At 45.0% G+C, this 72,089-nt stretch overlaps 1 long non-coding RNA gene and 1 pseudogene across 2 annotated transcripts; both read right to left on the reverse strand.

The window, feature by feature from the left end:
* Positions 1 to 2,288: 2,288 nt before the first annotated feature.
* Positions 2,289 to 23,586, reverse strand: LOC120843324. 2 transcript variants are annotated; one of them, XR_006077590.1, is made up of 5 exons: positions 23,070 to 23,586; positions 20,597 to 20,900; positions 12,563 to 12,602; positions 10,537 to 10,751; positions 2,289 to 2,575 (listed from the first exon to the last, which is right to left on the reverse strand). It is a non-coding gene; the product is annotated as an uncharacterized LOC120843324 (long non-coding RNA). The 2 variants fall into 2 exon arrangements; XR_006077589.1 differs by having other exon boundaries at positions 12,563 to 12,624.
* Positions 23,587 to 46,141: 22,555 nt separating this feature from the next.
* Positions 46,142 to 51,049, reverse strand: LOC120846842 (annotated as a pseudogene).
* Positions 51,050 to 72,089: the final 21,040 nt, after the last annotated feature.

The following is a 72,089-nucleotide window of genomic DNA, read 5'->3' on the forward strand; positions in this document are numbered from 1 at the left end:
AACAAACCTCGTTACTTTGAAATAGCCAGACTCCTGGACATAGTTGTTGGTAAGCATAAAAACTTAAGCTGCTTAGTCGTTGGTAAGCATAAAAACTTCAGCTGCCGAGTCGTTGGTAAGCATAAAAACTTCAGTTGCCTTATACTTCCTCCTAGAACAAAAGGTATGGTCCAAACTGAAAACGAGATCACTGGCTTCTGTCACGGTCAAAAGGTACCTTAATGAGAATGGAAAACTCCCTTTTGCCAATAGTCCATTAAAAAAGGTCTTTTTATTTTTGTATGTTTTTCTCACATGCTACTATTTTTTAGGATCGCTAACCATGTGCTATGACAAACTTCACTCGTAAAATAGCTTCTTTTTGCTTTTAGTTTTAGCATCGTGATTCCAAAAACACTGGCTAGTGTTTTCGGAATAATCTGAAAACAAAACCCTGGGAATAAGCCATCTTGTACACGGGGAAGTCACATTGGTGAGTAACTGGGCTTTAGTCCTACTCATAAACATTTGTTTCCTCTATACAGAATAGACACCACATGAGATGTCACAAGGCATTATTGCAAGCTCATTTGCCACTCTGTGTTTATCTGAATCTTCAGCTATGCCATAGAGAAAATATCAATGTCCAGGAATATTTAAAGAAGGCCATTTACATGGACACACGGGATTGGACTACTGCCATTCTGCAAGTAATCAACCAGACGAGTTTTCTTCAAAGGTTGCTCTTTATTGTACGAGTGCATTGGGAGAAATAACCCTTGCTCACAGCAGTACGTAGGGCCTTTCGCAATGCAGTCACTTCCAAGAAGTATAACTTTGATGGGTATCGCCCCCTCAAAGACTGTCCAGCAGCGACAAACTGTGGCGTTATCCGGGTTGCGTGCAGTGGAAGTGTGCTCCCCCAACATAATTTTTTTTTATTGTTGCAAATGACCGGAAATTAGCCCTGAAATCATCCCCAGAAATTTGAGCTAGGGAACATACCTCGGCAAACCTCACACATGAGGGCCCTCACTCACCCTCATCTTCACAGGTGAGGTGAGGGTGAGTGAGTTTCTCAACCAGGAAAATTAACGAGTGTAAAGGTGCGTGAGGGTGGTGAGTGGCGCGAGGGCCATGAGTGCGTGAGGGCCGTAAGTGTGTGAGGGCCATGAGTGGTGTGAGGCCCCCTTCCGATGGAGCAACTTTCTCAGCAATTTTGGTGTTGCTGGCGGGTTGTTCCTTAGCTTTCCCTTGTTTGACACGAATTGCTGAGATCGGGTCCGGTTCGAAACTGGCGAGCAACTCGGAGCAATTCGAAGACATTTGAAGCGGCTGCATCCAATCGGGGACGCGATATTTTCATGTGATACCTCGTGCCGGCGATGACAACAGCAGAAGACTTTGTTCTGGTTTGAATTTGATTGTTTTATGAAATCACCTGTTTCAGAAAGCTGCATTAGTATCCTCAGCGAGATTTAAATGCATAAAAACATGTTTATAGTGCGTAATTGTGTGTCCAATAGTGAAAGAAAAATAAATTTCACGATAATGATCACATATTGCAGAAATTGGTTGCTGCGTTTGAATGCAGGCGGCCTGTGTGGCGACGTCGAATTTCTGGACGATATTCTGGCATCTGAAGCGGGCCTGAGTGGCGTGAGGGCCACGAGTGCGTGAGGGGAACGAGTGTGTGAGGGCGGTGAGTGCGTGAGGTTCAGTGAGGGGCTGAAGGTGAGTGTAGCTATGAGGGTGAGGGAGGGGCTTAGGTGAGTGTGGCTGTGAGGGTGAGCGAACTAAAATGCGACCTCTGCTAGGGAATGGTGTATTTGCAAAGTAGACAGTTTTTATTTATTTTTCTTTAAAAACCCAGACTTGAAATTTGTTTAAAATAATAACATTGATAGCAAAATTCTGCACTCCTGGTCGCCTTGCAATACTTCAGAAAGGAAGTGTCGTTTCTCTTTTTGCCTCATCAACTATGGGTGTGTCACCTTCCAACCGGCCAATCATACAATTACTTTGCAGTGCGCTGGTCACGCGTTTTTTGACCATGTCAGAATGCTGTATGAGGGGGAGGGGAGGCCCCAGCATGCCTTGTTACTCACACTTCTATATTCCGAAAGCAGCAGTGAAGTGCGTTAGCAATCATCATAACATATTTCATGAATTTATTAATAACTTGACATACATGCAATTTGAGACATCTTTAAATTCCTAAACTATGCCCTCACCATAAATAAAAAAAAATGAGGAGTTTGGCTTGGGATAGTAGGAACACTTATGCCCTCGTGAAGTGTTTGAAAAAAAAAAGTATTGATTTTGTGGTTTTTAGCAGTCCTTTAAATGTCCATGTTGAGGAGGGTGGTCCCTCAAGAGGTCTGGCCGGACAGGGTAAAACACTGGAAGGGCCCTCTGCTACTTCAAGAGGCCAGGCGGTGACAGGCTGGCTGGCTTGAGTCGTGGAGTTCGCCCAGTCAGCGGTGAGCTGGAAGTGGTGAGGGGTGCCGGCGCGGTTGGGCAGAGCAGCAGGCACTCCACTTTGTTGCATAGAGCCAGGCGTTCCTCCAGATGCCGATCTTCCATGGCATTCCATCTGAGAGGGAGGTGCCAAGACACTGATGTACAGGAAGAAATATCGGGTCTGCTAAAGAACAATATGATGAAAGTTTACAGGCGCTCACAAAGTAAACCAACCCTTTGCAAGAGGGTGGGGTCATCTCCTCTGTGAAGGAGTGTGCCAAAAAGAATAGGAACAGGTGTATGCCAGCCGGGTAGTCATTGCGGGTGCAGGTTAGTGGCTGCATCTTTCCAGACCTGCAAAGGACCCTCGGGACTCAAAGTAATGTTTCAGGTGCAACACGTGTCGGTCCACACCTCTGTGCAATAGGGAGTATTAGAATAGCATTGTTGTTGCTGCACATGCACCAAATACTGTGTCTTGCAGGTGTTTATTTTTGGAACTTGCATGCATGAGCAGTTTTTGCACTTTTCCAAGGAGGATTTGTGATGTACGAGAAGGTAGCTAAAGCAAGCAGTTGGGAAATTGTGGCTCCCACGATCACGACTGGTGCTGCCGCCGAGGCCATGCTCTTGGCAGCTGCAGCAACCACGGTCCCGGTAGCCACAATTTTCTAACTGCCTGAATTGGCTTTAGCCAACTTTTTGTGCGTAATGAATTCTCCTTGGAGGAATGCAAACGTTTCTTGGAAGTATGATTTTCCATACAGGACAACATTGCGCTCCTAATGGTGTATTCGCACGACAGAGTTTCTTCCTGAGGAGAAGGATAAACGTCGTTGAGTTTAAAGGTCACGTGCTCCGCATCACAAATGTTCGTTGATCCCTTGAGCTCGCGGCATACTCGCGGGGTCCCGAGGAGAATCTGTGACAGGCCTACAGAATATCCGCGTTCCGTTGGTATGCCCCCTCTTTTGTCCCCCTGCTTTTAGGGAGGGGTAATGAGGAACAGCTTTAAAGTGTGGGGTGCCTTTTCTTTGCTATTTTTTGCCTGCCTTTTTGTTGGATGAGCCCCCAAAAGTCGCCAGCGGGCTTGAAGTGTGGAGTGTATTTTGTTAATTTTTTCCCCTGCTTTTTGTTCAATGAGCCCCCGAAAGTCGCCAACAGGTTTGCGAAAAGAAAGACTCCGGCGACCCAAATATATGCAACTCCGTCGTGCGAATGCTCGCTTGGATTTTCACCGCTTTCTCCTCCTTCTCAGCTCTATCACGTCTCGGCTTTCTCCGGGGATAAAGATCTCTCGTGCGAATACACCATAAGGGAGGTGCACGTCATAAGAGATGCAGGTCATAAATGGTCTGGAAGACCCAGCGAGGTGGGCAACAACCGCCGGCAACTTGCTTGCGATGCACAAACATTTCTTGGCAAGGGTCACTATACAAGTCATCTCTTGGCGAGGCGACGCAAGTGGGCATAATAGGTTGATTGCTTGCATATTTTATGTTTAAACAAATGTTACTCTGGAGCAGAAACTTCTCTTAAGTTACGTTTCTTGTGTGCAATAAAAATCATTATTGTATCTTGGTGGCATTGCAAGTGTGATATGCTCGGGATGTGCACTGCGGCAGAGAAGCATTATTCTAAAACTTTATTGTATAGCATGGCAGGGCAGAGTGGATGAAAAATGAAAAAGTTGCAGTACACAGTCTTGGACAATCACGACTTATAGTACAAATCTCATCACACGCCTTTTCTATGATTGCAAAAGACAGTGTAATCGGAGCAGAGATATAGCAATGTCAGTGATGTGAATGCTGCGTCAATTGCGCCAAGGAACTAAACCTGCTACATTTTTTCAAAATATAGGTAATCTGCGCCAAGCCTGCGCCAAAGAACCAATTTTGCTCGCCTTTTAAAACCGAAACTAAACTGAGTACTGTGCGCGGACGCCCCGACACTAGCGTGCTGGGCACTGGCCATCTCGTCATGCTGTGAAACGAAACCACGTTTTTGCGCGGCGGGAGTTAATTTGTGAGCTCAAGCCCTTTCTCCTGAAAGCAACGGCCGTGAGAAAACTATATTTGGTCCGTGCCTGCCAGTCGCCGTGGTCGCGTCTTGACGTCGCCACGTCGCTGCAGCTATGGCGCTTTCTAAACTGGAACGTAAGGACTGCCCAAATGTTCATCAACATTCCTGTTCTTGTTTAATACGCTACCACAAAAATCCCTCTAGATCAAAGACTGCTGTGTCGAAGTACTGTTTACCTAGGTTTCTCTCGGTAAGCTTTTTTCCGAGGGGGACCCCGGTACGTGAAAAATCTGCCGCGAAAGAGTTAATGAAGAGAAGTGAGCTAAAGCAAATAAGGCAATGTCTGTTACACTGAACTCGCACAGCACGCTTGTTTGTCTCGATTTCAGTCCTTTCACAAAGTGCTCCGAAAACTTTTTGACCCTAACTTGTGATGTCTTTACATCAATGTGCTCAGTTTCTTTTTTTGTGTGTGTTTAGCTTGTCCCTCGCCAGCCGCTCTGACAAGCACGTGCGGCTGGGCTGATTTTGGTTGTATGCTGGACAGTTACATTTTGTGTACCATTTTGGGAACAAGGTGACGACGGAGCGGAGTGGCATGGTTTCGATCGAACAGCTATCTCCGCTTGCGCGACAATTTCGCATTGCACTGCAGTGATCGCGTGTATCGACAGTTAGAAACTGCTTCTATTTAATATATAACTAGTCAGCGTAATGCTGTGATATTTAATACTAAGATGGTCATTTTAAAATAAATCTTAATAGATGTAGTTTGGTTCTTATTCACCTATAGCAGGCACATATATATATGTATCATTTTACTGAAGCATTGCAAAATGTTTCATGTCATTGGCATTTCAGTTACATGTTGAAAGACTTTAACTTTCAAGTCTTTCAACAACTAACTTGACTATATAATATGTTTACTGCGGCGAGCAAAGTGTCCTTCGTTTGTCGAGAACTTGAAACAAATATATTTATTTTTTCTAAGATTATCTGCTCCAAAATCCACTTTTGCTGCTCCGAAACACTGTTTTGGCTGCTCCAAAAGGTGCTCCAAAACGGCTTAGGCCAATCACATCATTGCAACGTAGAAATATGATTTCGTTATCACTAGGGGTGTCGCGAACCGGCCGAGGTTCGAGTTCGACCTGGTTCGACTTTTTCGAACTTTTCATGGAAATTTCGACGAACCTTGTATTGAGGTTCGACTCGTGTGCGCATGCGCGACAGGCTGGCCAGTTGGCTTCGGATTGGATGGTAATGGCTAAAGGATGAATTAAGGGCACCGCTGGTTGGTTATTTCAGTTAATACAGTACAAACAAAATTAAGTTATTAACGTCTTTAGTGATTAGAAGTGGTTTCTTTTAATTCCAACTGTTCATAAAATAAAATAACAATTTGCATAAAAATAAATTCTCCAAACCTAGACATGCATCTATCAAGGTCTGGCCACACTGTCCGCAAAGTCGAACCGGTCGAATCTGGTGAAAAGTTCGGGGGTTCGTCGAACCGGTTCGACACAGTCGAACCCCGAAAGTTCGACCTGAAAATCTGGTTCGACGAAAGTTCGCGACACCCCTAGTTATCACATAGACGTTGCGAGGGTTGAGAAATTCTAATACTAATGACTTTTCTCGGGTGATGAAAATGCCTCAAAATGTAAATCCGTACACGCTTTTAAATATGGTACGCACAAGTAATATCTTGAACTTGAGCAAATGCATGGAATGCGCAAAAAAATCCGGGCGGTGCTCAAGGAGACCAATGCTAATAAAGCACCACTGTAGTCGAAGTAAACAAAGACGATGGAACGAGCGTTTCTGCTGTCTTGAGGGTGCCGCCACAACATCGCCGCACAAGTAGATGGATCTTCCCTTCTAGGTCGTGTTGGGTCATCATGACACGTGACGAGAATTCAGTCAAGGACAGCGCTCTACCCAGAACGATGATCTTCCACCACGCTGACCACGTCGATCATCACCACAGACGTCATGTTTTTCAGCAGACAGGCGGCTATGCGCAAGCGCAGTCTGATCTTTCGCTTGCTTCGTTTGCCACACGATAGATGGCGCATATCTCCGAGCTTTATAACATTCGGCAATTTTCGTCACATCGCTTATTATTCAACAAAGTATGGTTCACAAAACTTTTAAAGAACATCCACCAGCTATTTATTGTTTGTGATCTCAGTGCTGGTGAGGTAGGCTCTTATCCAGCTCATTCTTCACAGGGTACCTACCACCTGTGAAGAATGAGCTTTCCAAGATGCTAAAGCTCCAAGTTATGGAGTGCGTCTCCGAGGCCACAGAGTGGTGCGCTTCGATGGTCGTCGCAGAAAAAGCAAATGGCGAACTGCGCATTTGCGTAGACTACAGCGAGCTCAACAAGTACCTGGTCTTGCCTGCAAGCTTGCCTGCAAGACAATATAATCGTCTGGGGGAAAACACTGGCTGAGCACGACGCAAACCTAGTTAAAGGGACACTGACGGGGTATTTATGCTCGCCGAGGTTTTTAGTTGTACGTGACATAAGAGAGCTCAACTACCCAGAACAGAATTTGCGGCTCGAAATTTGGTTTCTTTCCGCCCGAAAACCGCCGATCAAGAACTGGCCGGTTCGAGTCTCGCTCACTCTCTTCTTCGCGGTCACAAACCGTTTTCTAAGGTATCGATGCGACCACCAAATTTAGTCAAAGTCGTGGGTCACTGGAGGCACACACTCGATATTAAAAATAGAAAAAAATATGAAACCCATTTTTTGTGGCTTCTAAAAAGCTGCAAATACATTGATTGAAAAAAAAAAGTTCCACAGACAACCGGAAGCATTCTGTGCGTTTGTCGTTTCGCGTATCGTGGGACTCGCGGGGACGGCGATGGCAGCGGACGACGGGCGTGGGACCACTATTTCAGAACTGTCGTTCGCAGTACCGGCGAATTCTGTCTACTGTTAAAAAAGAAATTTGGGACTGATCAAAAGAATTGGTACTCATCCCGTACGACACGCCCGGCCACCAAGCCGATTTGCACGAAGACGTCGCCGAGCCGTCGCTCCCCTCTCGTGGCTGAAGACATCGCTCGCGCTAACGTCAAGCACGACGTGTCTACTTCGAGTTGAATATGCACGCGTACGATTTCTTTACTAGGTGCGAATGTCCCCAAAGCGTGGTGCTTCCTGACTTCGACCCGGGAGTGCTTTTGCTAGAGAAAAATCAACAGCAAACATTCCAACTCAGTTTACCGGCTAAATTATTACTAAGGAAAGAGATCCACCATTAAAGAGATGCCCCAGTAGCTCAGTGGGAAGGGCGTCCGGTTCACACGCGGTAGGTCTGGGTTCGATCCCCCGTGCAACTCTATTTTTTTTTTTCGAACATTTTCTGATGTTTACATATCTTTTTCTTTTTTTTTTACAATCATCACTGAAGAAGCAAACAAAAAAATAGCAAACAAAAAAATAGCAAACAAATGTTGTGGACGATACTTCGCTGAATTAAATGGTATGGGATTTCCGTTTTGACACCTGTGAACTCAATGTAATCACTTTCCACAAAATGCAAGGAGCATATATGAGACGTCGCCTCCTTGTGGCCTCTTTTCTTCTCGTCCCTTTTCCGAAATACCCCAGTCTCGGGTTAAACAAAACTATATATAAGTCAGTAGCGTCCGCTTTCCGAGGTGCCCGTATATGTTCTACAGGAATTGCAGCCAGCCATTGGTCCCGATCCCGTCGATCTTTCGGAAACTCTGACGCACAATGCCACTTTTTTTCGGATGCAGGACATGTGAGCAAGCTCTTCACGCAACATCTTGGGTGTATTCTTTTCAGAGCCGATCATGGAAATTCACCACGGGCACTCACTACTCATCTCCAACTCCTCAATGTACAAAACAACTCATCTTGGAGTACATAACAACGAGCGGAACAAACATAACTGCAAAAGAATCGCACGGCGAGCAGTTCCCGCACGCCGCATGTCGTGTCGTGTGCTACCGAAGAGGAGAAAAAAGAAACGCACGGTTGGGTGTGGCCACGTGACTTCCGCCCTTCACTCTCTTCTCTCCACTTCTCCGACCTCCGTCGGGTTTCGAACAGTTGCGTCTTTTGGCTTTATTAAAAAAATATGCTACTCTGTTGCAAAATATTAATTGGGTAGTCCTCCGACACCATAATGAAGCGCCTGGCAAAAAATAAAAAAAATTTTGGGGGGTGTCAGTGTCCCTTTAAGACAAACCACTGGTTTTCCTCATGACAACAAAGCGACTCGACAAGCTGAGCCCACGACTGCAGCGATTCCGAATGCGCCTGTTCCAATATGACTACACCATAGGTCACGTTCCAGGAAAAGCGATGTACAGAGCCGACGTGCTCTCACGCAAGCCGTTGCTCGACACAGTCTCTCGTACAAAGGAACTCAACACCAGAGAGTATGAGCTCCTCATGCTAGAACAGCTTCCAGCCTCCCAAGAAATGCAAGACTGCATCAAAAACAAGCTGCAGACCGACCCGGTAACGAAGAGAGTAATCGAGTATATCCTTGGGACATGGCCGGATAAAATGACGCTTTTTCCAAGGAGTCCGCCAATTCTACGAAGTCGCCGGCGGACTAGCTGTACTAGACTGACTGTTGTTCAAGGGCAATCGGCTCGTCATACCAGAAGCCTTACGCTTCAAAATCCTGGAGAAGCTTCACACAGGTCACCAAGGTGTCCAAATGCCGCGCCAGAGCACGAGAATCAGTCTGGTGGCCAGGCATTGGGCATCAACAGCCTCATCCGAAAGTGCCCCGTTTGTCAAGGACACTGGAAACCAGGTCAACTTCTGTTTTTGACGACTCCACTGCCAAACTACCCATGGGAACTCATCGGCACGGACCTTTTCGTCCACGAAGGCAGTAACTACTTGATTGCTGTCGATTACTATTCAAGGTTCTTCGAGCTGGAACCTCTGATGCAGACGACAACCAGGGACATCACCGCCATCCTGGACCCAATGTTCGCGTGGTATGGGGCGCCGAAAATTCTCCGAACAGACAACCGACTGCAATTCGCCTCACGCGAATTCGCAGTGTTTCTAAAGGAATGGGGAGTGACTCAATCAATGTCAAGCCCATACTACCCACAGAGCAACGGGGAAGCCGAGAGGACAGTCCAAACTGCTCAGCAACTCCTTGGGCAATCGACAGACATACACAAGGCACTGCTGGCCCAGCATGCGACCCCGGGAATCGAAGGTTACGCTCCAGGTCATGGGACGAAGACTGCATGCAAACGTGCCAGTAAAACCAGATTCTCTCCAACCTCGCAGGGACACAACTGACTTTCGCTCCAGAAATGCCTTATGCAAGGAGAAGATGCGGCAACACTATGACGGGCGCCGCAGAATACGTGAGCTTGACACCCTTCCACCTGGAACTGCGGTCAGAATTCTGACGGGAGCAGCATCTTGCGGCCACACTCTAGAGCCAGCGCCTCAACTCCGTTCCTACGTTGTGCAGACAATGACCGGCACTACACAGGGAACAAGAGGACACCTGCAACAGGCCGTGGCACCTACCGCCACAAGGAGCGGACGTATGAGTCGTCCACCTGACCGCTTTGGGGAAGTGTGAGTGTTGTTCTTCCAAAGTGGGGGAGGTGTTGGGATATCATCATCATCGCCACCGCCGTCATCATCATTGCCACAGCCGCCGAGTGACCCTGGACTTTGCCTGCCGCTTCCGCACGCGGACCCTCTCTCCACCAAATCGCGACCATACACTGCACGACTCACACCTGCCTTTATTGCTACGCTAGAATAAACCTATGCAGCTCAATCAATCTTATCTCGACCACGACAGACCAAAAGCGCATGAATCAACAACTTCAAAGAGATGCGTAAACAGCCCCACTAGCAGGCAGGCAGAAGATCCTTCCAAGTGTTGCAAACATTTTGAGCTCATGTGACACCAAACTTGATTGCCCTGAGGCTTTAGAGAAAGAAAACTTGCAGGGGAAAGCTACCTCAATTTTTTTTCATATATAGCGATACCATGATGGCTAGAAAGCGTCCTTGACTAGTATGTTTACCATGTCTCCAAAAAAAGTGGTTCCTTGATTTCCAAATGATGACGTCATGGAAGTGTCATGTTGCCGGCCGGGATCCTGGCGGTGGTGGACAGGCAGACGCCCGTTCTGCAGCAGGTCGCTCTCCAGCTTGACGGTCCATGGAACCTTCGGCAGCCAGGAGTTGGGATGCTGCGATGACAGCGACACTGCTTTTCCCGCATGCTTTTTTCAGAACTCTGTGATGCAAAAAGCATTTGACCTCATGGAGCTCATTCTTTAGCAGGCAAAATATTGGTTTGGACCAGCCAATGACACTTGGGGAACAAACATTAACATCTGATAGCACATTAGGTAAAAATAAGAAAAAGAAGTAATTGCATCACTAGATAAGTTCATCTTTGATAACGACTGAGGGTTCCTCTGATATTGAAGTGTGTTGCTTATTACCTTTTCAAATATGAATAGAAAGGGTGCCAAAGGAACAGTGTCGCCGGCGGCCAAACGGTGAAACTGTGCGAGAGCGAAAAAAAACTATCTCATTGCCATGACACCTCGGTACACCGTGGTCTTTCTGCAAGTGCGACAACCTCGCTGGAGCTCTGCACGTGTGAAGCATGAGGTGGCACAAGCCGTCTTGTACGTGCCCACGGGTCGACAAGCCATCTGCCGGCGCCGCTTGAAATCATAGTGAGAAAGAGAAAGAGAGTGAAAAGCAAACTTTATTTGCTTTTCACTCTTTATTTCGACTGCGCGAGGAGCGCGCTGTCCTCACCTGAAGAATATTATCTTACATCATGGGATAACCTGAACAACTTTGGCTGGATTGCTTTAGGAAGGCACACCTATCGTTCACATGCAGACCTCTGTTATTATAAAGTTCTACATAAAACATTTACTAATTTTCATCATTTAATGAAAAAGTATTTTTTGTAATCTAAAATAAGGATTTCTAAAAAAATATGATTTTTATGTGTCAGTGCCCCACTGACACATAAAAACTTTTTTTTTTAATCCGAAACGATTGAAAGTTATGCCCGGACATACCCTGAAAATTCGAAACTTGGGAATTCGGTATTTGTGAAGTAAAAAAAACGCTTTTCAAATGCCGAATTTGAAGTTTCCGCTCGATCCACGCCAGTGCGGTGACATCAAATACTGCGGAGTCCTGCAAGTCGACTTTCTTTCATGCCTCCACTCCAAACCACAACGTTGCCACCACGACCTGAACAAGGAGGTGAGGAGCGGGAGAGAAAGGTCGCTGGTTTATTAGGAAAAACCGGTTTGATTTCCAATGTGCTCGCGGTGCCGCCTGCCTATCGCTGCGAGCAGACAACGCTTGACGTCTGAAAGCCTGCCTCAGTCGAATCACAATCGAACAGACTCCAAACCCAGTTGCTTTGACCGTTTGACGATTCCCTTTTTTCCAAATCTGAGAGGTCGTCAGGCACCTCAGATACACCACATCGTCCGATTCCGCGACTAACCGATCATCCTCTGCTATCTGTGTCGAGCGCCTCCATGTTTTTTGAGGGAGCATACAAATCCAGGAGGCAACATCATACCGGATTCCGATTTTTTGGTATTTCAAAAAGAAGGGCCGTAGTGTGTTAGGAATTGCGTTAAAAGGCATGCATTACCATAGCCATTTTTAAATGTTATAGAAATGTCACCTATGAAGATTCTTAATTTCATGATTTTTGACGTCAGAAATCAAAACCGGCGAGAAGGTGAGAAGTGGAAGAGAAAAGGGGTAAAAATATAAAGCCGCGCGTGTGCGTGGGAAAACTTTTTGCGATGGTGTATTTTTTTGCATGTTTATGACTACAACTTGCATCGTTTTAGACACACACAAAAAAAAAAAAAACGACCTTTAGGGTGTCAATGCCCCTTTAAAAATAATCTTGAGCACACGAAATTGATGTTTCATTCAAGTTCTAGAAGCTGTAATAACCTTTAGAACCTGAATGAAACATCAGTTTGTGTGTTCAAGATTATTCTAACATTATTTTAGTAAAATATACTATTTTGTTTACATTTTATTTGATACCTTCATCAATCAGGATCTTGTTGCCATGCCAAGTGGTTCCCTGTGCAACTAAACAGCTAGTTCTGTGAAGGCAAAGCATGCACATTTTTTAGTTGAATAGGCTAACACAGAAATCTTAAAGGGGCGGTGCAACGATTTTCAAACTTTGGCCAATTAACTACAGAAATTAATGTGTCACCCATGGAACGAAGAACAGAAAACCGTATTTTATTGCGAGTGCTAGTTTTCATGTAAAAGGATGAAACAAATCGAAGATCAAAATGCCTCTCAACTATCCACATCGCCTTTAGAGTGACATACTCTTGGGTTCTCATTTCAGAGACCCCAGCTGCTTCCTCCGCAATTATAGACTTTTAAAGGATTAGCATCGTCAAAGGTCGCAGCAAGTGATCGACACAAAAAGACGGTTCGCGACGGGGGTGGCGGCAAGTGTAGCACCGGTTTGGGCAGGTTTTGTTGACTTCCGCGTATCCCCCAGAGTATGTCACACATCCGTTCCGTCAACCAGCACAAGCGGCTGCAGATAGGCAAATATTTTGTTTTCTTCTTTGCAATTACGCACCGGAATAGCAGTTTTGCAAGGCAAAGTGACACAATTTTGGTCACTTGTGCTTGGATAAACAATATAAAAAAAGGCAAATTGCGAATTCTTTCAACGCTAAAATCATTGCACTACCCCTTTAGCAAAATATTAACAGTGGTATGAACAAAAATGAAGTGCGGCTTGTACTCCAAAAGTACTTTTTGCTGCTCCATGATGGACTTTTGGCTGCTACCAAAGGTCCTAAAAATTTACTGGTCAATCGCACCACTGTACTGCGCATAACTTGCGACCCTATTGCAATAACCCAGGCACTTCCACACGTCAGCCGCTGCTCCTAACACTCCGGTTGAAAGCAGTTAAGCTCAATGCTTGCACTATGGTGAAAGGTGCTGTAAGTGTACGCGAGCAGCGCAAATGCAACGGTACTGTGTAGGCCAAGGCACAGAGGCGTGTGCCAGATATGATAATCAAGTGATCTCATCAGGGCTACAAGACCCTGGTTCTGTCGTGGCGCATTCTTTACCATCCTAATATTTTGCGAAGTTTCCTTGCACACATCACCGACATTGTCTGGAAATTTTTATCATGTCTGCAATTAACAAGCCAACGCTTCAAGCGGCCAGCGTGATTGACGAGAAAACCACAGCCGATGCTACAAGCCAAGGGAACCAATCAAACAGCATCAAAAGTGCAACATTGTGGCATTCGTCATCTTCCTATAAATGTTCTTTCATTGGCTAAAATAATCGAGCAGCAAAAGCGATTAGCTGAGGATATGATCTTATTAACATTATTATTCCAGGATAAATTATTAGTTAAATAAACACCAAGATATTTATATTTGGGAGTGGCCTGGAGGACGGTGTCATTTAGTGTTAATGTTGTTACGTGGGGGGAGGACGAGCGCGTGAAACATGCATGCATTTATTAATATTTAGGGACATTTGCCAAGTACGGCACCAGTCGGCAATTTTGTTAATGTCGTTTTGGAGTAGCAGGTTGTCGTCGGGAGATTTTATTAGTCTATAAATAACGCAATCTTCTACAAAAAGGCGAATTGAAGAAGGAAGTTAAAGTTGCAGATTATTAATATAGATTAGAAAGAGTAAAGGGCCAAATGCACAGCCTTGCGGGACGCCGGAGGAGACTGGAGCTAAGGAGGAAGGCGAGTCGTTTGCGAAAACAAATTGAGGACGGTAGCTAAGAAAAGACTCAATCCACTTTAGAACGAGAGGATCTAATTTTAAGGAAGAGAGTTTGAACAGAAGGCGATTGTGAGGGACCTTGTCGCAAGCCTTGGCGAAATAAGGGAAGACAGCATTAAAGGAGCTGTGCAACAATTTTTGTACTGTGCACAAATACCGCTTAAAACGAATCCCTAACGTTAATGACCTATGAAACACGCGTTCGTTTTTCACCCCACGCAATAGAAGTCCCAGAAAAAAATTTAAGAAAAACGAGCAGCGTTCACCCCCTCAACTCGCATCCAGAACAAGCGGCCACGTGATCTGGAGCCGATTATATGCCGCCAGTGTTGATCATAGCCACGCGCTGGGGTTGGCAAAGCGCAGGACACGCGCTGAGTTCCAGACATTGTTATGGCTCGGCTGTTGTCGTCGTTGCAGCGATTGGACACGGGTCACAACCCGAATGCTTCTCGAGCTAGCAATTGTCACGAGCCCAAGTCGAGTGCCCACGCAATGCTCGGGTTCAATCTATGAACTGCATTCAAATATCGTCACTTGGGTGTACTGCGATCCCCGAGTTACGTCATCAAATTTTGCAAAGGAGAGATTGAATGAAAATGATCGCTTTTCTCCTTGAAATTACACCGCAACAAAGGAGTTTCTTGGCCAGTGGCGTTGCGTGTGAGTATCCTTGAGTCCCAGGTGTGCCAGTAAGCTCGTGTAGAGAGAAAAACATTCCAATTGAATATCGTTGCACAGCTCCTTTAATAGGAAAGCCGAGTCGAGATTTTGAAAAAGGTCGTTAGTGAGAAACAGCAGCTGGGTATCACATGAAAGTTGCTTGTGGAAGCCGTGCTGTGCAGGGTTGAAGTAATCACAAGAATCCAGGAAACTGATAAGATGCTTGTAGATGATGTGCTCAAGAATTTTGCAGGTAAGTGAGATTGGTCTGTAGTTCGAAAAAAAGAAAACTCAAACCAAAAGTTTAGAAACAACAGTTCCCAACGTTTCGGGGTCGACTTGACTCCTTCTTCAGGGGTGACTAAAAATGGAATGGGACAGCGCGAGCTTCGACCTCTCCTTCTTCGTCTACCGAGGTGATGTTTTCTGAACGTGACGCAGGCCATGGACGTAAATAGATGGTAAGGCCCCGAGGGACCTGTTAATGTTCCCCGGTGTATTCTGGATGTGCCACGACTCCAAGAACAGGCGTCTTCGAATATGTGGCTCCGTGTCTATCACGTGTGCTTTTCCGAAGTCGATCCGATGATCAAACACCTCGCAATGTTCCGCGACGGCGCTACGCTCGCGATCGAAGTTGCGCACATCGTTCTGGTGCTGGCGCATGCGTTCGGGAAAAGATTTAGTTTCACCGATGTAGGCGGCGGGGCACTCTGCACACGGTATCTTGTAGACCACGCCCTGTGCTTTCTCTTTTGGGAGGCGATCTTTCGGCCTTGGCATGAGCCGTCCTAATGCTGACACTGGCTTGTGCGCCACTTGAATCCCTTCTTTTCGGAGCACGCGCGCCAGTGTCTCGCTCGTCTCTTTTACATAGGGGACGCTAATGCGCGCGATGGGGCGGGGCTGTGTGTCACCCGATGATCCATGGTTATTGCGCGTGCAGCACTGTCGACGGGCGACGCGTTGGACGAAACTCCTTGAATAGCCGTTTTTTTTGGAGGTCAGCAAGTATGGTCTGATTCTCCTTTCTTCTGTCTCTTTCCGACGAGCAGATGGTCGTTGCTCTGGACAAGAGAGTAGAGACCACCGACGTCTTGTGACTCGTTGGGTGGTTCGAGTCATAATCAAGGTAGCGTCCGGTGTGTGTTGGCTTCTTGTAGACCGTGAACCCCAGCTTGTCTCCTTGCCTTTGGGGGGATCGGTGGCCGAGTGGTCTAGCGCACACCAGCTCGGAGCACGTGGAGCGAAAGCTCGCGCTGCAGAACCCAGGGATCCTGGGTTCGAGCCCCACCCCTGCCCGTTTCGATCTGGATGAGCATCGTACCGGCGTGCGGTCGTGTATCACTACTGCGTGGTGCACGTTAAAGACCCCAGGCTAGCGGTTGTACCGCACTGGCTAAATTTCTCATCTACAGCTGGGAGACTCGTCGCCCCTGTGAGGCAGACCAAGTTCTAGGCTGTATAAACATACACACAACCCAATTTTTTCCTTGCCTTTTCACCAGAGCATCGAGGAACGGCAAGACTCCATCTCTCTCGTGTTCTACAGTGAACTGGATGGCCGGTTCTATGGAATTCAGGTGTGCGAGGAAGTGGTTCACCTCTGATTTCTTCACGATGCAAAAGCAATCATCTACATAGCGCATGAACTCTTTTGGCCTGTTGGCGAAAGTGCTAAGCGCTTTCTGTTCAACCACTTCCATGGTGAGGTTTGCCGTCGTGACCGAAATAGAAGCGCCCATTGCCGTTCCGCTGACTTGTTTGAAAGGCTCACCCTTGAAGCTGAAGTACGTACTGCCAAGGCAGAACTCGAGAAGGCGGCATAGCTCATCAACACTGAGGCTGGTTCTTGAGCCCAATGTTTCGTCTTTCTCGAGAACCTCTCTGGCTGCAGCAACTGCTAAGGGAACTGGCACGCTGGTAAAGAGCGACACAACGTCGAAAGACACAATCGTGTCATCATCGCTGAGTCTCACTTGCGAGGCACGTTCCACGAAGTGGCCGGTGTTCAGCACATGTGTCGGCGTATTTCCAACAAGGGGAGCTATAGTCCGGTGTAGGTAATTTGACAGCGCTCGGAGCGAGGAGGTCGTAAAGTCCACGATAGGTCTCAAGGGGATGTTAGGTTTGTGGGTCTTGGGTAGTCCGTAGAAGCTTGGCGCAGAGCCATTCCTGCAGATGAGATGCAAGTAAAGGGCTTTCGACTCTGGATATTGCTTGAAAATGTCGGACAACATCTTGTTCATGTTCCGCTGAATTTGGGACGTTGGATCTTTCTTAAGCTTTTCATAGGCCGGACTTTCCAGAAGATCCCGTGCCTTCTGTTCGTACTCCTCCCGTTCCAGGACGACGGTAGATTTCCCTTTATCTGCCGGCAGTAGCACAATCTCTGTATCTTCGCGGAGCTTCCGAAGCGCAGCAGTTTCATCGCAAGATAGATTGTGGCGTTGCCTCGGCGGAGGTTTTGAAAGGATGCCTATCGCTTTAAGTCGTACGCCTTCTCGGACGCTAGGGTCTAGACGCGCAATGCCGTCTTCCACAGCGGCAATCATTTTTGGTAGAGGGGGCCGGGTCGTGGTCATGTTGAAGCCGTGGCCTTTTGCCAAGACTTATAATCTCGCAGGGGGAGAGTTGTCTTGAAGACAGGTTCGTGACAAAACTGGCGGTGTCAGCGCCTCCCCTTTCCGGGTCTTTTTTCCTTAGCTTAGAAAGCTTCTCTTCTTGAGATGCCTGTCGTTTTTCTCTAGTAGCGGAGGCGATGCTGGAAGCGAACGACTGCAACGACGGAAGCACACCGGGGATGCGATGTTCGAGCTGCCGACGCGTGAAGTACAGGTCCAGTTCTTTTCTCCTTAGGATGGAGTGGCACTCGTGAATCCTGGCGCTTACCAACCGGTGCTCCGCCTGTGCCAAGATCTTGTTTCCCTCCTGGGTGTGTACGAGGCGCTTGAGACGGAGGCTTTTGGGAATCACGTGCAAGTCCTGGCAGGCCCTCGTGAAGTCAATATGCGTCTTGTAGGTAGCGATGCTGCGGGTGATGTTAACAAACCGCTTCGCTAGCTGGGCTGTCTCCGGTCCAAAGTCAATGGATAATGACTTGAAAGTAAACATCTTCGACAGAAATCTGTCTGATTTGGGGAACAATTCGAAAAAGTTGAGTGGAAACATTTTACTTCCAGATTTGTGGAGTGGAATGACCTTTCCAATTTTCCAATCGGAGGGTACCATACCAGTCTCCAGAGACTGCTGAAAAATTTAAGTAAGAAAAAGCACTGATGAGATTTTGGTGTTGTTTAGAAGTTTGGTGTTGATATCACCTATACCACATGAAGAAGACATCTTAAGGGATTCTACAATGCTTACTATACCGTCAAAAGTCTATGAAAATAGGATCCATTGGGAAAAAATTTGTTGTTGGAACGAGGGGGGTCTGAACGATGGGTGTAGATACAGTGAAAATATCGGAAAATAGTGTCAAGTATTTTGGTACAATCACTACTCAATATTTCATCACCAGGGCCCGTTTGCTCGAAGCACTAACCGCGGCTAAAATTAGCCGCAGTACCTAGGAGAGGGATTTTGAGATCATGTGACTGGCTCGGTAGGGATGCGGGGAAACATGGCGGTGCCCCAGTGAGTGAGCGCTGCTCGCTTTGGAACTAATATGTCGTTGTAGTTGCAATATCGGGCGCGTTAGTCAGCAACTACAGTCATTGTAGTTATAAAAGTTCTCGTTAAAAGAGACAAAGTAATCCGAGAGCTGGCGATTAATCATGTTGTAGTTGCCCCTGTGATACAAACAAATTTGTTCAGGAAAAAACACCGACCTCTGTGGCTTAGTATCAATAAAACAGTGTAGCACTTTGTGGTTACTAATGCCATCTATAGGAGACAATGACTTAACTAGATGAGGATCAGTAGTAAGGATTAAATCAAGCACATTTGAACTGCTGTCTGTGACTCGTGTAGGAAAAGATACTACTAGGGAGAGATTAAAGGAAAGGCACAAGTCAATAAAATCTCGGCTTACATTCGTTTCGCCAGAGCTGGTTGGCGTCGGCGTATTCCATTCAATACCTGGAAGGTTAAAATCACCATAAAAGTAGTTTTACTAACGTAAAATACCGGGCAAGCGCCCACTCGAAATTTAGAGATAATCGCGAAAAAATGGGGGATGGGAGCTTGTCCGATCGTCAACTTTACGTATGAATGTACTGTGCACATTTTTTTTTGTACCTTAGAAATTTCGCTATCAACGCTTAATGTGGAATGGGCAGATGCACGGTATTCTGCGGTATGTGCTGCCAAAAAAGACAAATCATCACGGAGGCAATCACAAAAGTCACGTGAAGCGTTGGGTGGACGGTAGCAAAAACCGAGCAACATAGAGCCTTAGCAACATTTTATGGAAACCCAAACTATCTCAAGGACACTTTGGATCGACACGATATGACATGGAATAGTTTTGTTAACAGCAATAAGAACCCCTCCTCCCCGTCGATTTGCTCTGTCAGACCGGTAGATGTTGAAATGAGGATGATCCGGTAATATTTCATTATCATTAGTGTCAGGATTAAGCCACATTTCTGACAGCAAGACAAACATGAGCATCACATGAACTTATCACTAAAGGCAAATCATCACGCTTAGGTAATATGCTACGTATGTTTGCGTAAAGAACACTTGTGACACTCCGTGATTTAGCCGCATCAGTAAGAACACTCCTCACGTTCCCCTATCTCATAAGCTCTATTACACTATCTGACTGGGCATTGTATATTAAAGTCTTAGGGCCAATGTGAAGTTTGTTTAGTCGAAGTTTAAAAGGCAAAGATTGACGTTTAGCACAAGTGACGAGGTTATGGCGTGCAGCACGAGTATTTTCGCAGAAGTCTTCCGATAGTGAAAACAAGCTACCCTTCAGCCGAAAACTGCTCTGTAGTATTTCGCTTTTGGTTTTAAATGACGCAAAACAAGTTATAATTGTTCGGATTTTTCTTTCTTGAAAGTTGCCAATTCTATGAGCACGTTCGATATCAGAACTTGCTAAAGATATGCCAAACTTTTCTTCTGTGAATTCAAGAACTTTATATTCCGACAATGACGATGACTCACCGCGCGTGTCGGGAATACCTTGGAAAAGCAAGTTGCAACGACGGGAACGATTTTCTAGGTCGTCACTCCGAGTGAGGAGCGAGGCTCTTACTGTTGCCTGATCGGCAAGAGCACCGCAAATGCTACACACTTCGGCCTTAGTTTCAGAAAGTGACTGAAGCTCGTTCTCAATTCCGGCAATCTTAGTGTTGATGGTTGATAAGGAGTTTTCCAACTGGGTTTGCTTATCAAGAAGAGTTCTGACATCTGACCCTCCCTAAGTCTCTTGGAATTCTCCTCAATTTTCACTAGTACCGCCCAGATTTTATCCAACTGAGACTCCGGGACAGTGTCCGGGACAGTCTTCAGGCCAGGGTTAGACTCAACATCACCAGACTGCGTTAACAAAGACAAAATAACTCTGGCACCCTCGCACGCCATGTAATAAAGCACCCTTGGGCACGGGAGCACTACAAGGTACAGGTTGTTAGACCTCTTAGAATGTAAAGAATAGCGTTTACAAACCTGTAACAAGGAAAACATTGTGGTATCAGCCGTGACGGTCGTGACCAAGCTCCCGTGCGCACTGACGAGCCGGCGGTAAGCGCCGGGGTTCTGTACACAGGAAGAAGGGGCGTCACTGCGTAGCCCGTTGACGTCATATCTGCTCCAGGACCTGGGATTGTGCAGAGGTGCTGATAGCTTGCCCATGTCGCTGGCGGTAGAAACGGCACCCGTAGATGACTAGCAGATGACGAGATGACACTGTAGCAATCCGTGGTGTTGTGGACGGCGATGGGAAGCCGAGAAAGATGCACAGAAGCGGAAGCTGTAACAAGGAAAACATTGTGGTATCAGCGTGACGGTTGTGACTAAGCTCCCGTGCCCACTCAACAATTAGACAATGGTGCAGCTAATTCCTTTTTCACTCAAAGGCAAATTTTGAATTCAGTTATGCGTGTAGTACTACTTAGTATCCATGCCTGCATGCTCCATGTCACTGCATGTTGAGTTAAGAATGCTGCTCCATGCCTGCGGGACGATTAGATATATTGAAATATGGAAGCAAGGTTGCCTATTTAATTTGCATATGTGAAGTATCTTGGTATCTTTTTTGATTTCGATTTATCATGGAATACATATATGGCTTTTGTTGAGAAGAGTCTCCAAAGTGTTTCATACCATCTTTACAATTTATAAAAATGTTTCTTCCGTTTGCAGTGAGGAAGTTGATAATGCATTCTCTGGCCTATTGTGTGCTCAGATCTGGCATTACTCACTTTTGCAATAGCACGATCGGTTCGATGGTATTTTGAAGGGGATGTTGAACAGTGTGTCCTACAATTTATCGCTATGTTCAAGTAACAATATCTTCGCCCCACTTCAGTTACCTTGTTTTTATTCGCTTTTTTCACAAAACTGTCGTTCAGCACTAGTTTTGGAACAGGGGTTTTGTAAGTCACACAACTGCACCACGCATAACAAGGTACAATACTCACTTTGAAGTCCCACGTATATATAGTCGCTATGGGGAAAGCATTAGAGCATTTTATGTTCCCAAAATATGCAACGTGTTACCAGACTCTATATTTCTTTCCAAATCGAAACATCACCATAAAAAGAATGTCAAGAGACTGTGTAATAATAGAAATAAGCATTCTAAATTTTGAGTACTAGTCGCTAGTTTCTGTGTTAATTTCTTTTATTGTGAAGAATGTGCTTCCACTGCCAGGTCGCGCCACACAAGCCCTAACCGGCTTCGGCAGACCTGACATTTTGTACTGTTGATTTTGATTAATAAAGACTATTATTATTGTTTCAATATGCATGCAGTCAACATAGATTAATGAGCTAAATTGGAAAAAAAAAAGGACCAGCCAGGAGGAAACTACAGATTTTAAGTATCTCACAAGAACTGCAACAGCTTTGGTAGTTGTTCCTACAGCGGCACCATTTTATAATAAAGATGGAGGTGTGCCCAACTCTTTTCGAGAATACTAGATACAGAAATAAAAGAAAAGCAACAATGACAGGACATCTGAAAACATGTTTTTGACCTGTCTTTGTCTTATAAGTGCTTGCCTTCTTGTTATACATTATGTTATTAGCACGTTAACATTTGTCAATAACACTAGACAAGTTAATCAAATAAGACACGAGATTGGCAGCTGGTTAGAGGTCAGTCCAAGAGGGAATATCCCATATAAGCATGTATAAATATTTCACAAACAATCCTACGCAACTCTGCGAAACTCCCGACCGTAAAATTCAACATTGCAGTCTTCTGTGGTGCGGAAGACCCCTCTGACATATCTTGAAGTTGGGCGAAGTCTGCTGCTATCGTGGGCAGTTCCTTGGGCGTGTGCCACTAGCAGTTCATGCTCTGTTCTAAATAAATAGGTTTGTGCGCAACTGTTTCGGTTCAGTCTGCTTTATCAACCACCACATTACAAGTCATTAGAGCAAATGAGAGTCATGCTGTATGCAGGAGTACGCAGCTTGGCAGTTCAACAGTATCACCTTCATCAAATTCACAACTAGAATTCTTCACTACGACAAGTTTCCTTGCATGGAGATACTTTAGACTATAAAAACAATGACACGAAGAAATCACAAAACTTTGGAAGTGTGGGAGACGTGAATGAAAATTTGCGCGCACTGCAGCGTTAACACGTCCATTTAGTCTGTGCCAGTGGTCTGTGGCGTGTGCAGTCGATTGCATTAGTTAATGCTAGCTCAATGACTTTTGTTCTTAATTAAAAGCGTCGCAAACTATTTTTATTGTGATCTCTCACCTATAGCTGAGACATCAGATGCCCACTGAGGCTGACTAAATTCTAACTGTCTAAACACACACACAGAACATCATTATTTGAGAGCTACAAAGTAATGTGACTGGGAAACTGTGTACAGATAGCATAACATGCCACATGAGAAATTTAGCGGTACTAAATTCTGGTGAAGGGGATCCAGCCTCTAAGAGGAAGGGTGAACCAACCGGGAGCGAGCAGCTAGTGGCAAGGGTTGAACAACGGAGTCTGGCGTGTCTTGTGCAAGTCAATCTCAGCGATCATCCAGATGACTGTTTCAGCGACAGCCGGAAAACTCTGCAGTGACCGGAGGCCCTTGCAGGAATTCTCGGCAGCGACCCAGGGCACCTGATGACGAGAAGCTGGAATGATAATTAACCGGCAACCAGTAGGAGCAACTCTTGGGAGTGACTCGAAGAAACCCTCCCAACTATCTTCACTTCTGACAGGCACCTGAGGCATGGCCATTTCAAGATTGGTTGGTGCCCAAAAGGTTGAATCCACGTGCCACTGTTGGAGCATCTGGATTCGACGACTAAGCAGGTGAAGAGCTGGTTTGCCAGAGCTTCGGGACAGTGACAAGACCAGTGACGAGAACCGGAAAATCAAGCCCACACAAACTGAGTAGGACTCAAGTTCATTTTTACATTTGTAAATATTTTTACAGCTTTCTAAATATGCTTTCCTTAGTCCTACAACGGTCGAGCCAACTCCTGTTTCACTTGATACGATGACGAAAGAGCCACCGTTCGTGGTGAGAGACTGCTTCATGCCCGTGTGGGCCTAGGTGGGTTGAAACATTCAGACGAGGTATTGGTATTTATTTGCGCTCGTAAGCGCAGGCGCCACAGAAAGGCGTGTAGCCCGCACAAAAATGCCTGTGAGCCCCCTTAGCAGGTATGCAGTCACCCCCGTATTATTCCAGAAACAAATTTTTAAGTTCGATTTTCTGGTACTTTACCAGAGCTGCAACAGCTTTGTGGCTATCTAATATTTCGCATATAATCGTGTTTATACTCTGTTTCATACTTAGCGTGCAACGCTGTCAAAGCTGCTGGCGCGAGCGTAGGGCCTGATCTCGTTAATCATTTGCACGCGTTCTCGCGTAAACAAAACCATAGATGAAGCCACGCGCTCGCGCCAGTAGCTTTGACAGCGTTGCACGCTAAGTATGAAACAGAGGATAGGTCCTTCGCAAGCGACCCTGTACGTTGCACAGGATCGCTTGGGCGTTGCAGTCTCCCGTGGAGCGGAACCCTTCGGACATGTCTCGGAGTTAAGCGAAGTTGGCTGCAAGTGTAGGTAGTTTCTCGGATGTGTTCATCTCGCGGCCGAGCACTAGCCTAAAAAAACTGTACTTTTCGAACACGACATTTCACGTTGTAAGTGCAAACGAGTCTATCGTCTCTCCTCCGGCTAGGCTTAACGGCTTCCCTAGCTCGGCGGACAATACAGGGTGCGGCCGTAAAAACTTTCACATTTGGCACGCCTAGCAAAAAAGGAATTTCAAACGTACATACCTGAAATTGGGCACACGAACGTCGTTTATTCCAAAGTTTTTTGCCTATTTTTTTCAGACGTCAACTCTGGAGTAGCGAATTATTATAAAGATAACGAAAATGGCAGACGTGCATTTCCATTCGCGACGCCGCTCCCAGGTGGCGCACTGAACGCAAAAAAGCGGGAAACGCCGCACAAAAGGCTGGTGTCGGGCGAGATAATCGCGATAAAAAGTGAGTTTACCGAAATATGTCAACGATTATGCCCTTTTACTTCAAAATTAGAAACTGGCGGACGCCCTCGTTTAATAAAAATATGTTCTAAAGCAGACGAACGTGTGTCTTCCTTTTATTATAATGCAATTAAATGCAAAGGTGCAAGCGAGCTGGACAAGAATGACGAAAGTAATCCCTGGAGAAGGGGAACAAGAGGGACAAAGGACAAACATAAATCTCCAAACACAGCTAGGTGACTGGTGAGCGACCAAAAAACTCCGCCTGGTCCGGGTATCGAACCCGGGACCTCTCCATTACAAGTGGAGCGCTCTACCAACTGAGCTAACCAGGGGTCACCTAGCTGTGTTTGGAGATTTATGTTTGTCCTTTGTCCCTCTTGTTCCCCTTCTCCAGGGATTACTTTCGTCATTCTTGTCTTCCTTTGTCGTCTGCTTATCTGTTGACGGGTCCGTTCCCGGTGAAAGCTCAACTTTGGAATCAAGAGTGCCGCTGCTGAGGCATCTTGATTGTTCCTATTTATTGTTTTTGTTGCACTATCTTCTGCAGTTATTCTCAAAATATTTTCCGCGCCGCCCTGCGATGCCGCAATACTCGGCAAGTGAGTGTGCCCAGGCAGTCAAATGGTACGTGGAGCGGAACTCGGTGGCCACAGCACAACGAAAATTTCGCACTGCATTTCATAAACGCCCGCCTTCACGCCCGACTGTTTTGAGTTGGGCGGATCGTTTTGTGAGTGGAGAAGACTTTAAAAAGAAGAATCCAGTCAGTGAACGTGAGAGCCTACTGAAAAATGAGGAGGTCATTGAAGCGGTGCTTGCTGTCTTCGAGAGTGACCCGCAATTGTCAACAAGACGAGCAGCCAGGGCCGTACCCAGAAAAAAATTTCGGGGGGGGGGGGGGGGGGGTCAGAACCCCCTATCCCCCCCCCCCCCCCCCCCTGGTTACGGCCCTGCGAGCAGCTGTAAATAAATGATCTCGTCGCATCATGGTGTCTTCTTGCTTCCATGACGATATGTCAGAACTTGACTTGAAACAGGTAATTTCAACAATCTTTCATATATTTGGTTCAAATCACTTTTCATCGCGATTATCTCGCCCGACACCAGCCTTTCGAGCGGGTTTCCCACGTTTTTGCGTTCAGTGCGCCACCTGGGAGCGGCGTCGCAAACCAGATAGCAGACGGCGAACGGGCACGTCTGCCATTTTCGTTATCTTTATAATAATTCGCTACTCCAGAGTTGACGTCTGAAAAAAATAGGCAAAACACTTTGGAATAAACGACGTTCGTGTGCCTAATTTCAGGTATGTATGTTTGAAATTCGATTTTTGCTAGGCGTGCCAAATGTGAAAGTTTTTACGGCCGCACCCTACAAACAGCATCGCCTCCATCCAACTTACAATGACATTCTTTAGTACGGCGTGTTTCATAGCGCGGAGATGCTCGAGACGATAAAAAACACAATGACACGAACTAGAGTCTAGAAACCACAAACCTGCGGAAGCGTGCGAGATCCGAACGAAAACTCGCGCGCACAACAGCGTAAACACGTCCGTCCACGTCGTCTCAGTCGTGCAATCGCATCTTTGGACGTTATTTAACGCTAGCGCAACAACTTTTGTTCCTAATTAAAAGAATTGCGAGCTATTTTACCATTATTGCACCCCGTGTAAGTGCCTATTACAGCGACTGCGTAATTAAAACAGAAACAAAAAACAAAAGGGGCTGCTGCCGCCAAAAGGAACAGCCAATGACGTCATAGTCACGTGGACCAATAGAAATCGACATGCTTTTGTTCTGTTTTTTTTTTTTTTTTTTCTTGGCTCCGCCCCCCTGTATTGGGTAGCATTTCAAAATACGCAGCCGGCCAGACGGCGAGAGAAAGAGAGAGAGAGAGAGAGATTGCGTTGTCATGTTGGAAGAGAATAAAAGGGGGGAGGAGGGGGCAGCCAGACGGCGAGAAACGCGGAGCCGGAACTAGCTTGCCCTCCACCGATTGGCCGGGACACGGGAGCGTCCTACTACGTCACCGCGCGTTTTTGTGCGCGTTGAGAAGAAGTTGAAATCAACCCACTTTTTTATGCGCGCCCGGAAGGAGCGAAGAAGCGGCGCGACGTCACGAAAATGCGTCACATCCGCAGCCGCACGACCTACAGGCGCAAAAAGAAGCGTTGGTTTGGATCGCGGACGCGAGCCGGCGAGTTGTTTCGCTTCTGGGAGTGTGTCGCGGCGCGAGATTCGTCCCGCGTTCGTGCGCGCGCGGCTGTCTTTTCTTTTTCGTGGGAACTTGTTGGTGTAATGTGGTCAAGCATGGATTTTCGTCATCAACACACCACCTGATGTGCCAAGTGGGGAAACGATGACTACCGAAAGGTTTCGAGTTCGAATGGACGTGCGGTACGCTCTTTGGTCTTCTCTTGCTTAAGTTTCTGATTAGATGTTTGCAACAAAACCTAACTGTCGCAGTGGTAGTGAGTATTAATTGTTTGATTTTGGCAATAGCTACGATGGTTTCCAATCACAAAACCAAATCCTATCATTGTTCAGGATTGCTCTTCACTCGCCGCGAGAAATATGTCATTGTCGAATTACTGGAGACTTCCGTGTAGACTTTTTCATATCAAGATCGAGCACATATGCTCACTTTAAAAGATGGCAAACTTTTTGCTGTGAGCTGTTTATTTGGCACTGTTGTCAGCGATTCACGCGTCTGTTCGCGAGGAGTGAAAATATGAGCCTAAATATTTTTCGATTAACTGAGGATGAGCGATAGAGCGATCCGCTCTGGTTTCCCGTTTCGTTTAGCAGTGACTCACTCCTAAATTTAAGTGACACTATTAAAAACGAATGGGCAGGTTCCCGATGAAGACTCAATACCAAAGAGCTGAGCTGTTTTTCTTGGTACTCATTGCTTAGTTTCCTTTAGTTGCAATTAAGCCACCGTCGTCGGTCTTTACTTATATGCGTACTTATATAATCAAATTTGCAAGGACGCATATCATCACCTTCGTCGCACGTAACCTTAACGTTTTATCCTGTTTTGTTGTTCATTTCTTTGTTTCTCGTGTGCAAAACAGTGAGAAATTTCGTCTGTATTTTCTACTGTCTGTTGAATAAAAATGAACGCAAAAGGACAAGCATTGCATATTTTTTGTGTATGTGTCACTTTCGTTGCTTTGCTAGGTTTCTGCTGCTTTGCTGCTGGTCTCGCTTTTCAGTGCTGGCTTGTGTGCGTTTCAACACACATTAACCAGCATTGAAATGCGAAAACCAGCCGCAAAGCAGCAGAAGCCTAGCAAAGCAACGCGCAAATCAGGCAAAAAAAACAAACAATATATATACTTTTAACTCTAGGTGGCGTAAGCTACCGCCCATCCATCCAAACACAACGGCGCTGCCGTGCAGTTTCGGTTTTGGTTTCGCTGTGCCGCCATGTTGATTTTAGTACAGCCTCCAGATACCAGGGGATTCAAATGGCGCTGCGGCCTCCCAGGGTTTTCCAATTTGCGTTCCATGGGCGGTATAGGAAGTTGCACTCCTCTGTTTCGACTTTGAAGCTTGTGAGTGAGACCAGTGAGAATAAAGCCAAACCTAGAAGCCCGAGCCCCGAGCCCCGAGCTAGACCGCGGTGCTGGCTTTGAGACGTTCCTTTCTTGCGCGAGCGTTCGTTTTGCGGACGAACTTTTCAAAGCTGAGGTGTTGAGATCACAGTGGTCTCGACCCCGTGCTTTCGTGCTTGCAGCACTGGCTGCTTGTAACTATAGGAAGTATCCACTGGCGGCCATAGCTGTGTGCGCGAATGCTGAGTGCGTGCTGATGGCGAGCTTCCACAGTTCTTTTGTGACGCGCATTTCGCACCCTCAAGATCGCCGGTCTTAGCAGCCTATTAATGTGAGCTTGTTCTGACCATGCGCTCTAGACAGCACCCACAAATATGACGCCCAGTGAATACTCCTTATACTCTGTTTTGTAATTATCGTGCAACGCTGTCAAAGTTACTGGCGCGAGCGCGTGGCTTCATCTACGGTTTTGCTTGAGCGAGAACGCGAGCAAATGATATATCAACAAGATCAAGCCCCATTTTCGTGCCAGTAGCTTTGACAGCGTTGCACACTAAGAATGAAACAGAATATAAGCTCAGTGCAAGCTCAGTTTGGAAAGATCTATGTGAATAAAAGAGCCGAGACCGTTGGGACAAGTGACCAGAAGTTCCGACAAGGCGTTGGTCCCGACTTCGGCGGTGCAGTCCCGTCTTTTAGGTCTCAATCCCGGTGTGCCAAGCACCCATGGGACGGTGTTTTGACGCACTTCAACTGAACCTGCTCGAAGTCCCAGTTACAGACAGGTGCAACGGGTCAGCGTCATATACACTACTGTCAAAGCTACCGGCGCGAGCGCGTGACTTCATCTACCGCGTGGTGGATTTGTCATTAGCAAGTAGGATACGAACTATCCGGAGACTATAAAATATTAGTCTTAGCCATTGGTTGTCAAGGCTTGCTCGGGCCCGCAGCCTTGACAACGTTGTACACTTAACATGAAACAGAGTAGGCGGATCAGTAGCCGAGTGGGCTAGCGTAATAATAAAGGCGTCTTTGTTTTCTTTTTTCACAAATACCGCCAACTATATATTTTTTTTTAAACGCACAAGACACGTGTCACGAGCGGGTGCTCCGCCGACTTTCGCTCCGAAGGGCGGGGCCGACCATGTGCTGCGCCGACATCGAGGGACTTTAGGCTAGCGCACACTAAGTAATAGACCAATTGCTATATCACCCAAACATTAAGGAGAATGCAGGGATTGGTGTTACACGCGCGACACGCGCACGCCTTCCCCGTATAAAAGATTCGACGTAACTAACCAAAATAAAGCATTGACGAACGCGCGTGCAAGATGCCATTTGTTTTAGGTATTTGCTTTAGAAAAGTCACTATTGCTGAGGCCAGCACGTGCGGCGCGCGGAACACCAATCCCTGCATTCTCCTTGACGCTTGGGTCATATAGCAAATGGTAGATGGGATCGTGGTAAAGTAGCGTCAAGCTCCTCGTACGCTCGCCATTTTGGCCCCAAATGAAATGAACAATTTCTTCTTGATCTCCATTCTTGGGGAGCCGATCTGAATTTTCTGGTGACGGGTAACTTTATTGACTCGTTTCCTGTATAGAGATATTTTGCTCTCCACACACCGGCGAAACAAGCGTACATCTTCGTACCACCACCACACGCAATAGACCCTTTCCAAAATTCAGTCTGGCCACTTTGATCACTATCATCATCATCTGAAAAATGGCATATGTGCCATACCAATGGCGGCTTTCTAATTACTGATGAAGGAACATGTTGAAGATACTCCTAAGCTGACGATGCGAGGACTATATATTCTAGATGTTAGCCCGTTGCGAAACCGGAATTGAATGCAAGCGCTGCGTAAGTGTTCATTTCTCTACTTCGAGCCCAGTGAACCTGTTAGTGGCACAAAATCGACTTCGAAACCCCTTGACTTACACAACTTTATCAAGGCGTCTGTCTGGGTTGGCGCTTCGTTCTGACTGGTTGCATCGTTGTGGAAATCGACACTGGAAGAGATGACCCAGAAAATCTGTATAGCGAAAAGTTTATTCTCGTCTGCCGTTGGCATGCAAAAGTGACGGTGCCCGATAAAATACTCCAGGCTACGTGTTCATTGCCGCCATTCATATGGCACAAGTTAAACCGCCATTTCAGCCACCAGATGGCACTGAATTTCGGAAAGGGTCTATAAAGCCAAAAAGCATTAAAACATTTTTTTTTTGTTTTGAAATATTTAAGAAGAACAATATAATTGTAAGAGATCCGTGGAGATGGGCATGTTTGATAAGTTGATTGCATATATACACAGTGCCAAAGACGCTTATATTGGCGAGGTACGCCTTCAGTAGGATGATGCTACGTATGGTGATCTTGGTGTGAGAGGTTTAGAACGACCCTCTGGAAGCTTCGAAGATTTAAAGGGGCCGACATGCTGATTGTCATGCCAACGGAAACCGATTAGGCAATCGCCTTGCGAGGGTTTGGTCGTGTATGTTAGTATTTGTTTGTATTCGGCTAGCAGACGTAGGAAGGCAATGGCGCTACTTTCCCAGGACCCAGTGACTTTAGCGCGCACCAGCCCGCGGAGCAAGTGGAGCAAAAACTCGTGCTGCGAGAACCTATAGGACCACCTGCTTGTTTCGATCTGGATGAGCATCGTACGGACGTGCGGTCGTGTATCACCACTGCGTTGTGCACGTTGAAAGACCCCAGCGCTAGCAGTACTGCACTGATATTTATCACTTACAGCGGGAGACACGTCGCCCCCCTGAGGCACACCAACATCCCTGCTGTCTAAACATATATCAATACAATCACCTTTGGAAACGGAAATATTCACTGACGGCCATGGCTGCGTCCTCTGTATATCAAGCACGTGCTGGTATCGAGTGTTCGCCAGATTCCATTGCTTTACCCATATCTCGTCCTCACCCCAAACTGCGAGCATGCGTGGAATTATCGCTCGCTCTTGCGAATGGAATACTGACCTTGTTAATTAAGGTAATTTCAAAGTCAGGATCAATGATTTTCCGAAGCAAATAATGTGCCTTCTGAAAACATAAAAGTCATCATATAGTACCAAAGTACCTTTGCACAAGCACTATACTCCGTTTCACCTTATGTTGTAACGCAGAGAAGGCTAGGAGCGCGAGCTCATAGCGTTGGGAGCTGCTCTTAACGCACGAGAGCTTGTGCCGCCGAGACGTGCCCTAGAGCAAGGAGCGATCGCGCTTGTAGCCTTTCCTGCGGTACATCATAAGGTGAAACAGAGTCTAGCTGGGGTGTGTTTCCGGCCAACTTAACTTAGAATCTCTAATTCAATTCTGGATGCTCAACACATGGCATTTTAGCAGACTTGGACGTAGTTCAACTACTCTACTCAAACTACTGTAGTTTAACTATTTTTTCGAGTAACTTGGTAACTTTCAATTACAACTTGATTTGGGTAATTAGTAGTTTAATTTAACTACTTTTTTCAGGTAACTTCTACTCAAATTACTAACTACTTTCGAAATTATATAGTGCTAATTTTGCCCTTCACGAAAGTTTGAGCGCAGAAATGAATAAGACGCCGGCAGATGATGTGGCATTCCCGAACAAGGGGCCCCCTTGTTCGGGAAGGCGTCCTTGGACCAAGGTGACGACGAGCAGCCAAGACATAACACCGGCACGCACGAACGAGGGAAGAGATGCTTAACAAGCCTTGGTCAGGTATTGACCTAATCCGGTAATGCACGCAGGCGCCGCGTTTCCAGCTGCAACCGTGAAAGACGGGGACACTCTGAGAGTTGTTGTTTTCGTGTTGTCTGTCTTTAGTGAGTTACGACTCAAGCGGCACGTTCTACGGGAGGCGCCACTGGAATGACCTCGCAGCTGGGCGCCTGTTCCCATGGTCGCCTTGTCGTCAGCGCATACGCCTTTGCAAAGCCGGACTCCCCCGCGCACAAACCCTGGTACGGATAATCCGTTCATGGGAGCACGTTCCCGCTTCCAGCTGCAACTTTATACGAGCGACGATGCTTGTTCACGTAATCCTTCGCGTCCTTTCGAGCATCCATGCCTGGGAGACCTCCTCGTTGTTAAAAACGATTCAGGCGCGTCAGAATATTGTAGTCGCCGGCGAGGATTGCGAGTTACCCTTGGGATATCCTTTTTTTAGGCCCGGCGTCAGCGGCAAAGTATACTTGGGTTCATCTTCTGTTAAACCAAAACAATTTTTTTTTTCAGTAGCGTAGCACTAGCACTACAACGGGACGCGCAGTCGTCCGGATGATCTCATCTTCGTGGAGCGAGACTTGAATCCTTGACGGTCTGGTGCACTCGCTCAGCGTACTCTCAGAACGCTGTCGTAAAAAAGAGGGGTCAGTTATAACAATCTCAACTTGACGAACAAAAAAGAAAAAAAGGAGGAAAGTTTGTTATAAAAGACCCTCTACCCGAGGCAAACCTCACATGTTTCGTCATGGACACCTAAGATACCGAGACTCGCTTCCCGACCCTGCACAGCCTGTTTCTCAAATTCAAAGCTGCCGTTCCATCCAGCCCGTCGGTGGAACGTCTATTTAGCTTGGCTGAAGACGTCCTTAGAAGGAAAAGGTGAAAACTCTCCTATCAAGAACCTTGAAAGTCAATTCCTTTTGCGAGCGAATAAACTATTTTGACGAAAACGCAAGTCATAAATAGACTGTATTTATTTTAGGCTCGCAGGGTTTTTCATTGATCAGAACTGCTGTTCATTTTGCTACCACAAAAATACAAAAAGGTAACTTCGAAAGTAACTTTAAAGTAATTCGCTACTTTTTACAGTAGTTAGTAGTTTACTCAATTACTATTACGAATGCGTAATTTCTACTCTACTCTAATTACTTTTGGCGTCGTTACTCAGTAACTTAACTTAACTACCTTTTTTGAGTAATTTGTACATGTCTGCATTTTAGGGACAATTTCGCATAAACGTAGTCCGTTACACAGTAGATTGTTTAAATCTTTACCTCGTGTATATGCCAACGATTTTAGAATTTCGTGGCAATACTGCAGTGGCAGAAGTCCTCCTCAACAGCGGTGAAACTTAAGCCCAACATATTTCAGAACTATTTAGCATAACACTGTCTAAAGTCCAAAGCATTTTTTTTTTTGTGCTGAGTAGATTTTTGCAGACAACACATGTCTCCCATTACACGAACACTCGTGCCATGGATGCGTCTTTCTCGTGTGGCGCTTTCGGCTCGTGAAGCCCAGCGCGTTTTCTATCAGAAGCTCCGAAAGCGCAAGATCATGCGTAGCTAGCTGTTACCTGAGCAGCTTGCCTGAGCCCGCGTCGTAGCCGTCGAGTATTTCGCACGTCATGCAAGCACCCAGTCATGCATTTCCAAGAGTCGAAAAGAGAATTGGAGCCTATGAAATTTCTATGGATAGGAACCTTTATTTTTGGGAAGAACCGGTGGAAAAAAGGGTGTGTGTGCGTGAGGGGGGGGGGGGGGGAAGGAAGGGGGGGCGGTTTTATTTACAAACTGCCTGTCCTTGGATAACCAGATATCTCTCCAGTGCCACATGATTACTATCGCCAGAGTTCAGGTTTCCTTAGGTTAAGTTAGGATAGTTTTTTCTTTATTTATTTATTCGGGAAGAGTATTTATACACGGATTATCGACTGAGACGTATCTTTTAGACAATAAATGGCGCTACGCATATTTGAAAAAAAAAAATAGGAGACGACGGACGAAGGGGACAAACACAAACGTCTCGATTGATACGTTTTGTGCTTTTACCGTTCTTTGTCAACCAACCAACCGATTGAGAGAGGAATTGTTTTTCCGGGGGGGGGGGGGGGGGGGGGGAATCTTTATCTAAACAAAGAAAAAAAAGAAAAAAACCTTTTATTGGGTTCTCTCATCGGCTGGAAAAAAACAATAAGCGAAAAGACGTGCTTGCATAAATATGTCAGGAGTCTATTTTCTGTGGCGATGCAGCCATATGTAAAGCGCGTGTGACCGCGCGCCTTTATACACCAATTAAAGGAGATGCACGCGGCTCCTTGAAAAGCGCGCTTCCACAGCTGCAATCGGCGCTCAAGGTGCGAAACCGCACGCGCTCTGCCTCTGGCTGCATTGCCAGAATAAACTCACCTATTTTTTTTTTTATATTTTAGTTGTGTATTGAGGTGGTGGTGGTGGAAAACCTCTTTATTGGTCCTGCGGAAACCCCTACCCCTCCGTCACCCCTTCACCAACACACCTACGCACAGTCTGCCGGTGAAGCAAGCGCCGGGTTCGCTGGACGAAACCCCTTTGTCCCTCCAAGTCCACACACATCACACCATCCTTGAAGTCCTCCGGTACTTTGCTTCATACGTAAAAGGAGTATTCACTGGGCGCCATATTTGTGGGTGCTGTCTAGAGCGCATGCTCAGAACGAGCTCACATCAATAGGCTGCTAAGACCGGCAATCCTGATGGTGTGGAATGCACGTTGCAAAAGAACCGTGCAAGCTCGCCATCAGCACGTGCTCAGCAGTCGCGCACAGAACTATGGCCGCCAGTGAATACTTCCTATAACGCTGTGAAACTAACTGGGCGGACGCAGGTATTTCTAAAGAAGGGGGATGTGTCAGCGTCTCATAAGTACAACACCCCCCCCCCCCCCCCCCCCCCCCCGTTTTCCTTTAATAGCTCTGTAGCACATCGCTGCGCAGTATGTCGAGCAACCAATTTTTGCGGTTCCACTTGATCCGCCCCCTTCCCTGCCGTGCTCCTTCGCACAATGAAAATCCTACCCTTGAAAATGAAGGAGCAAGCGTGCTCGAGGTTCGGAGGCGAAACGCTGTGCCATTGTTGTGATATGTATATGGTGTAGGGCTGGGCGTCCATTAAAAATATTAACCCGATGAATCGCCACCCTTTAATCGATTAATTAATTGGTTAATCGGTTTCGTTAATTTCCATGCATATTTTTTAAAGTAAAAATGACACCTATCTTTTTTTTTCTGAATATGTGCATGTAAAACGGCCCAATCATTGTAATTATGAATCAATTTTAATACGTAGTTGATAACAGTTAAGAGACACTCATACTCACAAATTCTTACTTCAGCCGCATGAAGCAAAGAGGTTTGTTAATATTCTCCGGCATGAGCGGCCTCCTTTGATTGCTCCCAGTAGTCTTTGCTGCTCTGAACGGACAATCGCACGTCGTTGAAGTGGCTGGGACTCGTGAAACCTTCCGCACTCGTCTGGAGTTACAAAGTTTGCCCTGAACAGTTTACTATAGGTTAAAATTTCACCTAAAAATTTTCCTATAGGTGTGCTCGTCCATTTCTGCTTCGTGAAAGCATTTAATTTTTATTTTATTTTGATTCGTCAAAATTTTACCGATTAACCGGTTAAAAAAAATTAATAGTAATTAAAGCATTAATCGGTAGGATAATCGATCAATTGCCCAGCCCTAATATGGTATATAAGAAAAAAAACAGAAAAAAACGCCCCATGCCTTAATATCTCTTCTTGGCGCGTCCATTTGGCTTTTTCCTCCTATATCAGTCATTTCATCTCTGGAGTCACCTCACAGACGTCAGGAGTCCCAGCTCCTGGTGTCTGTCAAGGGACTCCAGATAACAAATGATGCGAGAGCGGGACTCCATGTCAGACCGAGTGTTCCCGCAGCACAAATTAACTGCTAAAAAAAAGAAAAAAAAGCCGAGCTTTTTTATTTGCATGAAACCAATAATGCCAGTATTTTTTATATTGAACCTAATGATTAGATTACCTAACTTTTAGAGAAGAGGTGTCAATTAGAAAGGTGTAAAGCGCGCAACATGTTATCCTTGTCAAGGTTCTTTTTAAAAGCCCCTCCCTCCCCCCCCCCAAAAAAAAAAAAAAAGATAGAAAATAAAAAAAAGTGCCATGTGACAAAGCACTTCTGAGAGCGGTCATTTTAAGAACTGCGAAAGAAATAACCACTAAAAGACTAACGTGTTGCAATATCAAACCTTTTTTTTTAACGTCAATATATAAAATACGGACTTTAGCAAGAGGATTGCCGACAATGGGGGGGGGGGGGGGGGGGGAGGGGGGGCGGTCGTTCGTTTCATGAGCATAGAGCACTCCACTTTTTCTTTAAGCTTGGTTTGTTTCTGATTTTCAAAAAAAAATATTACACGAGTTTATTTTAGGTCTTACTCATACCGTATTATTAAGAATATGGAAGAATCTCCACTAAGCATACAAGGTATGCATCTAAAGGAATATTTCTGGTTACAATTTTAACCTAGAAGTTAGGAGATTGGGAGTTCTTGAATTTTAATTGCTACATACTCAAGATCCACGTTTCATATTCACACAAGCTTCACATGATTGCATCTGTCTACGCCTTTCCCACTAGCGTTTAAAAGAAGCTCACTTGACACTCCTGAGACAATCAACGAATTTATAATCTGCACATTTTTTATATGCAAATTCCAATAAATTGAAGAGACAAATAGAAACCTGTAAAGAAAGGTTGGATCAGGTTGAACAAGTCAGTGCTGCTCCAATGAACCTTACACAAGCGTTTCCTGTGAAAACTGTGGACACTCCACCAATAAATTGAACTTTGCCACTTTTGCCTGGTGGCACAAAAACACATGGAGACACATTTAAAATCAAATTTTATTCATACAGAGGGAGTCTAGCACCATACCCTCTGTGGGAGAGTGGGCATCACTGTGCCTTGCAGGCATCTCTGCTTCTGCTATGGAGTAAGGATAGTAGCAACAAAAACCCATATACTCATAGGGCGGACATTAACAATGCTAAAAGTTAACTTCCAAAAGGCAATGTGGCCTTTATATTCTCAGGAAGTGGGTCAGCAGTTTAGTTGTATTCTACAACTAAAATAAGATTGTAATAAAAGTGCTGTTCGTATGATGAAATGGCAATACTTGAAAAATTCTTAATGTTTTGGGGAGTCAAGTGTTGGCAATGCCCTGCACATGGCAGTGAAAGCCAGCACTTAGAAAGCTCTCCAGTTCCAATGGAAGATGCACTCATCAAATGCATCACATCTGTCTGCAGTGGCCGTCAATTGTTAGCTTTGCCTTTTTCCCCCCAATGAAGTGTCATGCTGCAGGAAAGCAATTGAAGCACACATACCCTTTTACAAGACTAGTAGAACCCCCTCCTACAGATCACTCCTCTTTCCATAGCAAAGCAAACGCTGGAGAAGTATTAATTGTGGCTGGCAGTGGTGGCCTCCTCCACTGTCTTTAAGTTGCAGCAGAGCTTAGTGGCCATGTTGAACCAAAAAGAAATACACTGTTAATAATACAAAAAAATATGTCCAGCAGCCAGGCCAGTAGTATTTTTCAAATTCCAACAACACTTCCCTGCAATACACCTCTGAACGGTGGGAGAAGCCTGCCTTCCAGACGAAGACCTGTGAGCTTTTGCACAGACATATGCTAGATCTTGGTTGTTTAATGTTAAATAACATTTTACTATCCAGAGCAAAGATAATCCTACCACGGCACAAATAAAAAATTGAACACTTTGCCTTGTAAAATTTACTCAATGAAGAAACTAAACATAGGTCACAGTTATGAAACTGTGAAAAGCATTTCAGCTAGTATTGTTTCAGTAAATTAGATTGATGACACAAAGACACATGTACCGAATTTAAATGCAATTTTATTTATATGCTTCATCAATACACATCAAACAATTGTAAAATAATTTAAATTATATGTTGTAAAAATGAGGTTAGGCTTTACAAAATTTCGAATTATGGTTACAAATAAAAATATTATTAGAAAATCTCGACTTCTACTTTGTTAATTGCATATTTAGCCTTTTCCTTCATTTCCTTTGCAATTAATTTTAAGTTGAAACTCAGCTTCTGTACTCTTGGCAGGATGCACTTGGGGATGTGTCTTTACCACAGAAGGTCACAAAAGCCAATGTTGAGGGATCCTGCTGTTTGGCCATCTCCAACCTGTAAAAACTGATTTGCAGTGCGTGAGACAAGCCCGCTTACCTTGTTAAAGTCCCAGGAGGCAATAGGCACGTTCAGCAGCGGCTCCAGGGTTAAGGAGTGAGCGACTCTGATTCGTCAGTTTCAAACACGATGCACTGGAGTGAAGCAATGCAACATTCCGGATCGCGAAGCATTCTTGATTACCTAAACAAGAACAAATGAAATGGCAGAAAAAGTTTCATCATCTGCTTGCTGCTATAGGATAGAACTCACCTTCGTAAGCTAATTAATAAATTAAAAATTTAGTTACTGAAACTCTTCAGTAGTTACCTTTAAGACATGCGTCTTGATATGCGCCAGAAGCAAACATTCAGAAGACAAGTCATGTGATTGGTCTGAGTCGTTTTGGAACAGCTCTTGAAGCAGCTAAGATAACTTTTGGGGCATGAGCGCCCACTTCGTTTTCATCCCGTGAAATAATGTTAAAATACAATAATTTTGAGTGCCTAAATTTGTTTCCTCCAAGTTTTAGGTGCTGTAATAAAACTGCAGTTCTACATTAAAAAAAAAAGCATTCGTCATTTGATTACTAAATGCGTGGGAATCCACTTGGTACTTACTACCTGTCTCGGAGAATGACGCAATTAGGGATGTCGCGAACCACCCCAGGTTCGATTTCGAAAGGTTTCGATATTTGCGAAGCGAACTGAGGTTCGATTTCGAAAAATTTCTATATTTTCGTACCGACCGAGGTTCGAATTCGAAAAATTTGCAACTTTCGATCATAGTGGAGTTTCGAATTCGAAAAGTTCGAAGCTTTCACGGTTTCTTAAATTTCGAATTTGAATATTTAGAATATTTTTTGACTTCAGGTTTGAACAATTCGAAAATTTCGAATTTCTTTCTGCATAAAGTTAGAAAAGATCGAAGGTTTCAATTCTCTTCTAACGCTAAATTCGAAAAAAAAGAAAAAAAACTTTGAAGATTTTGAATTCCTTTCTAGTCCAAGTTTTCAAAGTTCGAAGTCCGGTTTTCAAGTTCCTCCACAGTTTGTTTCAAATGACGTTTTCACAACTCACTGGTTTTCACAAAATCAAGTTTAGAAAAGTTAGAGTGTGATATCTAGATTCTGCGAAGTCGGTCAGGCAATTAAATGAGATGACGAGTGGCCCGGATGTGCTGGAATATTTGCCAGTGCAGAGTGACGTGTGACCATAGATCAGTAATTGTGACCGCCAGCCCGGGGGGGGGGGGGGTTTAACCTGCATCACGCAGTAGTGATCACACAAACACACTGTTTTACGAGACTCATCCAGTTCGAAACGGCCAGGGGCGAGCAGGAGGTTGAGGCTCAGAAAAACCTTGAAGCGACCTGGCAAACTACCTTTGCCACCCCTTCCACGCTGGTAGTAATCCGATCAAACGCCGCCCGAGTGACGCTGGCATATAGACCTTTCCAGCGGCAGTCTCGAACGAAGCGATTTACAGCGCGCGTCCCTGGTTTTGAGAGTATACGTCAGTGTTGCCCGACTGCGCTGAGCTGTGGAGTTTCTCGTCAGTGAGCTGTGGCAGCCTGCGTAGGCGCAATTCCGGACGCCGGTAGCGGCTGAATTGCCGCGTTTTCTTTTTTATTTTGTGTTCTGTGGCGAACATAATTTATAGAGGTCTTTAAGGAAGCAGTGCTCTATTTTTGGGAACAAAAACAAAGAAATGAAAGCTGTTTTGGTGAGTCCGTGCGCAACAGAACAAATGCAACTGGAATCTTTGTTTCATTTTATGTTCATCGTTTTACGACACCGTACACTTAGCCGTGTCAATCTATATATGTCAAAATATTTGACCACACAGGATATCCGAACTGCATGGATATTCCCCGCCCACAACATGAAATTCAATGAGTCTCATCAATCGAACAACATATATTGTACGTACCCCACGGTGCCGCGTTATCCGAACGGGATTTGAGAAAGGTCTCAAATAAAACAGCATATCCAATATACAGTGTCGACGATAGACACTTCACGACAATCGGACGGAACCCGGCGTGTTTTGGGGAACATGTAGAAGAGAGCAGCTTTTTTACACAGCTTCGTCAAAGCAAATGAATGAACGTGTCTATTCTGTCCCCACACCCCGGACCCGACCCTATCAGCTATTTTTGGCGAAGACCCGGAACACAGCCGGGAAGGCTTTTTGGAGATTATCTCAAGGGAAATAATCCTCCAAGAACGTCGAACTGCCTGTGTCGCAGGCTGCTTGACGTTCGCTCTCTTGGTTCGTTTCCTGCGAAGGCCGAGCAGGCTACGAGCCTTGGTATTCTCTGGTTCTCACTGTGGAAGATAACATACAAAGTGAAAGCATCCTAAACAGACGAATAAAGTAAAAACTTCCAAGAAAAGCCGGCGAACCCCGAATGCAAAATGCAGGTGGGGAGTCACGCTGACCGGGTTTCCACAGCTCAGGCGGGTGCCAGAAATTTCTGGCTGATAGGGGTCGCTCGATTCGCAAAATGGCGGCGGCCAGAGAGCTCTTTTTGCAAAGGTCTATAGTAAGTTAAGTTTGTAATTGTCCTGGAGGTTTATTATCTGGGACGACGGAATCGCCTCGCAAAAAGCCGATACAACTCGAGGTCGAGGAGCGTTCTACCATACAAGTGGCGTCTGGAGAGGAAAAACGGGGGGAAAGAGGGTAGCGGGGGGGGGGGGGGGGGCTTCAGTTCCCTTCCCCCCTTCCAGATATTTCGGACTGTTAAAGAAGACAATACGGGGAAAGAGGGCGTGGTCGAGCTTATTTTAATCTGAAATTATTTATGCATATGTATAGCTACTGTCGCTCTTCACAGCATAAAAGATTGCGTAGATGGTCATTGTTAGAAACTCGTTGTCAGAAGGCACTACTCGTCACATGCTTAGTGGTTCGGAAGTTCAAAGCTATGCCTTTTCTACCTAAATAGTTGTGCCAATAGTGAAAAAAAAAATGCGGGGATAAAATGCTGGAGAAAAAAAAAACTATCAAGAATTCACCGGGAGTGTTGTATTCTTGCATATTCAGAGGTTCAGAACTTCGAAAGAAGTTTCTTTTACCAAAATGTGTACAGGCTAAAAGAAACACGTCCCAGGAACGTGAAGCGAAAAAAAATGTTTTCTTTTAATGACGTGCTGAACTTGAACACTATTAGAAATCTTCTCCCATGAGTTAATTTATTCCTTAACATGAAAAAACAATAAATACATTATTTTGTATTCTGCAGATGGCAATGATATGTACTGTCTGTGGTATTAATTTAAATGCTATACCTCAAACAACTTAGACAAAAATAAATATCAAGTTTAGGTCATAATAGCATGTAGATACATGTTTGGACATTTCTTCGAAACTCACGTTGAATAACAATAATCACAACTTAAGACGGCACTTACCTAGGCTATACATAGATCATTCTTAAAAAAGTACAACATCTCTACCATAAATAGCTTCGGCTACAGCGCGCTTCAAATCTGGCACAAACGATAATCGTCAAAAACCCGTCGTCCTTCCTCGCCCCCTCGGGAATTTATTTCTTTAAAACTAAGCATGCCAGAATATTGAAACAAACGGCATTGTCTTTCGTAAGGAACGCAGCATCGCATGTAAAAGTTTGAGAAAAGAATTACGAATGTACCTTACTACTTGAATTCAAATGAAACCGTTCGCCGGTCTTTCGAAGTTCGACGAACGTCGAATGTTTACCCTAAAAGTTCGAAGCTCGTCGAACTTCTGACTTTTCAGGATTCGAAAGTTTGAAACTTTTCAAAATCTCTCGATAAATAAGTTCGAAAGTTCGAAATTCATTGAACTTTTGGTCAGTCAAGTTCGCAAGTTTGACAAGCATCGAACTTTGCAGCGCAATAAGTTCGAAAGTTCGAAAAAGAGAGAATTTTTCAGCGTAATAAGTGAGACGGTTCGAAAAGCGTCAAACTTCTTAGCTTAACAAGTTCGAAAATTTGACTTCCGTCGGATTTTACGATGTAGACAATTAAAAAAATCGAAATCTTTCGAACCTTTCAAACCACTGATTCAATCATCGAAACTTCAATTCAAAAAAAGTTTGCGGCATCCCTAGACACAATGCACTGGTTCAACAACCTGTAATCATGTATTCACTGTCATTGCCCGCGCTGCAATCCCAAGATTCCTGCACATCCGCTGCAAAAGCTGTTTATTAGCGGCGGAGCGCCGTTCGCATGGCCAATTGTACTTGACCCCCCTGTGGTGGAAATGATTGTGCACCATTTGGCATGCGGGCTACCTGGTCGAATGACTTGGATCCTTAGGTTGCCCACAAACATAAATTACATTTCAAACTCCTTTAAGGTTCTTTCCAAGCTTGCATCCACTACTTCAGCTAATTGAGTTACAATTTACTCGCACCTGTATAAAAGTGACAACTAGACAAAAAAAGTTGGCATAAAACATGAACCTAAAAAAGTATTTCTGCAATTTTGGAGCATCCTTGCTAAATCTAGGAATGGAAAAAGATATCGTCAGAGTATCAGAGTCAGTCTATCATATATGCAAGCCGAAGTTTCATTAGAAAATTGTCACGTCTTGCTCTGGAGGAATGCTTTCCCCTTAGCATGCAGGTGTGCTGCAACAAAGCAAGATACGCAAAATCGCTATGCCTGCTTCCTGGCATTTGCTCCACCGCAGTACACTAGTGTACAGCGAGAAGCGCACTAAATGACACTAACCAGCCAGAACAGAACACAAACATGTGAATTATTGCGGAACTTCCAAGTACTCAGTGTTTGATGCGAAATCAGATCGAATTGTATGTTATTTGATGTCACAATCAGAAGTTCTGAAAACTCGCACAATCCTATTGTGACAATTTGGCGAAGTTTTGAGTTACTAAGTTGAAATTAAGTTTTGGTGAAATGTTGGTGCAGATTCCTCAGATTTTGGTCAAATGTAGCAAGATGTAGCAGGGATGAAGCAAACAATGCGACAATCACATAACTGCAAGACACCACTGTTGATAAGCATTTTCTTTGCTTTCACACATTCCATCCTTCAGCCAGCCTGGATACCAACCAGTCAAACTGCTGTAGCCCTCCAATTTTTCTTGCATCATATTTTTTTTAACTATTTATAGCATCAATCATGCTTGGCTGTGTTTATGCCACAACCTTGTTTACCGACCCAAGTCAAATATATGAGACAAATTAAGAAACGGTAAACACGATTGCTGTGAACTTCTTAATGTTTCAGGATAGATTTGCTCCTTGGTCACGAGTCACTAAACAGCCCAAATGGTTGCATCTATATTCATTTTCCTTTTACTACCAGCGCCCATGGAAGTAGCTGCTTGAGAATTCTTATGAATCTCTTCAAGCTCTTCCTTGTCTGTTTGAAATGCCTAGGTTAAAAAGAAAAAAAGAAAAAGAACAAAGAAAAGCTGCAACCATTTGGCTTCTTTTAGTCACATACTAATAGAAGCCAAGTCGGTCCCATAACGTTGGGAAGTTTATAAAAATTGCGGTTAAAGAAACACTAACCCCCTCCCCCCCCCCCACACACACACAAAAGCTTTCCTTAATTTTTTTCCAGGCGATTTAATATGGTGTCAGGAGACTACCCAATCAATATTTTGCTACAGTCACATATATATTTAACAAGGCCAAAAAAACTCCACTGCTCGAAACCGAAACATGAGCACAGAAGCTCATGACCGAGACATGTGGACAATCTGTACCAAGGAGGAGGAAGCAAGGTAGAGGAGGAGAGAGATATCAGAAGCCACATCGCGACGCCCAACTGCACTTCTTTTTTTTCTTCCTCCGCTTCTTTAGCAAGCGAAGCAGACAACTAAGTTGGGTGCACTGTTTGCCCGTGCGGTTGTTTCACACTTATATCTCTTCTGCTCGATGCTCTGTGCTTGAAGATCAATTGGCCGGTACTATGAACAACAGTTGCGAAGTAGCGGCCCCACGTTCGTCGTGCGCCGCCATCGTGTTGTCTAGCCCGCGGTACGTCGCCATGTTCAGAATGACGTGTACATGTGCTTCCTCTGACCTGTGCAACATTTTTTTTCTTTCAATGTACATATTTGGAGGCCACAAAAATGGGGTTCATGCTACTTTCTATTTTTAATATTGAATGATGACCCATGACTTTGAATTTAGTACACAGTTTGAATGCCATGTGACCATATAAAAGAGAGTGAACATGATTAAAACCGGCCAATTCTCGACGGGCTGTTTTCGAGCATAAAGAGGACGGATTTTGAGCCGCTAATTGCGTTCTCTGTAGTTAGGCTCTTATAGGTCATGTTGAAATAAAAACTTCGCCGAGCATAAATACTTTTTCAGTGCCCCTTGAAATATTTTTGGAAGTTCAATTATATCTTCAACTTAACCAGCTGGAGGACTTCTGCCGAGCTCTATACATTGAAATAATTGAAGATAGCTGTTAAACATTCGCGTAACACATTTTGATTAGTGCAATTAGTATCTACAGGGCGAGTCAAAGGAATCGATGACCGTTTGAAGCGATTGCATAAATTGGTTTGTGAATGTATTGCGTCTAAATGCTTTAGAGGGGTGGCTGAAGAGCGTTGATCAAGGGTATAAAAGTCTTACTTATCAAACTTACCTGAGTAAAGAGTTAGAGACCAAAATCTTGAAATCCCTACCTTCGACGGCTGTCTGCTATAAAAAAGGTGTCTGGTGCAACCGACAGATGGAGGCACGTAAAATCACAGACGGTTAGAGAGCCTACAGGCGGTACTATTGAATCGTGTCGCGGTTGCAGACAATAACTTGACACATGGGCATCTGGAGGGGTGCAATAGCACATGACGTTTTTAAACTAAAGGCGATGCAATATTTTTTTTTTCTTTTTGCACGAACTGCCAGTGTATGAGTGTTTTATTCTACCAATAAAACAAAAAATTTAAGATAAAACACGAACAAAACAGTTGTGTTGTCTCATTTTTTTTCTGTAATTATTTTCGACTACTTGTCGCTGTCTACTTTACACTCTCTGGTTGTTACCGCATCACTTTTCTTGTCTACAACTTTCATCCGGGCTGTTTTGGGGTGTACTTAGCTCCCAACGAGTGAGTGAAGGTTGCTCTGTTCTCGAGAGTGTAAGAAAACAAAATAGGTCCACTGACTTTTTCGGGTGGAGTTTCGGCGGCTATTTCCAGACTCCTCTACAATTCTATGCTGCGTAAGGTGCGCCTCAATGAGGGAAACCTGAAAAACAAGCCACTGACAACAGCAGTGTCATCACCGAAGCTGATGCTGAAATAGTATTCGTTGTGTCTTCGCTGCTGATCGCCACCTGTTAACGCAGAGAGCACTGCCAACATCTTTTGGCTTTTTCGCCATTAAGACGCCGCCGTGGGTAGTGATTTCAAGTTTTTCCATCCTAATTTTTTACTTAGGTAGTTTGATCAATGGAACTTCTATACCTTTAATGCACATTGCTTAACATCTCTGTGAAGAACCTTAGCACAATACGTTCAAAAACCAATATTCGCAATTCCTTCAATCAGGCGTTGATCCCTTTGACTCACACTGTAGTATCAATAAAGCTAAAGACCCGACTGGCACAATTAATAACAAGAGTACAGTAACAAAAGCAGAACCTACCCGTTTTATGTATAAAAGTTTAATATATGTTCACAGAGCTTTGTGCTTAATAAATTTAGGCTGTACCTGCAGATAATCCATGCAGGTTCTTGCAAATTAATAAAATAATTTAAAGGTAAAGCCTCAGATCGGGACCTATGGCTCACACAGAAGTAGAGGCTCAGACAACCCTTCATCATTGGCTGCGGCTAAATTTAAAGCTAAATATTCTTTATATTAAAGGGAAATTCTTTTATATTTATCGTTATCATGAACATTAACTTAAGATTTTCATTTCTGAAGGAACAAACATTAGGTGGTTGTGACTGGTAAATCAAACATTTAAAGCCACACCTTTTTGTTACACTTGGTATTTAAAAAAATGCAGCCTCTATTACATATGTCCACTCGTATGTAGCACTAATGTCCTGTCAGCATAACAAATTTTTCTACGCTTCATTCTAGGCACACGTAAAGTTGTAATAGGGAAGTGTAAAATTTCACCATCATAAAGACATCGTAATAAGTGGCCTCGCATAGAACCCTGGTCAAAATTTTGAGAACATGGATCCTGTCCAGATGCAATGCAATATGCATTGGCTATAGAATACACCCCACAATCATATGTGTTCATCTGGCGCTGCGTAGGCATAACATAAACAATGAGCTAATGTAAATCTAATCCCATGATATTTAAGACCTGAGAAACCAAATTGTTTGATATTTCTTCAAAGAGGGAGTCAAATAAAAATGCTGAATTGTTTGGGGCCCCGCAATTTGTAATAGTCACCCAGTGTTCATGATCTGGAATATGAAGGATCTGGACAAATTTATCTTGGTTTTTAAACAACAATCTTGGGCCAAGAAGAACATCCTGTAGTCCCCCAACATGGTTAAACTGTGTATGAATAAGTGATTGTGCCTCATTGATCACATTATCATTTAACCATTCAATGCCTTGCACACACAATAAATCATGCTGCGTAATATAACGTGCTGCACGCTCTAAATGAAGCATGCTGTGGTTGCTGATGTTACAATTAGTGCTACTATTACCAGACTTCATGATTGGCAATGCCTGCACTTTAGATGTCCTCTTTCTTTTACTGGGCCTACCACGAGGAGACTTATTCAATGGAACAATCAAGACGTCTTCATCCAATACTTCATCACAGGTCAGATCCACAACAGTATGTGAAACTTCAGCACGTTTTCTTTCATTATGAAATTCTGGTTCTGGAGACAGAGTAATTATGTCTGAAAAGTTTGTATTCATGTCTAAACTTTTGCAATAATCCTGGTCCACAAAATGCTGCTTTAATTGCGTACGCTCAACAGTGCTCGAATTGCAAATTTCCTCCCTTTTAATGCTTGGAATACTAGCAGGGCTCTCTACAATGCCATCCTCACTACCAAATGGCCCTTCTTCATTTAGCTCATCTTCATCCTTGCAATGAGCCTGCTTCAAATCCTGCTGTTCATCTTGATTGAATACTGTTTTGGAAATCTTATTCCTAGGATAGGTTATCAGGTTATTAAAAAAACTCTTTATTTCAGATAACTTTTCCAGCAGCTCAGATTTACCACAGCATGCCAATGTGTTTGCTATGCTTTTGCACGATTCCGAGAGCTCACTTAAAGCGTAATTATACTTTGATTCCGCCGTGTCCAGTTTGGGATTTCCTTTCGTTGATACATTCAAACTAATTTTTTTGCGCTACTGCTTGTGCAGTATCTACATCAGTTTCAACAAAGCCAGACTTTAACCATCGAAATGCAACACATTTGACATCGAAAAGATCCACTGAAAGATTAGATCTAACAGCAAAGATATGTCTACAAGGAAGCCGGAACTGATTCTGGAATGTGCATGTACAGGCAGTTAAATCCTGTGAAACAATGTAACAATTACTCTTACTATTAACTGTATGCTGTCCATTATTCATACAATATGCAAGATTTCCATTTGAGTAAGATTCATACTCCTTATAAATTAAGTTGCTAGCATATCCTGTACAGTTGGTAGATACCTGAATATGAAATGCATCAATTTTTCGTGTGTCAAGGCACAGCATGGTTTCTTGGAATTGTGCAAAGCTAACAGATAAAGTATCATGGTTTACATATTGAACCAAGGCTTTGACAGCATGAACTAAATGTATACGCTGGTGCATAAACTGCTTTATCTTTTGATTGTGGCTTTCTATTCTGTTGTTAGTGTTATTCCCAAAGGTATAGATGTTACGACGGTATGCATGCACCCACATCTCCCTACAGTCGTGCCAATTTTTATAATAAAACTCAAGAAAGCTGGACTTTTTTTGCGTTTCACTTTCAAGCTCCTTTTGCATTTCATTTTCAAGCTCTTCCAAGAGTTCCTGGTAAGTATTGTCATCATAAGAGAAAACTAGCTTTGATATGAGAGACTTAACGGCTTGCTTGTCGACTCTGCTAGAACAAAGTTGCGAAACTCTTTGGTGCAGATACTTTACCACATGCCAAGAGCATAGCAAAATTCTACAATTTGGTAGCAGCTGTGCAAGAATATTCATTTCATTAAGGTCCTTATCCATCACCGCTACATTACAATTCGACACCACAGCAGGATTTAAATCGAGGAATTTCGCTATAGCTGCCTGAAGAATTTCTTTAGTCTCCCGCTGCACAAACATGTAACAGATCGGTCTCCCATGGCTTGTGCTGTCCTCGCAGAGTACTGAATGAAGAATATAACCTTCAATATTAACCTTGTAAGTGCCATCAAAAAATAATACCTCTGAATAAATTTCTGTGAACTGCCTCATTAAGTTAGACTGAAATAATACAAACAAAAGCTGATTGCTGGAATCCTTTTCAATGTGTACAATCCAACCAGGACACGTTTTAACTAAATCTTCCATTTGCTTTAACAAGAGAGAACCATGATGCAGACTATTCTCGATTTTCCTCACATTTTCATGCTTTACATTCCTAACGTCTTGCGATGTAATATGCTTTCCAGTCTTTTTAAATACCAACTCTTTCAAATCCCTTGGTTTACCATTGCATGAAAGGACGTCTTCAAATTCTTTCTTTTCAGCCTTGTTTAGGAGCCTGTTCTGCGAATACCAAATTTCAAACCCTGGCCCTTCGGGATGGTTGTGGCCCTCTACCATGTTGTGAACTTTATAATGAGGCATAGGTTCCACAATTAAAGAAACTGACACCTTGCATAGGCATCCTGTCACAAGATACCTCTGCTTGTTTCGGATGCCGTTTCCTCTAGATCGAGACTTCCCAGCACGGCAGCACTCAAAAGTGATACGCCTATAAGGGAAAGGGTCCTTAGATGTAGGGCTTGTGCAACTAGACAAATTTTTTTCAGAGTGACCAATTCTCATGGGAGTGAATTTGGCAGCTAGCCACTGCTTATAGCTAGATTCAAACTCGCTATAGTCACTGAAAGTGACGCCTAGACCCAGAGTGCCCTCTCCAGCTAATTTGCCTAACCCAAAGTGTGTGCAAGGCACCCTATCTGCACCACTGACAGGAGCATCTGCACCAGCCTGACCATGCACCGTTGGTACATTACAAGAAATACATCTTAGAGGCTTCTGACCGACTATCTCACTAGAACACCCTTTATTTCTGCCAGAAGAAGAAACCGAGTCCTCTAAAAGAGACGAACACTCAAAGGCAGCACCACATGTATGCACCATCCAAGAGTGCCGAGCTCCCCCGACAAGCGCAGGAGCACAGCCACCCCTTTGCGTCATTGGCATCCCAGAGGACTTTGTTCCTCTCCGCCTCTGCTTTCGAGTGGTACGACAGGCCGTAGCCGGTACACCCTCACAAGGGTCAATGCACTGCGCCACAGGAGAGGAGGGACGCACCGAGGCACCACAGGCAGCAACAGATGTGCCAGCCTTCTGGTGCACCCACACTCCGCCAACAAGCGCAGGAGCACGACCGCCTGTTTGCGTCATTTGCATCCCTGAGGACTTTGTTCCTCTCCGCCTCTGCTTTCGAGTGGTGCGTCAGGCCGTGGCCAGTACACCCTCATGGGGGTCGATGCACTGCGCCACAGGAGAGGAGGGACGCACCGAGGCACCACAGGCAGCAACAGATCTGCCAGCCTTCCGGTGCACCCACACTCCCCCGGCAAGCGCAGGAGCACAGCCATCAGAAAGCATCATTGGCATCCTAGAGGGCTTTACTCCTCTCAGCCTTTGCTCTCGAGTGGCATGACCGCTGGCGGCTGGGACACCCCGAGAGGGCTCGGTGTTCTGTGAAGACTGTGTGCGCGGCACACAGCCCCTACTTCTGACAGTGTTGTCAACGCCGTCAACGCTGCCATGGCCACGAGACACACGTTTCGGCGGCCTCTGCACAACAGCGGCCCAGCTGGTGGTGCATGTGTCAGTGGTTGTCACAGTGCACATGCCCTGCACCTGTTCTTCACCCACACAGGCTGGGCCTCCTCCGGCACTAGAACCAAGGGAAGGGAAGTTATACTTACCGTTCCAGAACTCTGCAAGCTCCTTGGCCCGGTCCCCATACTCACGACGCAGCTCCTGGTGTTCCTCCTCTGCTGCATGGCGACTCCACTCCTGGTCCTCAGCCTCCTGCCTGTGGCCTGCCACAACACCATGAAGGCCGCCTCGAAGGATGCGTCCAAACACCTGCCAAGATATGGAAACATTAGGGGAAAACGCGACACGACGAAAATCTAAGGCACAGCAACCTTTTAGCGTTATTTGCATACATGTTGATTCTAATTTATTATTTTAAATTCATGCTATGGCTCAAATACGCAGATGAAACCTACCCTGCTGCCTTTCTTGTTGAAGTGGACACCATCCAGCATGAGCAGCCCGCCCCACGACTGCCTGCTTCCGTCGATGAAGCCGTATCCCTCCTTGCGGCAGAGTTCCTGCAAGATGAGATTCGTTCTTCTGGCCTCATCATTGTGTTCTTGCAGCACTTCGGCACTGACCGCCCACCGATCATTCTTCCGAAGGCTCACCTCCCTCGGAAGGATGGCCGAGAAGGCGACCTGGATCTCGGGGTTTTTCTCCATGATGCGCGACACCAGCTGACGAAATTTGGCGACGCGCGTGATGTCACTATCCCCGACGTTGTTAGTGCCAACATGCACGACCACCGCATCAAAGCCAGGCAGACTGTCAGCAATCATGGAGAACAACCGCTCAATCCTGACACCACTAAAGGACCTGACCTCGACAGCCACGCCAGGATTCAGTGTGAAAGACCGCGCTTGGTCTTTCAACATCGAATCACCGGCTACCAACACACGTGGCATGCCTAGCTCGGGACCCGCACAACCCGCACACCAACACAACCAGCACCAATTACAACTAAACCAAGAGATGTCAAGTGAAGATAACTGCCTGGAACCCTCAATAACACTCTACAAAAAACCAATCAACGATCGAGAATGCCGATTTGCGATTAATTATTTCAGGGCGATTTCCGAAGCTTGCCGAAGATCCTGTGCCGTACACAAACGCACGCCTGCTCAGGTACCAGCCTCAGGTAACAGCAAATCGGAAAACGGCGGGAACGGCCAGAAAGAATTCAGGAACAAAGCAAGTTGTGACGTCACAAATAATTATAACATAAGTTATATCGTTATAAGGCAATTATAACATAATATATTTTGTATACACCAAATAAAATAAATATAAAATCTAATTACCTAGCATGTTAGCACGGTCACGTGGTGTGTAGCCATCCGATTGGTCCGTGGCAGCAAGCGGCCCTACCCGGAAGTCGTTGCTACGTGGTTGCTATGGTTGCTACCACCGGGTGGCAGCAAACAGTGCCATTTGAAAAAGCGCTAGCGAGTGACTTTGTGACGCCGCCCAACTGTCCTTCTATCAACGGCGCAGAGCAAATGATGTACAGAAAAAAAAAACGCGTTTTTTATATTTTGTTGGCCATGTTTCACCTCAACACGAAGTGAATCGCGGCTGTACGTCGGTTGACTCATTACTGTGCCTAGATTGCAACGGAACCTTTTTGGTGTGATCTTATTCTGATATCATTATATCTCGCCTTTTCATCTTGGCTGCACACCTCTAGACGACATTCTACGCATAGCACTCCTTGTCGACATGTCGCTGGTGCTTGAGACTAATTGGAAGTCACTGTTTGCTCACTCCTTGGTGCACACATTTTATGTTCAACATCAGTTATCTGAAGGAGGCTCCATGAAACCCTGGAATTTGTTTAGAGGTACCTCTACATACTGTGTTAGAGTGCTGTTTTGTGCGTTGTAGGTTCGCACAAAACCAAATTGCACCTTGTAATATACCCTTTGACTGTTTACTACAATTAAAGTTGCAATGAAACATTGGCCAAGAGGTGACTCGGCCAACGTGGCCAACAAATTCCTCACATAATTTTCTCCATGGGTCATTTTGGATGTTGACAAATTTTCTTGTGAATAATGAGAGTTATGCACATATGTTTCTTCTACTTTTCAGACAGGTACTTCAGTTAGATAAACCCCAGCAAAAGCCGCAAGAGAGTCTCGTAGGGTCACACCAAGGATAACGGCATTCCTGCTCGAGTCCCGGGTCTTCTCACCGAACTTCACTGAGCATAATGGTACATTCCCTTTCTTTAACTTTGTGGGAGCCATGGGTGAAAGACGACGCAGAGGGCACGTGACAGGCAGTCGGCGGAGAAAGAAGTCACGAGCTGGCGCGAGACAGAGCGTGCTGAGCGAGGCTGGAGCTGGGCAGGAACATCGGAGCCGGGCTGCCTGGCTTGGAGCGGTCCACCAGCGAGGTTCAAACCGGACCGGTAGAAACGGCGAGTCCTGGCCATCTAGCCTAGGCCACGACGATCCCGGGGTGGTTCCGCAGCGAGACTCGGGCAGTGATAGCCCGGGACAGCCAGCCTACGCAGCGCTGGGATGGGAAGGACGATCCGCAGGCCTGGACACTGACTCCGACTGTGAGCTCTGATCGACGGACGACAACAAGGGTCGGCGTGCCTGGACTGCTGGCTCTGAACGACGGGCAACCGTGAGGTAGTAAACTTATTCGCTGTCTTCTCGGTGCTGTATGTCACTCCCTGGGTGACGGGCGGAGCGCATACCGATTGGGCGGTGATTATTAGTAGCTAAGCGGACTCTATAAAGAAACCAGTATTAAAATGGCACATCCAACGTGGGGCTCGTTCGGTATGCCTCTGCTTCTAGTCGTCCCCAGGGAGTCTCACGGATTCGTTGACCGGGTTGTTCACTAACGCTAACGATGCCCGTTGAGACAAATATGTTGGAATTTTGGCGACTTGTCTCACGGCAGAGCTCAGCAGGTGTCTCCTCGAATCAAGTACCTAAAGGGCTCGAAAAACGAGGTTGAATACACGCTTTCTCGGGTACCCTAGAATAGTGGTTGGCAGGAGAGGGGGGGGGGGGGCGCGGTTAAGATGTAAGAAAGTCGTCTCCAGAGGCAGAGGAGAGTCACGGCATGTTCGCTGGAAGGCAGGACAACGAGTGGCAGGAGGGGAAACAGCCAGGACTCATTGCAGATTTAGGATTTAGGCTTGGGGTAATGCGGTAGGCAAGTAAGCGCTTGTCGAGGCCTGGAGTGCAGATGGGTTTTTGACAGTGGGTGTTGGAAAGATTGCGGGAATGGCAGTTGACACCGGGAACACTGGCAGACGAGATTGTCAGCGGGTGTCGGGTAAACTGGCGGAAATTGCGGTTGGCACCATGAACGCTGGCGGGCGAGTTAATGAGCACTATGATTTGTAACTGCTGGGCCAAGACGGCTAGTTTCTTCGCGTCAGTCCAACAGTCGACAAAAGGCGGAGGGACGACTCTCCCTTGAGGGGGGTCGTTCCAAGAAAGCTACGAATTGATTTAGATGATTCTTTCTCGACTTCACTCTGGCCGGTCGTGGCACTGACAGCAAGACATTTAATAAGTTATGTCGCGTCACGGCCTGGCCGGGGATGCGGCGGTAGACATTTAGGTGGCTTGTAGCTGTCCAGCTTGCCTTGAGGTGTGAACGGTTGAAGCGGGCTTGCTCGCTGAGCGTGAACGGTGGAAGCAAGCCTAAGGCCCACTTCAGACGGGGCAATTTCCCCCAGCAACTTAACGTCGCAACACCAGCAACACAGGCCGCCTGCGTTCAGGCGCTGCAACCAAATTGCTACGACTTGCCATCATCATCATGAAATTTTATTTTTCTTGCACTATATAGACGCACAACTACGTGCTAAAAACGTGTTTTTATATCTTTGACTGGCATTAATACTCACTCATGTTTCTGAAAAAGTTTATTTCCAAAAACGATCCATTTGAAACCAGGACCAAGTCTTCAGCTGTCATCCTCACCACCACAGGGGTGTCACGTGAAAATATTGCGTCCCTGATTGGCTGCTGCCGCTTCAAACTTTTCCAGTTTGTTCGAGTTGCGTGTCTGCTTTAGGCCGAACCTGATCTCAGAAATTCGTGCTGATCTGGGAAAACCTAGGGAACTACCCGCCAGCAACCTCAAAATTGCTAGAAAAGTTGCCCCATCTGAAGCGGGTTTTAGGGAACTGAAATCAAGGGCAGTGGAGCTCTGGGTTCAAACCCACCTGGAGGCGTTTCTTTTCTTTTTGCCTTTTTTTTAGTATACAGTATGTATATATATATATTTATATTTATAAGTAATACTTTTTTTAAAGTTTTAAAGTATAGACGCATAATTTACACACTAATTCACATTCAGAAGTGCTTTTATTCACACACTGTGGCTCCCTAGTGCTTGCAATAGCTTCTTGCTAAGCTATTGCAAGCTCTGCAAAGGGAGGGGCATCTTCCCACCCTTTGCAGGCTGTAAAGCTGTGGCTTGCACAGCTCTAGCAGGTCGCACCTCGCACACTGGCTCCATCATCAAGCATAGGGGTTGCATGAGTCGCGCCACACCGTAAGGCTATATACGGTCGGGTCACAGCACCTGGGACCATTCGTCGCTGCATTCAGCTGTGGTATGGTGGCATGGTCAGGGCATGAAGCAGGGGTACAACTTGGAAATGCTCATCTTCATCACATTTGAAGCACATTTTTTTATTACTTTTGTGTCGAGTTGTCAGCATTTTAAGGGTGAGGAAGCAAGCAGCAGCGAGAGCAAGAAAAAAATTGAAAGCCGCTCTTATTGAGAATTTATTACAAGCACTAGGAAGCCGTGGAGTATTCTTAAAACGCTTCTAAAGCTGAATTAGCGTATAAATTATGTGCTAGTGCCTCAAAACAAAAAAAAAAAAACAAAAAACAATTTAAGTATAATTAATAAGGATAAAAATATACACCAGAAGGACTTCAACCAGAACAACACAGTCTGTAAATTTGAAATTTGACACCATAAACCGCTTGGCCACCACCCAATTTCATTTTTAGGTCGTTTATCGAGGTATATGAATGTCGTTTGCAGCTGTGGGCTGCAAGAGAGATAGCCTTATTTTAATTTACTTTACTATTCCCACCAAATATGGCAAGTGACCAAGAATAGAACCTCATTTGTCGGCCGAGGCACTGTGCTTGCATCAAGGCAAACTAGCCTGGCTTGGTAGGCTTATATTTTGTTTCATCACCCGTTTAGGATTCTGTTGTCGCTCATCAAAAGAAAAAAAAAACTGACTAAGTCTGACTTATTCTGGTGTGCAGGTACCCTTGGCAGTAAACTCTGCTAAATGGGGCAAAATATATCGTCAAATATACCACAGCATCGTCGGAAAAACCTTTCCGACGATGCTGTGGCTATCTTTAAATCGTTGCAGCCACCCACTGCTTTGAAGTCGTCGCATCCAAGTATGCATGCAAAGTCCCGGGCTTTCTGTTGAAGCAGCTCTCCGCTCAAAGGCACGTTCTTAGCCCGCATGTCGGTAAACCAAGTAAACAGGGCCTTTTCGACGTCGACGTACGCAGAAGTCTTCAGGTTCTTTTTTGCTGTACTTGAACCACTCGCACTTACGGTTGCTATGATGCTATCTTTTAATTTCAAGATCGTGGAAAGTGAACTCTGCGAAATACCATACTTCTCGGCAACCGTCTTCTTCTTTTCGCCATCCGTCACTTCGGCGATTATTTTCGCCTTGACGTCGAGATCTAGAACTTTCCTTTTGCGCGATAGGCCACTCATTGTTCCAGAAAAGGAAGACAACAACCACTCGATGCACAAAACGATATTCGTTGTTCGTTAGGCGTAGATGCACGTAATGGCGGACTTTTTTCCCCACGAGAGGCAGTCTCGTCATCATCATCACCACCACCAGTGTGTACTTTTTTTATTTTGTGAAAAAGAATATGTCTGCACATTTTTATGTTAGTTTTCGACGATAAAGTTTGTTGCCGATAATTATTTTTCTCGCGGAAGCCGCCGATGTGTGCAAATGCGATTTCCAAGGACTTCGTTAAATCGAAACTGCGGCGCAAAAGTACTTCGCTATATCGAGAGATAAAATGCATTGTTTTCAATGAAGGCAAAATAGGAAGACATAAAAAAATCGTTAAATAGCGAATTTCGTTAGATCAGGGTTTGTTAGATCGAGGTTCAACTGTACATGCATATTCTAGCATTGGTCTTATGATGGTTTTATAAGCAGGCAGCTTAGTTTCAGGTGAACACAGGTTAATATTTCGTCTTAAAAACCAGAGCTTCCGCATTGCTTTACGAGCTATAAACTCAATATGTGCACTCCATGACAAATCAGAGCTAATTAAAGCTCCGAGGTATTGATCTTGGTTAACAGTATCGAGTGGTACTCATTTGATAGAATATGTAAAAAAACAAAGGGTTGTTCTTCCGCGTCAAGGCCATTTGAACACACTTTTTACAGTTAAGAACCCTATTCCATTTTATGCACAATGCATGAACCAAAGATAGACATTATTTTAATTCTTCTTGATCAGACGGGTTGTTTACCTTAGCAAATAAAACACAATCGTCAGCAAAAAATCGGCTTTGTACATTGGGGTGGTGTATCTTTAAATCGTTCATAAAAAATAAAAACAAAAGTGGCCCAAGGACCGAGCCCAGGGGCTCGCCCGAGAAAACGGGTGACTCGGGGGAAAAAACAGTCAACACTAACACACTGCGTTTAGTGTTTCATTCCCCTTGGATGCCATTTCCTATGTGTAGTGGTCTTGCATTAGTATTTTTTGTCTCCCTTCTGCAAAAACACCCAAGTTTAATTAAGACCGGGTTCTTTCTTATACATGCAGGTCTTGGTGGCAAGCACCAGCCAATCAAGGCCAGAAGTTTGCTCTTTGCCGCTCATCGCAAGTGTTTTCAAGGTGAGTGATTGATGCCTATCTGAGTTGTGTGTTTCATTCCTCACAGACACTCTATTTCCGGTCTTTATAGTGGTCTTGTGTCCGGCTTTTGTGTCTCTGTCTGGCCAAAGCATCTGTATTAGACTAAGACTGGGTTCTTTAGGATATGTGCAGGTATCCTTCGCAGTAAATGGCTGCCGATCAGAAACACGAGTTTGTTCTCGGCCACCAAGAGCAAGTATTTTCAAGGCGAGCTATTGCCCGCCTATATCAGTGATGTGATGGCTGCGCCAATTGCGCCAAACTGCACCAAGGGGCTAACCCTGCTACATTTTGTCAAAATATGGGTAATCTGCGCCGAGCCTGCGCCAAAGGGCCAATTTTGGTCGCCTTTCAAAACCGAAACTAAACTAAGTACCGTAACTGAGCATGCATGAGCTAGGCGGCACTAACGGCCGCCCGACACAAAATATCCTGCATCAATCGTCCATGGTTTTTTTTAATGGTCTTTTCCCGCCATGCCGTCTCTTCTTTTACGCTCTCGTCGTCTCGTAAGCAATAATCTCGTCTCGCGATTTTTTTTTAACGATAGATGTTGGCGTGTGTGTGTGCTGCAACGCTAGCGTGCTGAGTACCAGCCATAACGTGGCGCTGTGAAACGAAACTATGTTTTGGCGCGGCGGGAGTTGCTTTTTGAGCTGAAGCTCTCGCTCCTGAAATCAACGGCCACACGACATTGCAGATATGGAGCTTCCTAAACTGAAACATAAGGACCGCCGCATGTTCATCAACATTCATGTTCTTGTTTAAAACATACGCTGCTACAAGAATCCCTCTCTAACTCAAAGACTGCTGTGTCGAAGTATTGATTACCTAGGTTTCTCTTGGTGGGCTTTCTTTCGAGAGGGACCCCGGTACGTGAAAAACGTGTTGTGAAGAAAAGTTGAAGTGAGCTAAAGCAAAGAAGGGGATGTCCGCACGCTGAACCCGCAGAGAACGCTTGTTTGCCTCGAGTTCAGTCGTTGCGCAAAGCGACCCTGGCTCGCGATGTCTTGCATCAATGCGCTCAGGTTCTTTTTTTCTGTGTTTAGCTCGTACCTCGCCTGCCGGCCTTGCAAGCACGCGGCGCTGGACTCTTTTTTGTCGCATGCTGGGCAGTTACATTTTGCATAGATTTTTGACAACCAGTTGGGACGGAGCGGAGAGGCATGCTTTCGGTTTCGATTAAACAGCCGTTTCGCTCGCGCGACAAAGCACGTGCAGCTGCAAGCCTGCCGGAGTTGCCCTCACGTGCATGCGAACCAACGATGCGAACATAATTGCACGACAGAGGCACCAGCCGGGACGCTTGCAATTCAGTGTTTTACATTTAATTACTTTTGACGAAAATCTGGCACGTCGGCAATCAGTAAAACGGTGGCAAGCGGTTTTTCGGAATTGCTTGGCAATGCCTACAGCATTGTACACTTGTGGGATGTCGCAATGTCTCTTTGGAGACATTAAAATTGGACATTCAATACTGCCCTAAGCTAAAGCAAAGCTTGCTCCAGCTTTGCAGAATGTTTCGAAAACCAAAAAGAAATGTGTCATGTCATTGGCATTTCAGTTACATCTTGAAAGACTTCCAGGTGGCCAAACTTGACCATAATTGGTTTATTTCGGCGAGCAAGATTCCCTTCGCGTGTCCAGCATTTAAAACAAATATTTTTATTTTTATTGGAATATCTGCTTTAAAAGCTACTTTTGCTGCTCCAAAACACTGTTTTGGCTGCTCCGAAAGGTGGTCCAAAACTGCTTAGGCCAATCACATCACTGCTATATGAGTTTCAGCCTTTGTCAAGGAGCGCAAAAATCAAAGCCCGGGGGTTGGCCATTGCAAAAATGTTGACTTGGAAGCGCGTAGGGAGGAAGCTTTACAAAAGTATCCACCTGCCTCTACAAGTGAAACCGAAATTAAGAATGTGGGTTCCATTTGAAAAAAAAACATTGTCAGCCCGAATTAACTTGGGGGCGGCACGAAGCAAACAAGCCCCGTTACGAGTAGGCTTGGTTCAGGCTTTTGTAGGGGTGGTCGATGACTCTGTGTTTTCTAAAAAGTTATCTTTTCCTAAAAGTGTAGTGGTCAAATATTCGGGAATGGGCATTGAGTCGGGATGTTAAGGTAAAAATTTCATCCACATGCCGGGATTCATGTGCCTTGTTCCCCTAGCGAGGGGGACAAGGCCTTCAAAATTTTAGGTTCGCAAAATTGGTGCGTCAGTATTGACGTCTCATTTTACATCAGGCCTCTCATTTTAAAACTCACTATAAATGACATGTCTAAAATTCGTTTGGGTGTACTTCCTTCCAGCAAGTATATGGTTCTGTCTCAAAAGGTCTAATCTGATGTTGACTGCACCTCAGGTCTCCACCGACAATTCATCAGGACGAGACCCAACCGGGACATTAGGGATGAGTGGCTTAAGCAAGGAAGGCTACATATACGACAGCTTCTTGTGGACAAGAACCGAAAATAGATAGACGGTGGATGTTTCATTTGCTATGCCTTTTGGCATGCACATTCTGTTTGTTATGATTGAAGATTCCTGCAGAGTTCAATTTCAACCATTGTAAAAAACCGAGCATGCGCTCAGATCGCAGAAGCGCCTACCCTCTGATTCGAAACGATCCGCAAATAAGCAAAGGGCATACCAGACACCCATACACCTGTTTTGAGCCATGCTCAAAATATTAAAAGGGCACATCAAGCGCCAGGTGCTTTGGCGTCTTTGCCACAATGGCGCCGGTTGCAGAGCTGACAGACCCGTGACTGGCACAAGCCATGGCATGGCCTTTGGTAACCAGGGAATCGAGATTTAAAAAGTAGCACAGAAATTGGAGGCGGGTGGTGAAGGTGGGCAGAGTTAACAGAAAACAAGGATGAAGGAAGTTCGTCGCATGAGGCATCTATGTCCTGTGCATTTAATTTTGAGTGTGCTGTAGTTGGCTACTCAAACAAATTGTTACTTGGACGTAACTAACCGCAAATCTCTTGCAGTTTCCACGGCCCCCACGGCAGCAGGCGCCAGTTCATTCTTGTTCAAAGGTGAGGATTCTTGATTTTCTAGATTGCTCTGAAGCAGCAATACTGAAGCCAGACAGACAAGCGGTACGGCATATTTAATTGACGGAGCCCAGAACGACTGGGGACGCTTTCACTGAAGCTTGTTTTGCTGCAATACACGCTTGTACTGCAGCAAAACAAGCTTCAGTGGAAGCGTCCCCAGTCGTTCTGAGCTCCGTCAATTAAATATGCCGTATCGCTTGTCTGTCTGGCTTCAGCGTTGCTGTAGGCGACAAAACATGTGCCAAGTTTTGTCACAAGAGGCACATTATGTCACGCACATGTAATTTTGATTTTATCCGGCTTAGTGTGCTGTAGGTGGCTGGTCAAAGAAATTGGTACTTGGACGCAACTAATCGCAAATCTTTCTGGCAGTTTCCAAGGCCTAAGAGCCAGCAGGTCCCAGTTTGCTTTTCCTCAGAGGTGAGAATCCCAGATTCCCGAAGCAGGAATACTGAAGCCAGACGACCGGTACAGCATTTTTAATTGACGAAGCTCAGAACGACTGGGGGCTCCTTCATTGAAGCTTATTTTTCTGTAATACACGCGAGCGCAATTGACGTATGCCTAGTTACGTCGCAAGAGGTTATCTATGCCCGCGCATGTAATTTTTTTAATCTTTCCGACTTAGTGTACTTGAAGGTGATAGCGCAGGAAAAATCGAACTCACACCAGACACTCAGGAAGACAAGCACACGCGCTGAACTTACAACTCTTGTGTATTCGACTGCTTCATTTTTCTCTTCAGCGTCTGGGTTGACTTTTCAGAACGTGATAAGTAGAAGAAGTAGCACGAAATACAAAGGAAAATTCTAAAGAGATGGCAAAAGAACAGTAAAAGAAAAGACAAATGAAGAAACGGAAAAAATATCTATACGAAACACGTTTACAAATCGTCCCTCTCCCTCACCGCTATCACTTAGATAGAAATTGCAGCTCTTTGGTCGACAGCGCTATAGAAGGACTACTTACACACTTGTCCTTCAGCTGTGCTATCCTTTCCGCTTCCATTATTTCTCTAGTCAATGCGTCTCTACTCCTACCTATAGACCCTTTCCGAAATTCAGTCTGGCCACTTTGATCACTATCATCATCTGTGGAACGGCATCTGTGCCCTACGAATGGCGGCCTTCTAGTGACTGATAAAGGAAGACGTTGAAGATGCTCCTAAGCGGATATTGCGAGGCCTGTACGTTCGGGGGTCAGTACGAAGCGAAGTAGGGCTGGAACACAAGAGCTACGTAAGCGTTTATTTCTAATTGCTCAGATTCAGTCAATCTGTTGTGGCACACAATCGGCTTTAAAGCACTTTGGTGTATAGAATTTTCTCGAGGCATCTCAGTGGGTTGGAGCTTTGTTCTGAATGCACGTTCTTGGTCACAATCGACCTGAAAGTGATCGAGAAAGAACTCACACTGAACAATTCCTCGCGTGCCGTCGACTTGCGAAAGTGACGGTGCCAATACAAGTTCATTTCCGCCATTGATAGGGCAAAACCTAAACTGCTTTACGAACCACCAGATGGCACTGAATTTCTGAAAGGGTCTATTACAGAACAATTTTCAAAATGTGCTATACAGCCACAATCGCGACAATGGATTCCCAAGTGTCCAGCTACGACTCGGTGGGTGTTATAAAAATGCTCTCTTAAACGATCATTCAAACACGTTCCAGTCTGGCCTACATACTCTCTAACACATGAGAATGGGACAAAATATACAACTCCTTCAGTACAATTTACAAAGCTCTTTTGGTGCTTTTTCGAACAACCAACTTCCCGGTGTGCCGATCCGTTTACCTTCCGGCACAGGCTTAGAAGCTTATTTGGTGCTGAAAAAGCAACATTATATTGGAAAACCCCAATATGAACAGCGTATTATGGATATTGGTAAACAATATCTTTTTATTGTATTACAATACGATATGGACAGTGTATTGGAAAACATTACATTTATTGTACTGTATTACAATAAGGGTTTGTTATGGGATTCCAATATCCATAATACGCTGAAAACATTGGAATCCAATACCGTATAAACCCTTATTGGATCCTTATGTGTCTATGGGGATCCAATAAGGGTTTACGATTCCAGTGTACTTAGCGTATTATGGATATTGAAATCCAATATATTATATCGGCTACCAATAAAACCATACACGAGTTGGAAAATCACGTTCAGCGCAGCATTTCTCCGCAACGCAGTCTCTTCTTGTGTGTATTTCTGAGTGATAAAATAAAAAAAATGTTGCTGTTGTCAAATTATGAATAAAGAAGCAAAACACTGGGCTTATCCATAGCAAATATATTTAACATATTCCTGAACTGGAGGATCTGGCATTTACTGCAAAAGAAAGTTAATTGTTTAGGACCCTCATTCAAAAACTTGCTGTTTGAAAACTGAACGTGAAATCCTCACCTTTCAATGAAAACAGCACCTGCTAGCTGTAGCCATATAGAAGCTGCAAAATAAAAATTTGGGATTAGTTTGCAACAAGTAGCAATCCTTCACTAAGCTGGATAGATTCAAAATTATGTCTGTGTTTGATTGCGGAAAGATAAGCTTCCATTCCACTGCCACGGGTCATTCTGAGCTCGGTCAATTAAATACACCTATCGGCTCGTCTGGCTTTACAGTTCCTGCTTTGCACCTAACCACGGTGAAAGATACACTCTTTAGGTGAGGACACGCCGGGGCTGAACGCGCGGCGCGAGGAATCAAATAGTGTTCGTTCGACGGGCATCCGAAAGACTGCATCATTCGGCTGCCACCGTGCCCGCGACTGACAGTGTCACCGGCGGCCAAACGGCGGAACTGTGTGACAGCAAAAAAACATTATCTCGTTGTCATGACACCCCGGTACACCATGGTCTTTCTGCACGTGTGACAACCTCGCTGGAGCTCTGCACGTGTGGTACATAAGGCGGCACGAGCCGTCTTGAACGTGCCCACGGGTCGACGAGTCACCTGCTGGCGTTGCTTGAAACCAAAGTGAGAGAGTGTGAAGAGCGAACTTCATCGGGCCGTGGCCAAGAGCGTGCTGTCCTCACCTGAAGAGTACTATCTTACACCGTGCACCTAATTAAAGTATCTGGAATGCTCACCTTTGAGGAAAAACGAACTGGTGCTTGCTTGGTTGTAGGCCGTGGAAACTGGGACAAACTGGGAGAGAGATTTGCGATTAGTTGCGTTCAAGTAGCAATCACATTGAGTAGCCCCGTAAAGTACACTAAGTCGATAGGATGGAAGCTTGGGCGAGTTGGTGAACCCCATACTTGGCGGTGACAGCGCAGCAAAATTAATCTCACACCAGACACTCAGGAAGACAAGCACACGCGCTGAACTGACAACTCTTGTGTATTCGACTGCTTCATTTTTCTCTTCAACGTCTGGGTTGACTTTTCAGAACGTGATAAGTAGAAGTAGCACGAAATACAAAGGAAAATTCTAAAGAGAAGGCAAAAGAACAGTAAACGAGAAGACAAATGAAGGAACGGAAAAAATATCTAAACGAAACACTTTTCCAAATTGTCCCTCTCCCTCATCGCTATCATTTAGATAGAAATTGGAGCTTTTTGGTCGACAAAGCTATAGAAGGACTACTTACAGACTTGTCCTTCAGCTGTGCTATCCTTTCCGCTTCCATTATTTCTCTAGTCAATGCGTCTCTACTCCTACCTATTACAGAACAATTTTCAAAATGTGCTATACAGCCACAATCGCGACAATGGATTGCCAAGTGTCCAGCTACGACTCGGTGGGTGTTATAAAAATGCTCTCTTAAACGATCATTCAAACACCTTCCAGTCTAGCCTACATACTCTCTACCACATGAGAGTGGGACAGAATATACAACTCCTTCAGTACAATTTACAAAGCTCTTTTGGTGCTTTTTCGAACAACCAACTTCCCGGTGTGCCATCATTTACCGTCCTGCACAGGCTTAGAAGCTTATTTGGTGCTGAAAAAGCAACATTAATGTTAATGCAGTTACCTATCTTTTTTAGACCGTGCGAAACTTTATGTATATATGGAACAATGGCCGTCCTTTTCTTTTCTGTATTGCGTTTAGGTCGTTCACCCCATCTTATTCTCTTTAATAAATCCTCTGCAACGGCTGTAAGTAATGCACTAGGATATCCTGTTGACTTTAACCTGGCGATTTGAGCATCAAAGCTAACCTTAAGTGAATGAATACAAGACTTATTAAGCACACTGGTGAGACATAATTTAACAATGCCTCGCTTAACAAGCTTGGAGTGAGCTGACTGAAAATTAAGAGGTTTCTTCCCTCTCGGTTTGTATGACCAACATACATGATGCTCCGAAAAAATTAATCGGAGGTCCAAGAACTGTAAGGAACCTTCTGTGGAGAGCTCATGAGTGATTTCTGGTGGATCTATACAGGATTTACAACAGGAAAGAACATTAGAGACTAATATTTGAAAGTCCTTAGCTGCACAATCTAGCACAATCAAAAAATCATCTACAAAGCGAAACACCTTCACAACAGAAGAAGCATCTAAGCTACGTGAAAGGATCCGGCCCCGATGCGCGAGGTAAAGGTTACTCAAAACTGGTACTATGCATGAACCAATGCATACCCCTGTTTTTTGGAGAAAGGTGTTACCCTCCCAACACGCAAACATAGATTTAAAATATACGGTGAGCAGTTCAAGGAAACCACCTTGCAAAAATCCTGACGCGGTCTGAAAAGCAATAAGTCATGTATTCATTCAATTAAGGTTAGCTTTGACGCTCAAATCGCCAGGTTAAAGTCAACAGGATATCCTAGTGCATTACTTACAGCCGTGGCAGAGGATTTATTAAAGAGAATAAGATGGGGTGAACGACCTAAACGCAATACAGAAAAGAAAAGGACGGCCGTTGTTCCATATATACATAAAGTTTCGCACGGTCTAAAAAAGATAGGTAACTGCATTAACATTATATCCGGGTGTTCTAGTGGATCGCAATGGGGGGACGTCAATGAAAGCCGCGCTTCAGATCGATCCCGGGAATTTCTAGTTCAGTCCTCATCTCTGCCCATTTCGATTTATAGAGATGATCTACATATGAAGACCCGCCCATTGTAAACATATGACCGCCCGCCAGCGCCACTGACCAGGCGCAGAGTCAATTTTTTTTTTTCAAAGGAGCTTTGGGAGCTGTGGGTGCGAGGCATCAAGAGTTTGCACAAGCGTAATTTCCCACTAATAAAAAAATATAGATATTAAAAAAAAAAATCTACATCTAACGCGTCCGCAAATGCAGGGGGGTGGTGGGGGATGTGACCCGACAATTCCTGAGTAATTGCAGAATAATTGTGCAATTTTGACATTTTTTTTTATTTTTGTTTCTTTATCTCTGGAACAGACAACTACTCACTGCACACTGCAGTCGTCACTAGTTTACATACGCATGCATTCCCTGCCAATAGGTTTGTATGTCAGTCAGTAGAGCGATAATACTATCATCACGCAGTACGCAACTTTTTTTTTTTTTTGCATGTGACATGCATAGTGGTTTTCAGAAGCCCATGTAATTTAACTGGCTCCAGGAAGCACTCCAAAGCTCGCCATTCTGTCGAGGTAGCTCATGACGTCGGAGCTTGACTGCTGATAAAGGACGCGAACGCATCTACCTCGGCGTACAGCAGAAGGTTCACACCCGGATGTACTAATAGGCTACATCATGTGTGAATATAACAATAGATCGTTCTACGTGGCTTTCTATTCTTGTAGGGGAAGCGTATTGCACCACGAATCCGCTCACTTCGTCGAAATTCCATTGGTCTCTGGACAACTGGAAGCAGGACAATTCGTGGGTACCCTTCGTCCCAGCACCGGTGTAATGCAGAGAAGCAGCACCAGCAAAGCTTGTTTCCGCGAGTATTGCTTCTCCGCAGTGCACCGGTGTTCGGTAAGAAGCGCGCTCAACGGGGCTAGCCCGCTGCAATTAACACTTCGAAAAATGTGAATAGTGCAGTGTATCAGATCTGATGTTAATGTCCAGTTTCAGCCAGCTGTAAAGAGCAGTCGGGCAACCTGAATAAACCAGTTTCATTCACGACCAACTCTATTATAGAGTTGGTCGTGGTTTCATTACAACAAGACAAACTCGATGCATGGTTATGGTGTCAGAAGTGGCTAGTCTCGCAAAAAAGGGCCGTGAACTAAGAAGAAAGCCGAACCATGGACGTGCTCAAACCTCCCGAGGGCCTGAACTTGACACGAAACGTAGCGGAGAACTGGCAACGGCTCAAACAACGTGTGGAACTGTACCTACGGGCGACGGAGACCACCAAGCGAACCGATGAACAAAGGGCAGCCATTTTGCTTCATGTGGCGGGGCCCGATGCCATCGAAGTCTACAACACCTTTACCTCCGCACCTGAAGAATAACAAAACTACCAGACAGTACTGAAGAAGTTTGAAGAGTACTGCATGCCCCAGAAAAATGAAACCTACGAACGGTACGGTTTCGTTCACGAAAACAAGGAAGTGGTGAGCCGTTTAAACAGTTCGTGCGAGAGCTACAACTAAAAGTGAAATCGTGCAACTTCTCGACTTTGTTGGACTCCATGGTACGAGATCAAATCGTACGTGGGGTAACAGACAAAAAACTGCGAGAGCATTTGTTGCGCGAAGATCTCGGACATTGGAAAAGGCTATACAGCTCGGAAAGGCCTATGAAGTTCTTCAGGCACAAAATGAAACTCTCGACAGTCCCCGACGTGTCGACACAGCGGACATGCATGAGCAGAAAGTCCAACCGACGGAAAAAAATTGTTCCAAGGGGTCCCTATCATTTCGTCGAAACTCGTTTCGCGGAATTACGTTTCGTGGACAACTTTTCGTGAACACACGTTTCATGGACACACGTTTCGTCGACAGTGTGACGTTTCGTCGACAATCGTTTCGTCGACAGCACCACCATATAACTTTCGTCGACAAACATTTTTTTTTTTTTTTGCGGTTCCGAAAGGAATGTCAGAAACTTAAGGTACATGCGCTTGTAACATATGAAAAAGACGATGCCTAGCGCAGTTGCTCTCCAAGGTGAGCAACTGCGCTATCCTCTCGCTCTCATCCGTGTCAGATGGAAAAGCAAGAGCGTGCAGGACTTAGCGGCCTATTCGGATATTTGCAAGTTCCGATGCCCGTTTATAGAACCGAAAGTTACTGGAAGAAGAAAAGCGGAGGAGAAAAATATGCGTAGGCACAAAGCAAAACTTCGATCCAATGGTGGGTTGCGGAAAAGGGCGTAAACACTGTTTTTTTTTTTTCTTCTTCACATTGGTTATTTTTAAACAAAAATACAGCTTGCAGCCTTTTATTGAAACATTACAACCCTAATATTTCAATTGAAATTAAGCATGTTCATTACCCTCAGTTACTCAAAACGAAAAGTGATGCAGTGTTTTACTGGCTACTGCGGCTTATACGCGAAAAAACTGTTTAGTCACACTCGTTTCATCGTCATTTATCCTTAAGGGCCGTTTAAAAAGGACATTACACAATAAGGGGGCTGTAAACAATGTCATATCAAAATAAATGACAAAAGCACGAAAACCAATAACACTCGCACTACCGGGAGCACGCTGTCCGCGAGTAAACCTAAAAAAAAAAAAAAATAAACACGAGAATTGGTAACAATAAAACAGTACACCAAGTTTAGTCGTATTACACAAAGTACACCATAGTTGATATCGAATGTGCATCTTAATGCATTATATAGCTTCTCTCGAGCAGCCGCCACATGCAAGGCCTTGGAGGCGGTAGCGGCGGTAGTAACACGAAATCTGTCGGCAGCAGCCGACTGGTCCGCGTTGGAAAATGCTCAGTCTCCTTTTATCGATGCCAGCAGACAGATACCTGGGGCGAGTTGGTAGCTCTTTTCATAAAAGAGCGGCTTCCAATGTTCTTTGGTCACATAGTGGTTTATCTGTATGCAAAAATTTCAGTACAGGCATAAAATGTGCAGTACTATTGTTATTCACTATCCAGAAGCTATTAGCTAAATACTAAAAATTGTATGCGGTCTCGTAAGTACAGTATACGTTGAATACCCAGTGTTTGGAGGAGAAAACAACAGTGTTTTATTACCGTAAAAATAGACCACGCGTTGGAAAATGCTCAGTCTCCTTCAAAGTTTATTGCTGGCGGCTAAGACCAGATGCCAATTAGCTTGAAAACCGATTTTTTGCCATTTTCAACGGTAGGAAGGCTGTGTGCACCGCAAACCAGGCCTCGTTGATTCTTTCAAATTTTCTTTAAAAGCTTCAGTGTTTTGACGTGTGGACTATCTATGCTATGTTCAAGTTCAGTGTTTTGACGTGTGGACTGTCTATGCTATGTTTAGGTGGCTTTTGAGGATTCTGCCAAAAGACGCGACGCGCGGAAAGATACGCTTGCTCTGGAAATGACCCAGCCACTTTTTTAAAACAGTTGGAGTGCCGGCGGCCAGCCCGCGAAGGGTTGCATTCGATGACGTACAGACACCTCGATCACGTATGCTGCCGAAAGCGTAGTCCTGAAGAGCAGCGCATATTGTTGAATGTTTTAAAAATTTAATTTGAGAAAGGAAACTGGTCGGTAACAAAACTTCCCGGCTTTGACAACGCTTCCCCAAAGGTTCGGGCAACGACACGAGCGAAACCATTCAAATCGTAAGTTCCGAAATCAGAGCAATCGGCGAGCCCCCCCCCCCCCCCCCTTCCTCCCCCCCCCCCCCCCAAAAAAAAAAGAATAAGCAAAAAAAAAAATGCGATAGTTCAAGTTGGTGAGGCAAGATGGCTGTGCACTGGTTCGCCATACTTGGCCCAGTCGGCCACTGATCTCATCTTTCATCCATCCATCCATTCAACACAAGGCCGCGCGCCGCGCAGGCGCAGAGGTCGCGAGGAGACGCAGCTGGTGGAGCCAGGAGCTGGTAGAGCGAGCTGTCGACGAAACGTCGACAGCTCGCTCTACCAATCCTTTAAATTAATTGGATCCAAAAAGCTATAATATGTATTAGCGGCTGAGAAACTGCCCTGGAGGAATGCAGGCAGAGGATAACAAAATTGAATGCACACACGACAGAACAATAATACAGAAAAACAAGACGGACAGAATAATCCACTACCGATGGAGTTGCCATGCAGTTGCTTTCATCTTGTGCGTTGTAACGTCGTTGGGCTCCCTGAAGCAATTAGCTAGACATGTCAGTTTGTACTGGGCAAAAGACGATGAAGGAGCATTTTTTTTGTTGCATTTTATGACCTTCCATTTCAGCTTCTTCAGATAAAAGGAATCCTTAGAATCCCTGTATTGGTGGTTTGGGCAACCTAGGCATTAAGGAGAGAATTATGTTACTAGTGCATTATGTTTTAATTGAACAAGGCAGAACCAGCTTGTGCTGCAGTTGCGTCACGTAATGTCGAATGCACGTGACTTGCGACGCATTGGCGATGCCTCATGAAGCAACTACGATGGGTCAGACCCGCCGCTTTGTCTTTTTTAAAGCAAAATGAATATTATAATCAGGGAGCTGCACCAGTTATTTATTAAGGTATTTTTTATTTAATATTGCAGATAAACAAGGAACACCTGAAGTTATAATTATAAAGTATGGAATCATTAAGCAACGAAAACATCAAATCATCAACACACCCGCCATGAAGCGGTGGAACAGGGGGCGCACCACAGTAGCTCTCAGCAGTAAAGGCACACTTGAGCAGTTGTCACAGCTGTGCAGTGGCTGCAATTACACCTGTGTAATTGCAGGAAACTTTGCTTAGAACCAAGTTCCTTAATTTTGTGCAACAGGTGGTTGTGCAACTAATGCAACAAATGCTCGCCAATCTGTGCCTTCGACTCGCCGGGCGCTGTAAGTAGGCATGCTCGGAACATTAGCGTGGTCTTGGTCGTCTTCTGCTGCCCCTGATACCGGCAGGAGCCAAGAGTCTTCGCCAGTGCGCTTTAGACGCTTACAAGAAGTATGCTTGTACAGCACTACATCCAACTCCACACTCCTTTTAGCACCCGAAGCTCCAACTTTGATGGACCTTGCAAATCATGTAGGCAAGCGCCGTGGAAGGGGAGCCCTCCACGGCGCCAAGGGCATGAAAACTGTAGAGAATTTCTACTAACCTTATACTGGAACTGTGCTACTATTTTTCAGACATCTTGGCAGTAGCTTCTACGATGATCGTGGTTTACAATGTCAAGGAAACCATGGCACTGTCACATCTGTTTGTTGGAGAGGAGGTAAGCTCTCAACTATCTTTTCTAGGATAGGTTGCAAAATGTAACCTAGCGCTTTTATGAACTCCCTTGCGCACAATCTTTCTAAGCAAATGTTTAGGCAACATTGGGGCACATATGCAATTGTGAATGTATCCATCTTATTAAAGTTTTCCATTTTCTTTTCTTTTTAATGGCAGCCAAGCATGCAGTACACTACAAACTAGCACCTTTCTTGCACAACAGATAGAGCCATGTTCCATGCTTGTACCTAGTTTAGCCTTCATCTAGATCAGAGTTTAGCAAAGTTATGCAGTTGGAGGTGATGTTTAGAAGTCGCATGGTCTCAGGAAAGCCAATACGATGCTGATGGCACTGCTTCACATGTTTGACTGCAACTTCGACAAACAAGCTTTCTAATCACTGCATGGCACACCCTTCTAGAAAGGTACAAAGGATCCAGTGGCTGTCTTTGCTGACAAACTGATGGTTGGAAATATCATGGCCAAAAGTAGTTTCCACAAGTTTTCTAACCATCTAAAGCAAAATATTTTGGCCCAAATGTACATGGGAGGTGAAGTAATTGCAGATCAGGAGATCACACAAGGAGAATGTGGGCTCCTGTTGACTGATTCTGGCTTTTTTGCAATGAGCAAGCCCAAGCAATGTTTACATCTCTATGTGGAACCAGACTTCTGGCTAGCATTGCCGAAATTTTACTAATCGCAGAGATAATGCAGGTGTCCCTGTCGCACTGATGATCTTGCATATCTTTCAGTGCTGGAAAAGCATGATTTACTGCCACTTGTCTAAGTTGCATTCTGTACAAGTGTAATCAGGCCTGCAGAGGGTCGGGGTATTACGTATTTAACATAGATCAAGTTACTATAGCAAATAACACTGGACCAGCTCGCTGGTAGATAATGATATACTAACTGTGATGATTTAGAGAAGGCTATCACGCATGGTTCCTGCCTTACATTGCATTGATTTTGTTTGCTAACACAGGAGCAAGACATCCCGGCAATGCCGTGCGTCGTGTACTCTGGCAATGACGCCGAGGGGGCTGACTTTTTGTACCTCGCTGTCGATAGGCAGCGGTTTTTGTCCGTGAAGAATGCAGAGGACGACATCGCTGCCATCATGGTGGCTTACTGGCTTTTTAATATACATACTCGAAAAAGGCAGCAAACAGAGTTGCTGTACTAGAATGGTTGTTTGTCGGCCTTAGCAGCACTACTCCGAGGCCAGTTCTGATGAAATTCCTGAACAAGGTCGCAAGAGCGTAAAATCAATGAGGCCGACAAACAACCTTTCTAGTACCAAAGGGATGCTGAACCGAGATTTGGATGGCACGAAACCAGGCCGGAGCACTAGGTGGGATGCTGCAAACCTTAGAACATAACTCATATGACGGTATCTTGTGCGGATGGCAGTACTTTTTGGAAAATATGAGCATGATTGAACAAAGCTTGCGACATTTGTATTCTCCTCTTCCCTTTTTCGAAAATATGCCCATCCAGTTGAGATACTGCTGCATGAGTGATGTTTTGGGGTCTGTAGCATCTCACTCTGTGCTTCTGGTGCCTTGTTTTGTGAAGTCAAAATTCAGCACAGCACCCATTTAACCTTCTAACTCGAAACTAAAATAAATGTACTATACTTTCCAGACTATAGTGCACAAACTATACATGTCTAAAAGTTGATATTTTACACCGTACAGTCTATCTACAGGT

Source organism: Ixodes scapularis, unplaced genomic scaffold (assembly GCF_016920785.2).
Source record: "Ixodes scapularis isolate PalLabHiFi unplaced genomic scaffold, ASM1692078v2 PGA_scaffold12__126_contigs__length_90152505, whole genome shotgun sequence".
NCBI classification, from domain to species: Eukaryota; Metazoa; Arthropoda; class Arachnida; order Ixodida; family Ixodidae; genus Ixodes; species Ixodes scapularis.